The sequence below is a fragment of the Nicotiana tabacum genome, chromosome 11 (assembly GCF_000715075.1).
Source record: "Nicotiana tabacum cultivar K326 chromosome 11, ASM71507v2, whole genome shotgun sequence".
NCBI classification, from domain to species: Eukaryota; Viridiplantae; Streptophyta; class Magnoliopsida; order Solanales; family Solanaceae; genus Nicotiana; species Nicotiana tabacum.
The window spans coordinates 39,666,021-39,738,109 of NC_134090.1; the positions used below are offsets into that span (position 1 = coordinate 39,666,021).

General features: G+C 39.2%; 1 protein-coding gene and 1 long non-coding RNA gene across 2 annotated transcripts; one reads left to right on the forward strand and one right to left on the reverse strand.

The window, feature by feature from the left end:
• The first annotated feature begins 20,485 nt into the window (after positions 1–20,485).
• On the forward strand, positions 20,486–25,968 carry LOC107802118 (uncharacterized). Its single transcript, XR_001651771.2, has 2 exons — positions 20,486–21,370; positions 25,710–25,968. It is a non-coding gene; the product is annotated as an uncharacterized LOC107802118 (long non-coding RNA).
• A 5,716-nt stretch (positions 25,969–31,684) lies between these two features.
• On the reverse strand, positions 31,685–36,691 carry LOC107802119 (protein SLOW GREEN 1, chloroplastic). The gene is made up of 4 exons (XM_016625562.2): positions 35,919–36,691; positions 33,791–33,937; positions 32,853–32,933; positions 31,685–32,326 (listed from the first exon to the last, which is right to left on the reverse strand). Exons 1-4 carry the CDS (start codon positions 36,549–36,551, stop codon positions 32,141–32,143), a joined length of 1,047 nt encoding a protein of 348 aa, XP_016481048.1. The 5' UTR covers positions 36,552–36,691; the 3' UTR covers positions 31,685–32,140.
• Between the last annotated feature and the right edge of the window lie 35,398 nt (positions 36,692–72,089).

Genomic DNA, 72,089 nt, shown 5'->3' on the forward strand with positions numbered 1-72,089 from the left:
ACCTGAATATGCACACGTGGTGTAGGGAGTAATATGAGTACTCCAACCCAGTAAGTAATAAGAGTAAATAAAGGCCGAGCAGTAGGAAATGATGAATCTACATTTATGATAAACTTAATAAGCACAACAGGCTTTCAAATCGGAATACGAGTCAATCGTCTCATTTTAAACCCATCTTTCGATAAAAATCATTTGAAAATGCCTTCAACAGTTTCAGTAGGGGTTCAATACCATTTATAATAAAAGACATAAAAACCATAATCGGCCCCTTGGGCAAAACATAGTTCGCATACAGCCCCTCGAGCAAAACAGAAATTTCACAACCCTTTTCAAAACTTAGAAACTTCAGTTTAAATGAAATACTATTTAAAACGTTTGTTCAACATTTTCAATAGAGGCTCGGTTTAAAAATGAGTAAAAGCAGTAATCAAATCAACATGTTCAATAGAAACTCGTTTTAAAGAGGAATGAAAACAACAAGTTCATAAACCAGCACCTCAGGCAAAGCATCACTCATGTACATGTATATCTATGTAGCCCCTCAGGCAAGCCTCTCAGTCACTCGTGACTCAACTCTTACTAATCAGTGCTCACACTTAGCACTCACACTTAATAGGTACCATATAGTAATCGCTGCGGCTTGCAGTCCGATCCATATATATAGTCTATTGCGCTCACTAGGAGTGTGCAGACTCCGGAGGGGCTCCTACAGCCCAAGCGCTATATCGCTGCGGCGTGCATCCCGATCCCCATATATATATGTATATATATATGTATATATGTATATATATATATATATATATATATATATATATATATATTACTGCGGTGTGTAGCCCGATCCATAGATATATAATCCTCACAACCACGGCCTCGGCCTCTCTCAGTCATTAACCTCACAATCAGACTCTCGGTCTATCTCAGTCATCAACCTCAGAATCAGACCCTCGGTCTATCTCAGTCATCAACCTCACGATCACTCGGGCCATCAATAAAATAGGAACTCAGCCCAAACAGTTTTCATATTTTTAAGAAATAAAGTGATAAAACCAGATTTAAACAATAAACATGTAAAACATGACTGAGGATATGCTTTCAAAACAAACAAAGTGAGGAAAAATAGTGAAAGTGCCCCTAAGGGTATCAGCAGGTCGACCAAACATGGCATACAGCCCAAATATAATATAAATATCTAGAACATGGAATATCATAATATTTCAAATCAAATACACGACTTAACAATCGTACGGAACAGACCAAGTCACAATCCCCAATGGTGCACAACTCATCGCTCGTCATCTAGCGTGTGTGTCACCTCAAAGTAACACAACGATGTGTAATTCGGGATTTCAAACCCTGAGGACAGTATTTACAATCATTACTTACCTCGATCCGGTCCAAACTCTAGCCCACGATGCCTTTGCCCTCACGAATTGACCTTCGGATGCTCCAAATCTAGCCACAATCAGAACATAACTATTAAAATATGTTAAGGGAACAAAGCCCACTCGAAAATATCCAATTTGCATCAAAATCATGAAATTGCTCAAACCCGGCCCTCGGGCCCACGTCTTGGAACTCGATAAAATTAACATCAATGGAATCCTCATCCTCCCACGAGTTCATACATATCAAATTTACCAAAATCCGGCCTTATATGGTCACTCAAATTCTCAAAATCCACTCTCCAATTTCAAGTCCTAATTTCCCAACTCTTCCTCAAAATTTCCACTGATTTTTCATGATTAAATAATGAAATAATCACCATAAACACAAGGCAAAGCCCAAGTAGCTTACCTCTATGGAAACACTTGATTTCCTCTTGAAATCACAGCTTGGAACTCCAAAATCGCACAAAAATGGTGAACAAATGACTGAAAATCGCGAAGAGGCATTTTTATACATTCTGCCCAGCACTTCCGCACCTGTGATCCTATAAGCGCACCTGCGCTTCCGCTTCTGCGGAAAAACACCCGCTTCTGCGGATTCCACTTACTCGTTCAGATTCCGCATCTGCGACCTAGGCATCGCACCTGCGGCCTAGGCATCGCACCTGCGGCCTCGCAGATGTGGTCAAATCCGCAGGTGCGGAAACAATAGAGGCAGCAAATTTTCTGCTGCAAAACTCCAAGTCTGGCTTCCCGATAACCATCTGAAACTATCCCGAGGCCCCCGGGACCTCAACCAAAAGCACAACCATATCCCATAACCTTATTCGAACCTATACCAATCTTCAAAACACTTCCAACAACATCGGATCAACCAAAACACATCGGATTCAAGCCTAAGTTTCCAAATTCTTCCGAATCACGCTTTTGATCAAAAACCCAACTAAACCACTTCCGAATGATCTAAAATTTTGCACACACGTCATAAATGACACAACGGAGCTACTGCAACTTCTGGAATTCCATTCCGACCGCTATATAAAAATCTCACCTATCAACCCGGAAACGCCAAAATCTAAATTTCGCCAATTCAAGCCTAAACCTTCCACGGACCTCCAAAATGCATTCTGATCGCTCTCCTAAGTCCCAAATCACCTAACGGAGCTAACCAAATCATAAAAATTTGAATCCGAGATCATATACAAGCAAGTCAAAATTTGGTCAAACCTTTTAATTTTCAAGCTACAAATTGAGAACTGTTCTTCCAAATTCATTCCGATTATCTTGAAAACCAAAACCAACGATTTACATAAGTCATAATAGATCACACGGGGCAAGTCATGCCCGAGAACTGGCGAGCAAGTGTAAAAACTCAAAACGACCGGTCGGGTCGTTACATCCTCTCCCACTTAAACATACGTTCGTCCTCGAACGTGCCCAGAGTTGTTCTAAAAGCCAACCAATCGCTGAATAACCCTACCATGAACATAGACCCAGGGGTGATCCCACGTCACCCTATCTCGTATAGGTCCGATGACACAATGTAACTGAAATTTCACAGTCCAACCTAGCCCATTAACCTTGGAACCACATTTCCACTTCTGAAATCATCCACAAGATCAGAATCTCACATCTATACTCTGAATAAGTCCGAATCGGCTGTAATAAACCATACCTACAACCTCAGGTGCAATTACATGATATACCACATAACTCAAATACTTGTAGCGATAACTTCTAATCACAGCAGGTGCACGCAACAACCGAATACCGGTAGGGAACCTCTTATCAGCTAAAGTCTTATTCCAACACTTTTATATACTGCTAATGATAAATAAAACATGCAGTAAGCCATAACCATTTCTCAGATCAACCATACATGAAGCCACTTCTCCTTTGGCAAAGACCATAGCAAATTTCTGAGCCGAACCTCGATATTATCCTTCCAACATGCTGGAATCGAATTCGTTTGCAGTCATTAAAGATCCCAGCGATCTCATCTAATCCAACACAACTACTCTGGTGCCATTGACACATCAATACATACTAAAGCCATGACTTGTGCAATCTGTGCACCAATAAGCCACAATCCGAACTTACTCAAATCATGAAAATGACTCAAATGGAAGCGTTGTACCGCAAGCTCACTAGTACCACAAAACACAAGACTGAGAACCCGTCTCCCATCATAGAAACAGAACACATGAATCTAACCCGCAAGATTATACCTCCACATAGCTTCTCTCCAATGCGCGACCTCATCCAAACATTGGTCCACGTGAAAACACCTTAAGTCACTATGCTCAAAATCGACAACCATGTGCAATATGATATCTAAAACCAAAGCAATCATCATAACCACCGCGAGGTAATTAAATAACACCACACGACTTGAAAGGACATAACTGATACGCCATCCACCGAGCCATACCCCGTGCTCTTCCTGCTCGAATTCCACTGAGAGGCCCTAATAAAGCCGCACCACATGTGCCTATAACCAACAAACCTTAATGCCTCGCAACACAGAAAAATATCTCATAGATCCCCCTGATTACTAATAGCTCAATAACAACCGAATCAATACATCCTTCACCATTGGCAACTCGAAGTCAATAGAGCCGTCGCAATACAGAACACACATCCATATAGGTCTACCAATGAACCACACATCAAGTCTAGTCACACGCAACCAATAAATAATCCTCAAAGGGTTCACAATGACTGAATCATAGCACATACTATCATCTGATTAACTTACCCACATCCTTGTCGTCCACAATCACGAGCTAACCTGTATATGAGAACTTCCAGTCTCCAAGTCCATAAAGCACACGAATTACCATATCTGATCCCAATTCCGCCGCTCGCATATATAGCACACCTCTAGTACTCAATCATTCCACGAGAGATACTCTAAAATTCTTCTGTGCTGTCAAGCAAACTCGAATATCAGCAGCCGATCTGACAAGAAGTGCTGCAATACTACCGAAGTACCATCAACTTAATCACATTGCCATTTTTAAAACATATACCCTAGTCAAATCACCTTAATTACCATTACCATTTCCTTAATCATCTGAAGCTCATTTCTCTAATTATCTGAAACCACCCGTGCTGTATAAGAATTGTGACCTTCCTTTCTGAACTGATCTGTGACCTTACATATGCAAATCTAAGTCTTGCACAACACACCGCCTATACTATACCGTCCTAAGGTAAACATGAGAACTTCATATCCATTCTGAGCCACACACAACTACGTACTCAACTAGCCAATCACTTTTCTATTAGACCTTAGCTAGGAGAAAATCATTATACATCTCATGCTCTTCATGCCCATGGTAAACTACACACCTCTAACCGTGGTAGAATCATTGAGAACTTTCCGAATTCCATTCGCACAAAACAAAACCGTCAGAACTGAATCCTTCTAACTCAACCAAGCTACGCAGGCCACTAAAACCCAAGAGCATTGTCGCTAAACACCTGTATAAACTCATTACCTCATAAGCATCCAAAGAACTAATCATGTCCTTACCACACCGATCCGAGCCACTACCAAGCTATCCCATCTATCCGAGTTCCCTTCTGACTTACCTTCAACTTGATACTCATTCTTGCTAGAACATCACAATTTCTCAACCCAGACTTACCACATGAGACCCAAGCACAAAACCACACCGTCTAAGACTCATAAGCCGCTGAATACTCTCTTAAATATTCCCAAAAGCACCACCTTCAAAATACTTTACTCTGAAGAGACTTCCTACGAATCTAAATCTGTTACCTTTACCTTCCTGATGCTGATACACAAAATCCCATAATTAATATAGAAAATACCACAAGTCTTGACATCTTCCAATGAAAACTCAGTTCCTAACCACACGTACAACTTGAAAATAACCAATTGTTATATGTAAAATCTTGAACACATTAGAACCATTCTTGAGAGTCATTCACTCTACACAAACTGCAATTAGCCTGATCAAATGAACAGAACCACCCGTGCCTCAATAGCACCCCAACACTGCAGAGTGTAACCTCATCCTTGAACATCCAAGCAACTTCCTGCTCTATGCACCGAGCATCCATTACCAACAACAACTCAAGACATGTCGTGATTCTCATACACCTATGAAGCATGACATAACCTTTGTCAAAAAATTTCCTTTACTCGGGCCACCCTTGGTCTAAATCTCCGTAAGCCATAACTGATTCACCAGTACGCCTCACACTGGAACCAACATAGCACATAACCGTGCAATCAACTCATCAATAGCGGACTCCCCCACTTGGCTCGAAGCCATAGACCAAACCACACACAATAACTCGTAACGCATATACTCTATTGCTGCTATAATACCATAATGAGATTTAAACTCAATCCTTCATAAGCTCGTGAAACACAGACCATCTGGTACTTTGAATCTTCTGCAATCTCGCATTCATCCTCGCAATAGTCAAGCCCACTCGCTTAAGTATCCCAAATTTAAATTTTCAACACCTATATTTCACTTGTAAATGAGATCTTCTAACAGACAACATGAGGATCACACAACCTCAGAACACTCCACAGGATATAACCCCACCTGCTTGGCCTCAAACTAATATTTTTGTATAGCTTCCACTGTCATAAACATTATGCAGTCACTTAATCATTCCGAGTCTGAGCTCATACCATAACATGAAATTTATTTCACTCCCAACTAGAACACATGAAAAGATTCTTCACACACTCATAACTCGGGGCTATACCTCAAATCGAGATGAAAATCAAGCACCTATTAGTTCTTTTATCCTTCCGCAGACCCTTCTCGTCGCTTCCAAATCATATGAATGCATCTCGCAGTCACATCACACTCATCACGTAACTATCCAGTCATTACCGCTACCAATAGGGCACTACCGAACATATAAGTTCAAAAATACTTTCTCACACAATCAGCACCTCGGTGCTCAAGCTATAGGCAAAAATCCGGCCTCGAGTCCTCCAGACTGGCCCAACATCAACAAACAGAGATCACATCTTGCCCCTCGATTAGGGAATCACAAGCCATCGATGCACATCTAATACCGAGCGTTCATGCGCGCATACGAACGCGTGGAACGAATTCCAAGAGTTACTTTTCAAGCTGAATCAAGGACGCACGATAAGAATTCAAGAATATGAAGTTTTTCCTAAAGGTTCAGCAGCCTCTCGAGGATAAGTACAGACGTCTCTGTACCGATCCGCGAGACTCTACTAAACCTGCTCATGACTCGTGAGGCCTATATAACCTAGGCTCTGATACCAACTTGTCACGACCCCAAACCGGACCCAGTCGTGATGGCGCCTCTCGTGAAGACAAGGCCAGCCGACACAATTCCAAATAAACCATTTTCCATTAAAAGTTGTTTTTATACCATTTATAAAACAATAATCTCATAATGAACATTAAAAAGAAAAATACGGAATAATTACACAAGCCCGACATCGGGGTGTCACTAGTCATGAGCATCTACCAAGGTCTGAATATAACAAGAGTCTAAAAATATACTAAATACAGTAATAAAATGAGAGGGAGGAAGCAGTGCTACGAACGTCGTGCAGCCACCTTGCTAACTCTGATGACTCCGCGTCTGAGCAATCAACACCTGCTACCGGATTCCGAAATACCTGAATATGCACACGTGGTGTAGGGAGTAATATGAGTACTCCAACCCAGTAAGTAATAAGAGTAAATAAAGGCCGAGCAGTAGGAAATGATGAATCTACATTTATGATAAACTTAATAAGCACAATAGGCTTTCAAATCGGAATACGAGTCAATCGTCTCATTTTAAACCCATCTTTCGATAAAAATCATTTGAAAATGCCTTCAACAGTTTCAGTAGGGGTTCAATACCATTTATAATAAAAGACATAAAAACCATAATCGGCCCCTTGGGCAAAACATAGTTCGCATACAGCCCCTCGAGCAAAACAGAAATTTCACAACCCTTTTCAAAACTTAGAAACTTCAGTTTAAATGAAATACTATTTAAAACGTTTGTTCAACATTTTCAATAGAGGCTCGGTTTAAAAATGAGTAAAAGCAGTAATAAAATCAACATGTTCAATAGAAACTCGTTTTAAAGAGGAATGAAAACAACAAGTTCATAAACCAGCACCTCAGGCAAAGCATCACTCATGTACATGTATATCTATGTAGCCCCTCAGGCAAGCCTCTCAGTCACTCGTGACTCAACTCTTACTAATCAGTGCTCACACTTAGCACTCACACTTAATAGGTACCATATAGTAATCGCTGCGGCTTGCAGTCCGATCCATATATATAGTCTATTGCGCTCACTAGGAGTGTGCAGACTCCGGAGGGGCTCCTACAGCCCAAGCGCTATATCGCTGCGGCGTGCATCCCGATCCCCATATATATATGTATATATATATATATATATATATATATATATATATATATATATATATATATATATATATATATTACTGCGGTGTGTAGCCCGATCCATAGATATATAATCCTCACAACCACGGCCTCGGCCTCTCTCAGTCATTAACCTCACAATCAGACTCTCGGTCTATCTCAGTCATCAACCTCAGAATCAGACCCTCGGTCTATCTCAGTCATCAACCTCATGATCACTCGGACCATCAATAAAATAGGGAACTCAGCCCAAACAGTTTCCACATTTTTAAGAAATAAAGTGATAAAACCAGATTTAAACAATAAACATGTAAAACATGACTGAGGATATGCTTTCAAAACAAACAGAGTGAGGAAAAATAGTGAAAGTGCCCCTAAGGGTATCAGCAGGTCGACCAAACATGGCATACAACCCAAATATAATATAAATCTCTAGAACATGGAATATCATAATATTTCAAATCAAATACACGACTTAACAATCGTACGGAACAGACCAAGTCACAATCCCCAATGGTGCACAACTCATCGCTCGTCATCTAGCGTGTGTGTCACCTCAAAGTAACACAACGATGTGTAATTCGGGATTTCAAACCCTGAGGACAGTATTTACAATCATTACTTACCTCGATCCGGTCCAAACTCTAGCCTACGATGCCTTTGCCCTCACGAATTGACCTTCGGATGCTCCAAATCTAGCCACAATCAGAACATAACTATTAAAATATGTTAAGGGAACAAAGCCCACTCGAAAATATCCAATTTGCATCAAAATCATGAAATTGCTCAAACCCGGCCCTCGGGCCCACGTCTTGGAACTCGATAAAATTAACATCAATGGAATCCTCATCCTCCCACGAGTTCATACATATCAAATTTACCAAAATCCGGCCTCATATGGTCACTCAAATTCTCAAAATCCACTCTCCAATTTCAAGTCCTAATTTCCCAACTCTTCCTCAAAATTTCCACTGATTTTTCATGATTAAATAATGAAATAATCACCATAAACACAAGGCAAAGCCCAAGTAGCTTACCTCTATGGAAACACTTGATTTCCTCTTGAAATCACAGCTTGGAACTCCAAAATCGCACAAAAATGGTGAACAAATGACTGAAAATCGCGAAGAGGCATTTTTATACATTCTGCCCAGCACTTCCGCACCTGTGATCCTATAAGCGCACCTGCGCTTCCGCTTCTGCGGAAAAACACCCGCTTCTGCGGATTCCACTTACTCGTTCAGATTCCGCATCTGCGACCTAGGCATCGCACCTGCGGCCTCGCAGATGTGGTCAAATCCGCAGGTGCGGAAACAATAGAGGCAACAAATTTTCTGCTGCAAAACTCCAAGTTTGGCTTCCCGATAACCATCTGAAACTATCCCGAGGCCCCCGGGACCTCAACCAAAAGCACAACCATATCCCATAACCTTATTCGAACCTATACCAATCTTCAAAACACTTCCAACAACATCGGATCAACCAAAACACATCGGATTCAAGCCTAAGTTTCCAAATTCTTCCGAATCACGCTTTTGATCAAAAACCCAACTAAACCACTTCCGAATGATCTAAAATTTTGCACACACGTCATAAATGACACAACGGAGCTACTGCAACTTCTGGAATTCCATTCCGACCGCTATATAAAAATCTCACCTATCAACCCGGAAACGCCAAAATCTAAATTTCGCCAATTCAAGCCTAAACCTTCCACGGACCTCCAAAATGCATTCTGATCGCTCTCCTAAGTCCCAAATCACCTAACGGAGCTAACCAAATCATAAAAATTTGAATCCGAGATCATATACAAGCAAGTCAAAACTTGGTCAAACCTTTTAATTTTCAAGCTACAAATTGAGAACTGTTCTTCCAAATTCATTCCGATTATCTTGAAAACCAAAACCAACGATTTACATAAGTCATAATAGATCACACGGGGCAAGTCATGCCCGAGAACTGGCGAGCAAGTGCAAAAACTAAAAACGACCGGTCGGGTCGTTACATCCTCTCCCACTTAAACATATGTTCGTCCTCGAACGTGCCCAGAGTTGTTCTAAAAGCCAACCAATCGCTGAATAACCCTACCATGAACATAGACCCAGGGGTGATCCCACGTCACCCTATCTCGTATAGGTCCGATGACACAATGTAACTGAAATTTCACAGTCCAACCTAGCCCATTAACCTTGGAACCACATTTCCACTTCTGAAATCATCCACAAGATCAGAATCTCACATCTATACTCTGAATAAGTCCGAATCGGCTATAATAAACCAGACCTACAACCTCAGGTGCAATTACATGATATACCACATAACTCAAATACTTGTAGCGATAACTTCTAATCACAGCAGGTGCACGCAACAACCGAATACCGGTAGGGAACCTCTTATCAGCTAAAGTCTTATTCCAACACTTTTATATACTGCTAATGATAAATAAAACATGCAGTGAGCCATAACCATTTCTCAGATCAACCATACATGAAGCCACTTCTCCTTTGGCAAAGACCATAGCAAATTTCTGGGCCGAACCTCGATATTATCCTTCCAACATGCTGGAATCGAATTCGTTTGCAGTCATTAAAGATCCCAGCGATCTCATCTAATCCAACACAACTACTCTGGTGCTATTGACACATCAATACATACTAAAGCCATGACTTGTGCAATCTGTGCACCAATAAGCCACAATCCGAACTTACTCAAATCATGAAAATGACTCAAATGGAAGCGTTGTACCGCAAGCTCACTAGTACCACAAAACACAAGACTGAGAACCCGTCTCCCATCATAGAAACAGAACACATGAATCTAACCCGCAAGATTATACCTCCACATAGCTTCTCTCCAATGCGCGACCTCATCCAAACATTGGTCCACGTGAAAACACCTTAAGTCACTATGCTCAAAATCGACAACCATGTGCAATATGATATCTAAAACCAAAGCAATCATCATAACCACCGCGAGGTAATTAAATAACACCACACGACTTGAAAGGACATAACTGATACGCCATCCACCGAGCCATACCCCGTGCTCTTCCTGCTCGAATTCCACTGAGAGGCCCTAATAAAGCCGCACCACATGTGCCTATAACCAACAAACCTTAATGCCTCGCAACACAGAAAAATATCTCATAGATCCCCCTGATTACTAATAGCTCAATAACAACCGAATCAACACATCCCTCACCATTGGCAACTCGAAGTCAATAGAGCCGTCGCAATACAGAACACACATCCATATAGGTCTACCAATGAACCACACATCAAGTCTAGTCACACGCAACCAATAAATAATCCTCAAAAGGTTCACAATGACTGAATCATAGCACATACTATCATCTGATTAACTTACCCACATCCTTGTCGTCCACAATCACGAGCTAACCTGTATATGAGAACTTCCAGTCTCCAAGTCCATAAAGCACACGAATTACCATATCTGATCCCAATTCCGCCGCTCGCATATATAGCACACCTCTAGTACTCAATCATTCCACGAGAGATACTCTAAAATTCTTCTGTGCTGTCAAGTAAACTCGAATATCAGCAGCCGATCTGACAAGAAGTGCTGCAATACTACCGAAGTACCATCAACTTAATCACATTGCCATTTTTAAAACATATACCCTAGTCAAATCACCTTAATTACCATTACCATTTCCTTAATCATCTGAAGCTCATTTCTCTAATTATCTGAAACCACCCGTGCTGTATAAGAATTGTGACCTTCCTTTCTGAACTGATCTGTGACCTTACATATGCAAATCTAAGTCTTGCACAACACACCGCCTATACTATACCGTCCTAAGGTAAACATGAGAACTTCATATCCATTCTGAGCCACACACAACTACGTACTCAACTAGCCAATCACTTTTCTATTAGACCTTAGCTAGGAGAAAATCATTATACATCTCATGCTCTTCATGCCCATGGTAAACTACACACCTCTAACCGTGGTAGAATCATTGAGAACTTTCCGAATTCCATTCGCACAAAACAAAACCGTCAGAACTGAATCCTTCTAACTCAACCAAGCTACGCAGGCTACTAAAACCCAAGAGCATTGTCGCTAAACACCTGTATAAACTCATTACCTCATAAGCATCCAAAGAACTAATCATGTCCTTACCACACCGATCCGAGCCACTACCAAGCTATCCCATCTATCCGAGTTCCCTTCTGACTTACCTTCAACTTGATACTCATTCTTGCTATAACATCACAATTTCTCAACCCAGACTTACCACATGAGACCCAAGCACAAAACCACACCGTCTAAGACTCATAAGCCGCTGAATACTCTCTTAAATATTCCCAAAAGCACCACCTTCAAAATACTTTACTCTGAAGAGACTTCCTACGAATCTAAATCTGTTACCTTTACCTTCCTGATGCTGATACACAGAATCCCATAATTAATATAGAAAATACCACAAGTCTTGACATCTTCCAATGAAAACTCAGTTCCTAACCACACGTACAACTTTAAAATAACCAATTTTTATATGTAAAATCTTGAACACATTAGAACCATTCTTGAGAGTCATTCACTCTACACAAACTGCAATTAGCCTGATCAAATGAACAGAACCACCCGTGCCTCAATAGCACCCCAACACTGCAGAGTGTAACCTCATCCTTGAACATCCAAGCAACTTCCTGCTCTATGCACCGAGCATCCATTACCAACAACAACTCAAGACATGTCGTGATTCTCATACACCTATGAAGCATGACATAACCTTTGTCAAAAAATTTCCTTTACTCGGGCCACCCTTGGTCTAAATCTCCGTAAGCCATAACTGATTCACCAGTACGCCTCACACTGGAACCAACATAGCACATAACCGTGCAATCAACTCATCAATAGCGGACTCCCCCACTTGGCTCGAAGCCATAGACCAAACCACACACAATAACTCGTAACGCATATACTCTATTGCTGCTATAATACCATAATGAGATTTAAACTCAATCCTTCATAAGCTCGTGAAACACAGACCATCTGGTACTTTGAATCTTCTGCAATCTCGCATTCATCCTCGCAATAGTCAAGCCCACTCGCTTAAGTATCCCAAATTTAAATTTTCAACACCTATATTTCACTTGTAAATGAGATCTTCTAACAGACAACATGAGGATCACACAACCTCAGAACACTCCACAGGATATAACCCCACCTGCTTGGCCTCAAACTAATATTTTTGTATAGCTTCCACTGTCATAAACATTATGCAGTCACTTAATCATTCCGAGTCTGAGCTCATACCATAACATGAAATTTATTTCACTCCCAACTAGAACACATGAAAAGATTCTTCACACACTCATAACTCGGGGCTATACCTCAAATCGAGATGAAAATCAAGCACCTATTAGTTCTTTTATCCTTCCGCAGACCCTTCTCGTCGCTTCCAAATCATATGAATGCATCTCGCAGTCACATCACACTCATCACGTAACTATCCAGTCATTACCGCTACCAATAGGGCACTACCGAACATATAAGTTCAAAAATACTTTCTCACACAATCAGCACCTCGGTGCTCAAGCTATAGGCAAAAATCCGGCCTCGAGTCCTCCAGACTGGCCCAACATCAACAAACAGAGATCACATCTTGCCCCTCGATTAGGGAATCACAAGCCATCGATGCACATCTAATACCGAGCGTTCATGCGCGCATACGAACGCGTGGAACGAATTCCAAGAGTTACTTTTCAAGCTGAATCAAGGACGCACGATAAGAATTCAAGAATATGAAGTTTTTCCTAAAGGTTCAGCAGCCTCTCGAGGATAAGTACAGACGTCTCTGTACCGATCCGCGAGACTCTACTAAACCTGCTCATGACTCGTGAGGCCTATATAACCTAGGCTCTGATACCAACTTGTCACGACCCCAAACCGGACCCAGTCGTGATGGCGCCTCTCGTGAAGACAAGGCCAGCCGACACAATTCCAAATAAACCATTTTCCATTAAAAGTTGTTTTTATACCATTTATAAAACAATAATCTCATAATGAACATTAAAAAGAAAAATACGGAATAATTACACAAGCCCGACATCGGGGTGTCACTAGTCATGAGCATCTACCAAGGTCTGAATATAACAAGAGTCTAAAAATATACTAAATACAGTAATAAAATGAGAGGGAGGAAGCAGTGCTACGAACGTCGTGCAGCCACCTTGCTAACTCTGATGACTCCGCGTCTGAGCAATCAACACCTGCTACCGGATTCCGAAATACCTGAATATGCACACGTGGTGTAGGGAGTAATATGAGTACTCCAACCCAGTAAGTAATAAGAGTAAATAAAGGCCGAGCAGTAGGAAATGATGAATCTACATTTATGATAAACTTAATAAGCACAACAGGCTTTCAAATCGGAATACGAGTCAATCGTCTCATTTTAAACCCATCTTTCGATAAAAATCATTTGAAAATGCCTTCAACAGTTTCAGTAGGGGTTCAATACCATTTATAATAAAAGACATAAAAACCATAATCGGCCCCTTGGGCAAAACATAGTTCGCATACAGCCCCTCGAGCAAAACAGAAATTTCACAACCCTTTTCAAAACTTAGAAACTTCAGTTTAAATGAAATACTATTTAAAACGTTTGTTCAACATTTTCAATAGAGGCTCGGTTTAAAAATGAGTAAAAGCAGTAATCAAATCAACATGTTCAATAGAAACTCGTTTTAAAGAGGAATGAAAACAACAAGTTCATAAACCAGCACCTCAGGCAAAGCATCACTCATGTACATGTATATCTATGTAGCCCCTCAGGCAAGCCTCTCAGTCACTCGTGACTCAACTCTTACTAATCAGTGCTCACACTTAGCACTCACACTTAATAGGTACCATATAGTAATCGCTGCGGCTTGCAGTCCGATCCATATATATAGTCTATTGCGCTCACTAGGAGTGTGCAGACTCCGGAGGGGCTCCTACAGCCCAAGCGCTATATCGCTGCGGCGTGCATCCCGATCCCCATATATATATGTATATATATATATATATATATATATATATATATATATATATTACTGCGGTGTGTAGCCCGATCCATAGATATATAATCCTCACAACCACGGCCTCGGCCTCTCTCAGTCATTAACCTCACAATCAGACTCTCGGTCTATCTCAGTCATCAACCTCACAATCAGACCCTCGGTCTATCTCAGTCATCAACCTCACGATCACTCGGGCCATCAATAAAATAGGAACTCAGCCCAAACAGTTTTCATATTTTTAAGAAATAAAGTGATAAAACCAGATTTAAACAATAAACAGGTAAAACATGACTGAGAATATGCTTTCAAAACAAATAGAGTGAGGAAAAATAGTGAAAGTGCCCCTAAGGGTCTCAGCAGGTCGGCACAAGACCCCAAACATGGCATACAGCCCAAAATATAATATAAATCTCTAGAACATGGAATATCATAAGATTTCAAATCAAATACGCGACTTAACAGTCGTACGGGATGGACTAAGTCACAATCCCCAATGGTGCACAACTTCACACTCGTTATCTAGCGTGTGCGCCACCTCAAAGTAACACAAAGATGAGTATTCCGGGGTTTCAAACCCTCAGGACAATATTTATAATCATTACTTACCTCGATCTGGTCCAAACTCTAGCCCGCGATGCCTTTGCCCTCACGAATCGACCTTCGGATGCTCCAAATCTAGCCACAATCAGAACATAACTATTAAAATATGCTAAGGGAACAAAGCCCACTTGAAAATATCCAATTTGCATTAAAATCATGAAATTGCTCAAACCCGGCCCTCGGGACCACGTCTTGGAACTCGATAAAATTAACATCAATGGAATCCCCATCCTCTCACGAGTTCATACATATCAAATTTACCAAAATCCGACCTCATATGGTCACTCAAATTCTCAAAATCCACTCTCCAATTTCAAGCCCTAATTTCCCAACTCTTCCTCAAATTTTCCACTGATTTTTCATGATTAAATAATGAAATAATCACCATAAATACAAGGTATAAAGCCCAAGTAGCTTACCTCTATGGAAACACTTGATCCCCTCTTGAAATCACAGCTTGGAGCTCCAAAATCGCACAAAAATGGTGAACAAAATGACTGAGAATCCCGAAAGGGCATTTTTATACATTCTGCCCAGCACTTCCGCACCTGCGATCCCATAAGCGCACTTGCACTTCCTCTTCGGCGGAAAAACACCCGCTTCTGCGGATTCCATTACTCCTTCAGATTCCGCATCTGCGACCCAGGTATCGCACCTGCGGCCTCGCAGATGCGGTCAAAGTCTCCGCTTCTGCGGCCAGCACCGCTTTTGCGGTCTCCATTACGCACCAACGACATCGCACCTGCGGTCACCAAATCTGCAGGTGCGGAAACAACAGAGGCAGCAAATTTTCTGCTGCAATACTCCAAGTCCGACTTCCCGATAACCATCCGAAACCATTCCGAGGCCCCCGGGACCTCAACCAAAAGCACAACGATATCCCATAACCTTATTCGAACCTATACCAATTTTCAAAACACTTCCAACAATATCGGATCAACCAAAACACATCGGATTCAAGCCTAAGTTTCCAAATTCTTCTGAATCACGCTTTTGATCAAAAACCCAATCAAACCACGTCTGAAAGATCTGAAATTTTGCACACACGTCACAAATGACATAACGGAGCTAGTACAACTTCCGTAATTCCATTCCAACCCTTATATAAAAATCTCACCTATCAATCGGAAAACGCCAAAATCTTAATTTCGCCAATTCAAGCCCAAACTTTCCACGGACCTCCAAAATGCATTCCAATTGCGCTCCTAAGTCCCAAATCACCTAACGAAGCTAACCAAATCATAAAAATTCGAATCCGAGATCATATACAAGCAAGTCAAAACTTGGTCAAACCTTTCAATTTTCAAGCTACAAATTGAGAACTGTTCTTCCAAATTCATTCTGATTACCTTAAAAACCAAAACCAACGATTTACATAAGTCATAATACATCACACGGGGCAAGTCATGCCCGAGAACTGGCGAGCAAAGTGCAAAAACTCAAAACGACCGGTCGGGTCATTACAAAAAGTTAGGTCAATTTGTTTTGAAAAAAAAAGGAGAAAGAAAAGAAAAAAAAGAGAAAAAGATATAGAAAGTAAGATGAAAAAAAATTAGTTAGGACAGATATTTGAACTACATTTGACAAGGCAGCCTTACACGGTTCGGTCCAACAAAATAAAAGTCAAAAAAAGAAGAAAAAATCCAAAAAAATCCCAAGTATCTGAAACTAGTATTTGAGCCATCATGCCGTCTTTTCTTTTCAACCCTATCCAAATAAATACCTCCTGATCAGCCTTCAAGAATGCTAAGAGACACATGCAATGACCAACAGTTGTCACACGATATAGAACACTGTCAAGTTGCTCACAAAGGAAAGAAAAAACAAAAAAAGAAAAAGAAAAAATGAGAGAATTTTACTAGCGAAAACCTTTACGGGCACTGTAAAGCAACGGTAAGTAGAGATAATAAATGAGAGAGGCTTGTTGGTGAAAACCCTTCGGGCCACCACTAGTCAAAAGTGAATCGTGAAGCTGATGCAAAGGATTGACACGAACAAGCCCGACTTCAAAGGTCATAGGAATGGTAAAGGAAAGATTAGATCAGTTTGATAGATTAGGCCGTTGAGTCCAAAATGCATGTCATGGTCATTAAGGCTAGTTATTGAAAAAAAAAACTCTTCCTTTTGTCCTTCTCGACAGGGGCATATCTTGTTAATATTGTTTCTTTGCATCATTGTGTCGTTCGCTCTGAGTCAGTCCTTGCCAAAAAAAAGCAAGAAAAGATTTCAAAATTTGCTACCAGCTTTTCAGCTGCACAAAGTAAATTTGGCCAGCACACTCGGTTGTTACAGGCAACATGCCTTGAGATTCATGCAAAGGCTCCCCCCCCAAAAGACTCTTATCAGCCTACTTAGCTAAAGCAAGCAAAGATAACCTCAAGGTTAATCAAGGATTCTCTGTAGTACCGAACAAGGACTATAGTGTGTGCACATCGTGCAAAAGACACTTCCAGTTGTGATTCTCTCTGACAGACAAATTGCTCCAAAAGCAAAAGCCATTCAAGATATCAGAAAAGGTTATCCAAGAAAAAAATCTCTTTTCCGAGATACATCTGATTGAGCCGCAAATTCAAATGGTACTGAGTGTGAAACAATCAGGATTGATGTAGAGCAAAAGTCTCTTGAGACCGACTCAAGCTGGTTGAGCAAAAGCCAAGCTGCCCAAGACTCAAGGCCACAAACCAACCACCACTTTCAAAACTGACAAAATTTTCTTTGTTTGAAACAGGAACAAAGCAGTACAAATGGTTCAAAAAGGGGGGGGGGGGAAGAAAGGAAAAAAAATAAAGAAAAGAGAAAAAAAGAAGAGAAGAGGAGAGCCGACACAGGGAAGTTTCTCAAATCTTTGCCTTTATTTGTCTTGCTAATGTGCATAAAATATTTTCATTGCACTCACATTTTTCCTCCTAGGATAAAAAGCCCTAGTCTGATGGATTTTCTCCAAATAAAAATCTTAGTCTGATGAATTTTCTCCTAGGATAGAAATCTTAGTCTGATCAAACTTTCTCCTAAGATAACAAAAAAAAAGGACCTAGTCTGATGAATTTTCTCCTAGAATCGAAATCTTAGTCTGATGAATCTTTCTCCTAAGATAGAAAACCTAGTCTGATAAATTTTCTCCTAGGATAGAAATCTTAGTCTGATGAATTTTTCTCCTAAGATAAGAGCCCTAGTCTGATGAATTTTCTCCTAGGACAAGAAATCTTAGTCTGAAAATCTTTCTCCTAAGATAATAAGAAAACCTAGTCTGGTGAGCTTTTTTCCTAGGATTAAAATCTTAGTCTGATGAATCTTTCTCCTAAGATAACAAATTAGAAAACCTAGTTTGATGAACTTTCTCCTAGGATAGATGTCTTAGTCTAATGAATTTTTCTCCTAAGAAATAAAAACTTAGTCTGATGAATTTTCTCATAGGAAATTAAAAAAAAGGATGTCTCAATTAAAAAAAGTTATTTATTCATGCCTTTGAAAAAAAGCATTGGGGCAATTTGTTTAAAAGAATGATTTTCTATAAAAAATTGATTTTTTTTAAAAAAAAGGAAAAAAACAAAAAAATCATTCTTTGTTCATTTTAGCATGGGTACACAATTCAGTAGTCTCATTTTCCAATATAGGGTCTTCACTCCCTAGTTGATGTCAGCATAACCTGATGTCAACCAATCCCTAGTTGATGCCAGCATAACCTGACGCCAACATAGGGTCTCCACCCCCTAGTTAATGCCAACATAACCTGATGCCAACATAGGGTCACCACTCCCTAGTTGATGATTTTTCAATATAGGGTTTCCAATCCCTAACGAATTTTATTTTTTTTAGATATAGGGCCTCCACTCCCTAATCTCTTTTTCCCAAGGATACACAATCCTGACTTTTATTGCTTTAAATAATGAAGTAGTATAGAGTTTTGGTTACAAATAACTCACGAAGTTTTCCTAGTGAAAACTGGGGCAGAAAATTTTCGTTCGTTTATTTGTTTTGGTGTCTGAGCAGATTTTACCTCGAGACACAATGTTAGAGATGACCAAAAAAGAGGTCTCAATCCAGAATAAAAAAAGAGAAAAAAGAAAAAAAAAAGTGAATCCAAAATGCAGAAGCAGATGAAAGATGTGAAGTGCTCAAGACATGACTGAAGTCCTAAGCACAACATTCCCTGTTCTTATCAGAAAAAGTCGTAGAAGAATGAACAAGCACCTCCAGCTAACAAGCAGCAAGGCTCAAATCAAAAGTCTGCATGAAGAACCATTCAAGACTCAAGATCAAATTTCAGAACAAATATAGATAGGAATCTTGTAACTCATAGCTAATAGGCTTGTTTAGTTCCTTTAGATTTTGGTTTTTTATTTAATAACAGGACCACGGACCGGAGCCTCGACGGAACCACACTCGACTCTCAACTCATCACTCCGTCATTCTCTCTGAACTACACGCGACCTGATTCCCTTATAACCCGTGATATGTAGGCTGTCCAAAACCAGGACTCGGTTGCACTCTCTTCTCTATTCTTTGTTTCTTCCCTTTTGAAAATAGTGTGGTAAAAATTAGTCACGTGGCTCACCTTGTCTTTGCCTGAAAACCCTTCATGTTTCCAAGCAAAGAGGGGCATGTGCTGAGCACTTAATTGTTGACTACATTTGAATTTTTCATTACTTTTTAGTATGTAAATATTTGCTAAGTTTAATCTTGATATTTTAGCCGTTATTTCATGTTTTAGTAGGTTTATTTGATAAAATTAAAAACCAACAAAAAGATTTACATTTTTAAAGTGTTAAATATTGTTATTCTTGCAAAGAAAAGAAAATGAACAAAAATATATCTTTTCTCCTAATCTTGATAAATTAGTATTTTCATTTAATTAGTATTTTGCCTCGCCACTTTTACTTGATAGGAGTAGTAGTTTATTTTGTAGTTGCATATCTTTTAAAAGAAAATCACAAAAATAGTCTTGTTCTCATTAGGATCTTAAAATAGGATTAATTTTTATCTCTCGACTTTTCCTTATTTTGCAGTAAGATTAATTAACACTCTCCTGTTTAGTTTTTCTTGTAAGTTGAGATCTTTTTTGTTAGCTTGTTAGTCTTCTCTTTCGTTATGAATTTTTCTTGCATTTTGTCAAAAGTTAAAAAGAAAACAAACCATATGTGCACATGCATATCATAAAATATGGGCAGACTTGCGTAACAAAATTCACATGGTCAAAAAGTTTCTTATCCTTTTCGTACATATATGCAGTTACCAAAATAGGAATATTCCTTGCCTATATTTATTTTTTTTTGTCCCATATTTTTGGTATTTGATCCGCATATACCCTTTTCATGATATATCTTCTCATTCACTCTATACATGCATAGGATTCCCTCACCCGTCCAATTTTTTTCATCATCCTTATCCTTAATTGGGTCTCACGCGTACATGACCCGACCCAAAAACTTTTTCTTTGTAGCCAAGCACACATATTATATGGAGTGTATAAATATATCTTGGGGATATCTAAAAGTGAGGAGGAACCCTAGAGCCCTAAAGAAAGAAAAAGTTGTGCAGCAGCTGATAAAAAAATGCAGTAGCAAGAGCTAAAAAAAACCCAGCTTCATCTCCCTCAAGAACACCTGCTAATCACCATTAAAGCATTCTAAAATCAGCACCTAAAACTCGACAAAATACATCCATTTTTACCTCAAGTCCACCCCAAAATACAATAGAAATCCAAGCCGAAAAGGAGCAGCAAAACCAGTTTTAAAACCTCCAAAATCCAGCCAAGAACTCCAGCAAAGCTTCAGCTCGAAATCGGGCTTCCGACGAATGGTTCCGGTAAGTTTTGAGGTTCCGGTGCGGTCTTCGGGTGGCGGGTCTGTTTGTTTTTAGGTTGTCGGCATGCCTTTCCTTGTATGCTGACCAGAGGCTCTTGCAAATACAGAAGCTAATTAAAAAAAAGGTTTATTTCCTTTATTATTTTCTGCATTTTTATTTTTTTAAAGTTGTTACTTTATTCAGCCATCAAATATGTGTGACCTTAATTTGCCTGATTGGCTTTCTTCCTATTGCCTCTATTTTGCCATCTTTTAGTATGTTTCAGCATTGTTAATATTTAGTGTTGATCTGAAGATTAATTAGTTTTGTTTTGAGTGATGAATTCGTTAGTGTAGAATTAAATTTATTTGGGCTTGATTATTTTATTGGTTGTATTCATGTGGGCCATATGGTATGTCTTGACATAATGGGTTGTATAGTCTAGCTAGAAGTAGACGTAGCTTTGAACATGAGACAAATTAAATTTGAAATAAATCAAAGTACGCGTTTGCGCGACTTTGGCCAAACAATCTTAATAATAATAAAATGTTATTAATTGTGTATCGTTCGCGTGACACGAGTACGATTTAAAAATAAATACTTGTAGAAATGCTTTTAGGCGTGGTTTTTAAACTACTATCGTGATTGTGTACATGTTCGCGTGTCGCGATTTTGATTTTTTCAAATAAATTGAAGGTATGCGTTCGCGCGACTTTGACCAAACTTTTTCTTAAATAAACTAAGTGTTAGGAATTGTGTACACATACGTGTGACATGATTCTTGATGCACCAAATTAGATAAGTATACCAACACGTAACTCGATAATTCTTTCAAGTACTTAAGAGTTGTAAAAGGCAAAATACACATATGTTCTAAAATAAGTAATTAAATAGTTAATTAAGCCAGGTAAGATTAAAAGTGATCGTGCTAAAACCACAAAACTCGGGAGTGCCTAACACCTTCTCCCGGGTTAACAGAATTCCTTACCTAGTTTTTTCTAGTTTTGCAGACTTTAAACGAAATCAAATTTTCCTCGATTTGAGATTTAAAATAAACCGGTGACTTGGAACATCATAAAATTATTCCAAGTGGTGACTCTGAATTTATTAAATAATCTCATTTCAATTAATATCATTTTAATTGGAAAAACTCCATATCCCTTCAGGAAAAAGGAGGTGTGACAGAGAGTATTATAAGTGCATGGCGAGACAACTTAGAGTGTCTCGCCTCATGATCGGTCACTGACATCTGACCCTACTGGAGCTGCTCAAACTGAAACCGCAACTCTTCTCTCTGAGAGGGTGGATTATACATATCCAAGAAAAAATGTGTAACTGATCCCAAGTCAATGGAGGAGAACTTGCTGGTCTGCCAAGAAGATAAGACTGCCACCATCTACGGGCCCTGCCCTCCAGCTTGAAAGTAGTAAAATCCACCTTGTGGGTCTCTAATATCCTTATATTGTGCACTATGTCCCTACACCAATCAATAAAGTCCTGGGATCCTCATGTCGCTCACCTCCAAAGACAGGAGGGTGTAGCCTAGTCCATCTGTCTAATAGCTTCTACGGCTCGCCGGCCGCAGTTGGTCGGGGCTCAGGTACTGTAATGACCCGGCCGGCCGTTTTGAATAATACAATCTTGTTTCCCCTATTTACTGCTAAATTTATGCTTTACAATTGTTATGTGACTTGTCAGGGTAATTGGTTAGGGTCCGGTGAGATTTTTGAAATGAATTGAGACACTTAGTCTCCAAGAAGAAAGCTTAAGTTGAATAATTTGACCGGAAGATGAAAATGTGTAAACGACCCCAAAATGAATTTTTGATGATTCCAATAGCTCCGTATGGTAATTTCGGGATTAGGAGTGTGTCCAGATATTTATTTCGAGGTTCGTAACTAAATTATGCTTGAAATGGAGAAAATGAGAAATTTAAGTTTGGAAGTTTGACTGGGGAGTTGACTTTTTGATATCTTTGGGTCGGAATCCAGTCCTAAAAATTTTTCTAGCTCCGTTTTGTCATTTATGACTTGTGTGCAAAATTTGATGTCAATCGGACTTGATTTGATAGGTTTCGGCATCGAATATAGAAGTTGGAAGTTCTTAGTTTCATTAAGCTTGAATTGGGGTGTGATTCGTGGTTTTAGCGTTGTTTGATATGATTTGAAGTTTCGACCAAGTCCGTATCATGTTTTAGGACTTGTTGGTATATTTGGTTGGGGTCTCGGTGGACTCGAGTATGTTTCGAATCATTTTGGGCTACTTTGGGTGCTGATTTTCTGATATCTGGTGTTGTTCTTCGCGTTCGCGAAGAAGAATTTGGCCTCTGGAAGTTTGTTCTTCGCGTTCGCGAAGAAGGAAATCTCGATTGCATAGGTCTGACTTCGGAGGCTCATATCTCACAATCTATAAGGAATTTGGAGATAATCCAAACATGAAAGTTATAGATCTTTGTGTTTAGTTTTCAGAAATGTAAATTAATTGGCATTTAGATTTGTGTACAAAAAGTTATGGTAGTTACACTACAGTCTGTCCGGGGAGAGTTTGAAAATCTCTGCTGCACAGGGCTGACTTTGGAAGCTTATATCTCGCAATATATAATGATGACTCAGGAAATTAGCAACCTATGAAATTATAGCCCTTGGTGTCTAGTATTCAGAACATCAAACCATTTGTCATTTGGAGTTGTGTAAAAAAAATTATGGCAATTATACTAAAAGCTGTCTGGAATGAGTTTGGAAATCGCTGACGAGGAATTTGTTCATCGCGAACGCGAGAGGAGGGTCGCGAACGCGAAGAACAAACCCTGGGTAGCAGAATAAAGTCCAAATTCGTCCCATTCTTCCATTTTTGGACCAAGGAAGCTCGAGTGGGGCAATTGTTCGAGGGATTTTCAGAGAAAACAACGGGATAAGTGTTCTTAACATAATTTTTGATAGATTACTCGAATCCATTGTTGTTTTTAACATTTAATTGGTGATTTTAAGTTGGAAAAGTTTGAAAACTCTCTTGGATAGATTTGAGGATTTGAGGGTCGAAATGTTATCGGAATTTAGTAATTTTGGTATGGTTAGACTCGTGGTTGAATGGGTTGTCGGATTTTATGAGTTTCGTCGGATTTCGAGACGTGGGCCCCACGTGCGATTTTGAGTTAAATTTCGGATTTTGTTGGAAAATTAGTATTTTCATATGGAATTAATTCCTATAATTAGTATTGACTGAATTGAATTAAATGTGGCTAGATTCGGGTCGATTGGAGGCCGATTCAAGGGGCAAAAGCATTTTGGAGTAGGATTTTGCTCGGATTGAGGTAAGTAATGATTGTAAATGTTTGTCCTGAGGGTATGAAACTCCGAATTTCACATCGTTGTGTTATTTTGAGGTGACGTACACGTTAGATGACGAGCGTGGGGTCATGCACCATTGGGGATCGTGATTTAGTCCATCCAGTATGACTGTTTAACTGCGTATTTAATTGAAAATTATTTTCTATCATCATGTTTTGGGATGAATGCCATATTTGGGCCTCGTGCCAACTATTTTGGACCCTTAGGGGATTTTTACTACTATTCCTCATTGTTTTGACTTTATATTTGTATTCAGTCATGCTATATTCTACTGTTTTCATAACTCAACCATGTTTACTCTATTTTGACATCTTAAATGATAGTTTGGGTTGAGCATCATATTTTACTGTGTCCGAGTGGCTTTTAGAGATTTCTGACTAAGTAGGGCTGAGGGCCTGTGTTGTGAGGTTATTATGGGATCGGGTTGCACACTGCAGCAGTGTTATACTGATTTATGATCTTGAGGTTGAGGGCCTGAGTTGTTATGCCACGAGGTGGCTTGATATTGCACTTGGGCCGTAAAGGGCCCCTCCCGGAGTCTATACACCCCAATGAGCGCGGGTACGCTGAGTGAGTGATATATTGATTTTGCCACGAGATGGCTTGTTATTGCGTTTGGCCATAAGGGGCCCCTCCCGGAGTCTGTACACCCCCAGTGAGCACGGGTACCCAGTGTGAGTAATATAATGTAGCCCGAGAGGCTGTTGTTGTTTCATATTGTTGCCCGAAGGGTTGTTCTTGATCCACGTTTGGCCCGAGGGGCGGTTCTTGATTCTTGTTATGCCTGAGGGGTTGATTACGAGTGATTGTGAGGTAGCCCGAGGGATGGTTCTGTTGATATTATGCCCGAGGGGCGGTTTATGGTACATGTTTTGCCCGAGGGGCAGTCTACATTTTATATCATTTTTACTCACTGTTTTATCACTCGTTTGAAACTATTGAAAGTTATTTTCAAAGGCTTTTACTGAACTGAGCTTGATTTATGAAGTAAATAATTTATGTACTGTGTTGGAAATGTCTTGCATTTGTTATAGCGTGTTGACGTGGCTTACGTGTTTTCTTACTGCGCAGCTTTCATTTACTTTTATTACTTACTGAGTTGGCGTACTCACATTACTCCCTGCACCTTGTGTGCAGATTCAGGTAGTTTTGAATCCCGTAACGGGTGTTGATTGCTTAGTGGCAGAGTCATTGGAGTTAGCAAGGTAGTTGCCCGACGTTTGCAGCACTGTTATTTCTCCCTCTTTTCTTCCTTAGACTGTATTTAGTACATTTCTAGACTCTTTGTTGTATTCAGATCTTTGTAGATGCTCGTGACTTGTGATACCCCGATGTCGGGCTTGTATATTTATTCTGCACTAGTTGTTTAGACTTATATTATAAGATTTCTTCTTAATTAATGACTTAAAAATGACTGTTATAGAAAAATAGTTAGATTTGGGAATTATGTCGGCCGGCCTAGTTCCACGATAGGTGCCATCACGACCGAGTCGATTTTAGGGTCGTGATAGGTACGACTGCTGCCACTGGCTAGGCTCCGCCCACGGTACCTCGTGCCTGGGGTCTGATATACAACAGTTGTATGCCTAGGAGCCTGAGCAGTAGGGGTCTGTGCTCCCCCTCCAATCTGAGATGTGGCTGGGTCTGCTGGAAATAAATCAGCCCGGGTCATAGTGTCTATGAACTGTAGCATACGGCCTATGACCTCCTGGAAGCCCGGTGCTGACATAAAATCTACCGGGGCTGGCTCTTCCGCAGGCATCTAGCCCTGCTCCTCAATAATAGAATCCTCTACTAGATTCGTTGGTGGAATAGCTGGAGAAACTCTGGGATGTCCTCGTCTCCTACCTCGGGCTGGTGCCCTCCCTCGGCCTCTAGCAACATGGGAAGTAGCTCCTCCCGGGTCTGGAATATACGTTGTACGCGTTCTCACCATCTGTGAGAGAATAAAAGAAAGATACTTAGTATAACATTAATTGTACGATAGGAGATGAAGAAAGAGTAGTTTCCTAACAGCCTATAGCCTCTCGAAGACTCTATTAGGCCTGCTCATAACTTGTGAGACCTACATGACCTAGTACTCTGATACCATGTTGTCACGATCCAAATTCTCCTTTAGGCCGTGATGGTGCCCAACGTTACCGCTAGGCAAGCCAACAGTGAACTAACCACATGATTATTTCTTTTAACATTTTAGAAATAACTGATTTTTAATTTGTGCATAAATAAAAAGTAAGAATGTTATAAAATGAGAGAAAAATATCCAAAATCATCATGTGTCTACTAGTATAATTTTCAAGACCTGGTGCCACAAGTGTATGAGCTACTAGAAGAATATATAAAAGAATACTAAACTACTATCTGAAATGAAGTAGACAGAAAATAAATGCAACAGGAAGACTTCAGGTGCTGCAGAACGGGCTTAGAAGGCAGCTCACCACGAAGTCTCGAAGAAATCAGGAGTGCGCGCCGAGTTGATAACCAGATGCACGTATCTCAGATCCTGCACGGGTGGTGCAGAAGTGTAGCGTGAGTACATAAATAACATGTACACAGTAAGTATCTAGTCTAACCTCGAAGAAGTAGTGAGAGAGGTCGACTTCGACACTTACTATAGGCTAAAATAAAAATACTAAAATTCTGAATAAGCATGGGGTATATAAATGATAATAAAACTCAATAACAAGAAAGAATAGACAATTGTTTCACCTATACTAAGTCCCAAATTAATTTTCATCATTTAATCTCTCAAGACAATGAAATAATATCGAATATAATTGGGCTCCAAGTATTAGTACGCACGAATTATGTTGAGGACGTAACGGCCCGATCCAAAAATACATATACATATACTATGTGCACCGCCAAGGGTCAAACGCCACAACCCATAGATGCATCTATTAACCGCCGAAGCGAACAACCCACTCCCATGAGAATAGTGGAATTTACCTCGCTCACGGAAAATACTTGCGACGCGAGTGAATATAGATTTCTCAAAATTATCATAATATTGTTCAATTCTTTCCAAAAATAAGGAATCTAAACTTGTAACTTTAAATCATAAAATCCTCAATCTCAGCTTTTATTCAATAAAATTAATAAACATAATCAAATAACGGTGTCAACAAGGCATGGTGTAAACCTAAGACTACCCGGACATGAGCCTAATTAGTGGCTACGTACGAACTCGTCACCTCGTGCGTACGTAGCCCCTACAAATAGAAGCGTATGTTAATTCAATTCACATATGGGGTTACTTCCCTCTTACAAGGTTAGAAAAAGAGACTTACCTCGTCTCAAAGCTTAGTTTCCGGTCCACAATTGTGCTTTAAACCCTCAACTCGGTGCCAAACGACTCGAAACTAGTCAAATATTATATAAAATAATCAATACATGTCCAAAAGTTCATATCCTAACTATTAAAGTGATTTTTCAACCCTAATTGAAGAATTCCTACAATTCACCCCGGGCCCACATGCCCGGATTTCAGAAATTTTTGAAGAAAGTTGTTACCCATAATCTAATGAACTCAAACATATAATTTTCACTCAATTCCATAACCATTTTCTTGGTCAAATCCCATTTTTATCAAAAATCTAGGTTTTCCATCTAAACTCATGATTTCACAAATTTTACATATTAAATCTAGCCATAATCTATGTATTTAACTCACATTGTGTAGAAATTACTTACCTCAAAGTGTTAGGTGAAAACCCATCTCTAAGAGCTCCAAAATCGCCCAAGGAATGAAATAAATGAGCTCAAAAATGTCTAAGTCCGGTATTAAATGAGGTTCTACCTCCAACGGTTTTCGCTTCTACGGACCTGGGGCCGTATCTGCGGCACCGCACCTGCGGAAAAGATATCGCAGGTGTGGTCCTAGCCTAGACTGGCTGGCTCCACTTCTGTGGACCACTGGGCAAATGTCCAAAGCCGCTTTTGCAGCCAAGAGTTCGCACCTGCGGCTGGCCAAGCACTGGTTCGATTGCACCTGGAGCTGGGAGCTTCAGCTGTTTCTCCCAAGTTCCAACTTGGTCCGAGCCTCGTCCGATTAGCATCCGGGCTCCTAAAGCCCCGCTCGAACATACTAACAAGTTTGAAATCATAAAACGGACTCGCTCGCACCCTCGGAATGCATAAAACATCAGCAAAACTAAGAATCGCACCAGAACCAAATTGAATCAACTTAAAAACTTCAAGTTCTTCAAACTTACTCCGACCGCGCCGAAACATACTTAAACTGCTCGGAATGATACTAAATTTTGCGTGCAAGTCTTAAATCACCTTATGAAATTATTCCTGATCTCAAAATCATAATTGGACCTCGATAACACCAAAACCTACTCCAAACCAAATTTAAAGAATTTTAAATCCTTCAAAGAGCCAACTTTCACTTTTAGGTGCCAAAACGCTCCTGGGTTATCCAAAACCCGATCCGAATATACACCCAAGTCCAAAATTATTATACGAACCTATTGGAACCGTCAAATCCCGATTCCGAGGTCGTTTACTCAAAACATTGGCGAAAGTCAAACTTAGCCCTTTTTTGCCAACCTAAAGGAACCAAGTGTTCCGATTTCAACCCAAACCCTTCCAAATCCCGAACTAATCATCCGCACAAGTCATAAAATAGTAAAAGTACATACGGAAAGTCTTATTTAGGGGAACGGGGTTCTAGAAAGTAAAACGACCGATCGGATCGTTACACTAATTCTTATATTTTGTTAGCTCCTTGACTTTTTAGTTAGGAGTTCTTAATGATGTATACATGAACTTATTTCTTTCTCTCTCTCTCTTTTTGTACTCAATTGCATCCTCGTTGTTGAAATGAAATCTTATTTTAATTGTTAAAAATTAAAAAAAAAATTAAAAAAAAAAAAAGTAAACAACAAAGTAGTAATGTTCTATCCATGAATTACATGAAAATGGGAAGCAAAATCTGAAGAAAAAGATACATAGACAAAAGTTGCAAGAAAATATGAGAGTCAATTGAGATTTGCGAGATTAAAGAGGGTAAATTTGCTATTAATGAAGAGTGATATTATCAAATCACGAAAACTACATATTAATTCTCTAGTACAGCACTATATATATACATATACTAGTTTCTGGCACGTGTATCCCATATCTATACATACAAACTTTTTAAAATGAAATAATTATTATCAAAACCTATATGTGATGATTAATATGGAAATTAAAGTAGAAAATTACAAGCTCAAAATGATGAATAATAAATGGCAAGAATTAAAATTCCTCAATGTTTTTTCAAAAACGTTAGTTCAAGAGGTTTTTGCTTCTAACTATGCAAAATTATCAAATCTCAGTATGATTTAAGATTAATGTTAAAAAATGATTCAAGAAATAAAAGAATAGGGGTATAAATATCAAAGAGCACATCCAATCCTTATGGCATAAACATAATGCAAAAGAAAACATGAGACAATAGTAGTACAAATTTTAAAAATAGTAAGAAAATTTAGAATATGTTGTTCCTTTTAAATTTGTTTGCCATGCATGGTGAAAAAAAGGAGTCGATCAATTGCTCGCCATGTTAAAATTTTGAAGAGACTTACTCGAATCTCCTATTCGATTGAATCATTATATTCCCTAATCTTCATCATACCACATTATAACTCGTTAACTAAAATTAACCATGCTACATATTCATGATAATCAATAAATATACCAAATTCATCCAGCATACATATATCTCCGGAAATTTAGATATTAGATTGTTAAAAATTCAAAATAAAATTTATTCTTAAATAAATCAACAACATTCCTAGGTAGTATATGATATTATTCAAGGGTTACTTTATGCAAAAAGTAGATGCTATGGATCAAAGTAGATGCTATGGATATTTAAAATATTTCGATTAAAAAAAAAAGATCTTTGACGATTTCAAGATATTCAAATAAAATTTCCTCTCACACCTAATATATCAAATAAATGTACATATTATTAACACACACACACACAAAAAAAAAAAAAAAAAAAAAAAGAGGACACTACTTCATAGTACTAAATAGCAATAGGAAGTGCTTTCTAGCCCAAATGTGCATAACCATAATATGTACATTTCATGAATACTCATAGAAAGTAACAAAAAAGGAAATTAACTTACTTGAGTTGATACTTGTAGAGGATTTGGGTGTTGCAGGAAGTGAACATGCAAGCCTATTAAAACTTACAAATTTTGGTACGGGAAGTAAAATATTTCATGTGATTCCAAAGTCCATTTATATAAGTTGATGGTTGCTTTGAATTTAATTGAGTATTTAATGACCTATGATTTTCTTCAACGGATGGGATATATATATACATACACACACATCATTATCAATTTTATTGGATGTCTGTTGGTTTTCTGCAACCGATGAGATTATGCATTAACTTGACTGACATTGTTTAGTAATTGCTCTACTCATTAAAGTGTTTGAAATGTTATTGCAATTTTGAACGTAGAAGAAATAAACTGCTCAAGCTGAGAAAACCAAAGGCCTTACTAAAGGCTAACATTTCAATATGGGCCCACATTTGTCCCATTTTAGTTTATTAATTTATTTTTTGTTTTATTAGAATTACATTAAGTGCTTGAATGTAGACACATAAATTTCACACTAATCTTCGCAACTAATTAATTAATTAATCATTTAGGGGTAGAGGGAAAATTCACTATTTGGTACAAAAATATTACAGGAGTAATGATTAGATTAGGGATAAGATGTCTATTTTGGTCTTTTAAGTTTCACTTTAGGCCTTCCCACTTATAATATAGTATGATAAGTTTCACTTTAGGCCTTCCCACTTATAATATAGTATGACGATTCATGTTGTGAAGTGACCCTTGAGAAACCCTTGTTATAAATTGTGGCCTGTCAAGGTTTTCTGATTTGTCCCATTGTTCTTTCCGTCCTTAAAAAAAATACATGCAGTTTGAAGTCTGTAGGGAACTGTATTTAAAATGAGCAATTTATATAATTTCTTTTAAAAACTATGCATTATGAGTAACACCATGTCTGGTTATTTACAGAACAATTTTTGTATCTATGTAGTATTTACGAATCTGTTGATCAGTTTTTCTAAAGAAAAAAAAAAGCCAAAAAGCTATACAAGAATGGATAAGCATATTTGAGAATGTAGATAACTCCAGCTTTCCTACTACAGACAAATTAAGAATTAGCACAGTAAAACCTCAACCTCCATCTATTTTCTTAATATCACTAGAACGGAGAGGCCCCAGAGTTTTGACCTAGCAGTAAGAGCGCAGCGTATGATATGCGGTTTAGACGCACATCACAAGTTCAAACATTGTCAGACGAAATCCTGATATTTAAGTGAAAAGGGTAAAGGAGTGGATCCTTTATCCACCGAGTTTAGACCTACTAGCTGGCCCTCAGGGATTTCTGGGTTATCAAAAACACAAGACTAGACACAAAAATGTACTGCCCTATAATGTCTGTCTACATTAGCAATGGAATTTTTTCTATCACACCCTCTGATCACCCCTTAACCATCCAGTCATAATAGCCTAGTTGAAAATGTGAAAATTGGGCATGAGTTTTCATGTCTTGTAAGAAAATTGAGTCTTGAACTCCTTTTCAAGTTGTTCCCTAGTTTCTGTCTTTGCAGCCAACACAACATCATCAAGGAAACCTCTCTGAGGAAATTCTTCGGGTACAAGACTTCGATATATCTCAAACTGCTCGTTAGCTTCTTTCTTCTTGTCCAACAAACTGTAGACTATTCCCTGCCACCAAGTCCCGAAAAGGGTCAGATTCGAGAACAAGTATAGCTGAGTTGCCTGCACTATAAGCTCTAATATTTCCGAGTATTTTCAGAACACATGCATTAACACGTTAATCAGAGTTAATTACAATCAAGAGCAAAACTTGCTGCATATGCATGACACGTGCTTATTGCCTAACCAATGCATCTATCTTTCCTCTCTGTGCACTACACTTGCTTCGCCATATATTGCGATCCATTTAATTAGTGCTATTTTTTTGTTGCCGATCTCATAACATATGACCGTTGCTATCAGTCTCTAACCTTGATGAAATTACAAGATCAATTATGAAAAGCTCTAAAGCTTTTCAATGGTCCCATTTGAGTCAAGAAGGATGGCAAGTAACAATTTAGCAAAAAGTTTACGCTGATTAAGAGAGCTACAATTTGCTTATTCTTTAGATATCCTTTTAGAAAGCTCACAATTCAAGAAGAACGCTAAGGCTTATAAAGTAATATATGCAGAGGAAAAATAGAACATAAATTACCTGGCACAGATAAGGCCTGAAGTCTCTTGGGTTCTCTTTAACAAGATGTTGAAACTTCTGTAAAGCCTCTTCTAATTCACCCTGCACGACACGAGTGAATGTAAGAGAGGAGTACTAGGCTGAACAATTTTGTATCCTCCTTTTAATTTTTATGGCTATATAGGCAAGAACTAGCAATTGGTTCCTCTGAGGCTCTGACTATCAAAATATTGAGCATGAGACTTGCAGGAAAACTCTCCCTCTCCAGTTTTCAACTAACGTTACCAAATAAGAGTAGTTGGTGCTATCACGATCTTCACTAGCAAAAGTAACCTCATAACTTAGCAAAGATAACATAATTGTACAACCTATTACCTGCAAAGCAAAACGAGACGAGCATGCAACCTGCCACAGTTTCACTATTTACCCAACTCCGCCCTCTCTCTCTCTATCTCTCTCTTCTAATCTAGTCATTAGTGTTAAACTCTAGGGATATCCAACGTTATTACTCCATTTGTCCCACTTCATGTGACACACTTTCTTTTTTAGTTTGTTCCAAAAAGAATAACACCTTATTATATTTAGAAGCAATTTAACTTAAACTTCCCAATTTATCTTCAATGACAAGATTTTGTAGTCATAGAAATTTTTAATAGCATGTTCTAGAGCACAAGTTTCAAAATCCTTTTAATGGCATGTTCTAGACCACAAGTTTCAAAATCCTTTCTTTCTTTCTTAAACTTCATGCACAGGCAAACACTGTCACATAAATTGAGACGGAGGTAGCATTATAAATCAAACAAAGGAGGCATCTCTGTTATACTTAATTGTATCAACTTAGGCACAAGATGTTACTGTAGACAAACTACAAAAGATACAGGGTTGAGTATTCTTGTGATGTAATAGATAAAAGTCACTCTAAAGAAACCAAATTTGGCAGGTATACCACAAGCCATTACCTTAACGACATGCATTTGTGCGACTAATATTTTTATGTTTCTCTCTTCGTTGACTCTTTTTTCCCGACGAGCAACTTCTAGAGCGTCACTCAGCATCTCAAAAACAGCAGGACCTTCAAAGTTCTTGTGCATCACCATTGCTAAACCCTGGAACAATTCAATGCATAGATAAGGTCAATAAGCAAAACTTATAATCATTGACAAGGTTAAAAGAGTATGAATTCCGAGAGTTACACATAATGCGTACAACTTCTAAGAGAGGTCATGTGCCATCACGAATGGCAGGATGCTAAGTAATTCAAACATGGAGAACATTACATTAATTATGATTGACAAATATTTAACTGTGGCTCAAATACTTAAAACCCGACATCATGCGCATTCCATATATCTAGTTAAGATAAATCTCATGACTTGATCAATACATTACATCCTCAGTGACAGTGGAACCTTCTAGTTCTCAACAAAATACTTTTAGTGGTGTAGGGGCCAGCTTCTGCGCACCTCGACTAATTCCACTAGATACATGCTACCTCCACCAACAACAAGTATTTGGTAATTTTATCCACCAAGGCTTGGACAAATCGGAAGAAATCACCTAGTGTTTTTGCCTCCACTGTGAATTGAGCCTGAGACCTCATGGTTCCCAACCCACTTCATTGACCACGAGGCCACACCCTTGGGCGTAATTATCAACAAAATACTACTTCCATCAAATTTCTTAGTGCCCTCACTTAACACAGATACATGCTTGATTCTGATTACTTACAATGTTCACGCCATATATGTTTATGTCTACAGTGTTCTCCTCCTCCACGCTGCAAATTTGTAGCTATCCTTTAAAGAATTGTTTCTTCATTCTAATGGCAGTGCTATTTTGAAAATGACATATGATTGAAGTTCAAAATATTCGTGTCTCAGGCTAGCATTCACTGCAAGTATAACTGGATATCCTACTTGAACGCATAGTAAACATTAAGTATCCAAGCTTAGACAACACCATAGATTGAATGACAAATGTCGAGCTGCGCTCCTCAAAGAAACTTGATTTGTATTTTTAAACCATTGTGTCAAAGCTTTCCTTATATGAAGCATCATAATAGTCCTCATGCAAGTTCACAATTCTAAAAAAAACACGAGTTTCTTAAGTAACGATTATTCGTTACATCAGGTAATGCCACTAGTGTTCAGAACATGGTTAGCACCACCAGTAAGCGAACAGGCTTCTGAAGCAATCATTCTTGCTCATGCACATCTTTATCATTCTTCAGTTTAGCAATAACAAAGTCGAAAACAAAATCACATCAGTGGGATCCAAATATTGCTGTTTCTACAGAAATAACCAGTCTAAGAAGGTGACCTGAAGAATTCAAGAGAAAAAGAGGATTTTTCTGCTACTGCATGATTTATCCATTCGAAAGCAGTTTCTTATACAATCTTCCCGAATTTATTAGGCTTCAAATGCAGTTGCATATGACTTTCCCAAATATTAATGAGTCAAGTAAAACTGTTTGTGCCATGGCAATTGGCATCCAAGCCAACTACAGGATCCTTCTGTTTAGTCGTCACAGAATATCAATTAACAATGAGGCATTGCTCAATTACCGTCTGGATAACTGATAAAGAAAATGGATACCGTATCCCATATCTATCGTGAGAGAGTAAAATTTCCACATAATTTAGATTCTAGAGTCCATGTTCGACCTTCAAACCATAACAAAATATCCAATTACTAACTTATTGACATTCTCCACTGTAATGCAGAATTCAACAGTTGATCAAAACTATATGAAATGATTGACTCGACGGAGCTGTATCCATCAAACCACCCCAAGTAACAACAAACAATAAGGGAAAAAGAACATATAGTGATTGTTAGGTCTGCCATATATATGTAATGCTAAATAACATGGCTCACTGCACAAAACTCATCACAAGACAAGATATCATATATCAACTCTAGATTTTGACACTCAACAATGTTCTATAAGCAACCAATAACATCATCTTGAATTACTCGAAAATTAAAACAGGTATTTCCTAATCCTCTTCAGTTCAAACATGGTATCTAAGAGTTTTCTGACTACATCAAAATAGCAGTAAAACACATAAGATTTAGGGAACATACATGCAAAGCTCTGAGCAAGAGAGGCCTCTGCTTCAAAATCTCCTTGAACAAACTTTTAGCCTTACTCAGCTGCCCCGTCATCTCATAGCAAAGAGCCTGCAAAAGCCTCCACTCCATTTCTCTAGGCTGGACTTCAATAAGCTTCTCCACATACTTCAAAGCCTCTTTAGTCTTCCCTTTCCTCATTTTCACATTAACAATAGTCTTCAAAGCCTCAACATCTCTCTCATTCTTCTCCAATAACTTCACATACATCTCCTCTTCTTCCTCACTATTATCTTCTTGGGTCTCAAAAACACTACTTTCTTGAACTGGTCGTGACACTGACACTGCATTCTTGGCCCTTAAACCCATAAACAAGAATGACCCAACAAGTAAAATGACAATTTTTTCACTGAAAAACTTGGGAATTTCTTTCTGGGGTTTCCAAGAACAAGTTAAAACTGGTGAATCTTGGGGTTTGGAGGTTGCTTGGAGTTTGGGGTAAAGAGTGCTCAGGGTTTTAGGACTGTAAAGTAAAAGGGTTTTGAGGGGGTTGTATGAAATGGGGTGGTGAACAAGTTTTGGGTTGTGATTATTGAGGGTTGTCGAGTGTAGGCAGAGTGGGATTTTGGTGGCAGATGAAGTCACCATTTTTTAGCAAGCAAGAAAGATTGTAGTGGCACGCACTGTAGAAGAAGAAGAAGAAGAAGCTGCTTAGAAGAACAACATCAAGAAAAGGGGAGGAGTACCATGTAAAAGTTCTGTCTAGCTCGTACTTGAATTATTATCAAAAACCTCCAAAGGGTTTAAGAGGATAGAATAATTAGATGCTTGATACGCTTCTCCAATAATTATAAATTTGACAGGCCATTGGCCCTTTCTATTTCCCAAGTATAGTTTTAGACTTTAGAGGGAGAAGAGTTCCACTTTTGTCATTTGTTTATAAAATTCCCATTAAAGTGTAATGATATTCGAATCATATTAAATTGGATTACACAATCATAGGCAACGAGAAATCTTAATCTATATTATGAAATAAAATTGTCTTATTTCAAATTGTATTCATCCACGGAGTATTGACAAAATATGAGACCTCTCATCCAAAGGCTAATTTATGAGTTAAACTCTTGTTGCTCCCAAAAGCACATGCAATTATACGTAGCCATACAAATAATATAGAATTGTAAGTCCAAATATCGTATTCACATGGACTTGTGATTAGCTATTTACTAAATTAAACTAAGACAGATTAATCTATTCAAGCGATTTTCTAAAGTGTGATTATTTAACTAAAGTTAATCTAGAGTAACAAACTAGGCGATTACAGAAAATAAGTCGGTAAGCTTACAGACGAATTCAATGGGAAAATATTCTAGAGCTATGGGTTAGCTAACAATCATGTTGAGTCTTCTACCTAAATTGTCTAATTAATTTATCTAGTTTATTGGTTGACACAGTTAATATTCCTCGTAGTATTCTCCCGAAGTACTACTCGCCTATTCAAGCTAACCTAACTGGTATATTCCTATGGAATTAGGATTAACAAGAACACATTAAAAATTCATGTATAGTAACCAAGCAAGGCGATTAGGTATATCCCTATCCTAACCGCAAATTTATTCCCGATACTCAGGTTCAAGATCTTGCTCTACTCAATCTTATATGCAATATAGAATTCCCTCTCCCGAGTTCAGTCCTAGATTCGTAGATAGTATTCAATTGGTAGTCAAGCAATCAAATAATCAAGTGCAAGATTGAATAAATAAAATAATATGATAAAATAATAAGAACAATTCAAGCTTCAAACTATAACGTTTATGTAGCACCCACAACTCTAGAACTAAAAAACTATAAAGTTAAAGGAAGAGAAGAGAAGAAAAACTAGTTAGAAGTCTCCTCTCAAGCGTGGTTTGTGTTCCCTCACGTGATTCTCCTTCAAAGTATGTTCGATTCCCTCAGAAATATGCTAGCTCCCCTCAAAAATAGTTTTAGAACCCTTTTTATACATGTTGGGGACGTGTAGGGTTGAAATCCCCATGTCCCAGCCAACTTAGGAAAAAATTTGCCCTCCAGCATCTCGCTTGGCGCTTGGCGCCAACTTGGACACTGAACTTCTTAGCATGCTTTCAACGGCGTTTTGGTTGGTGCCTGGAGCGAACCTAGGCACAAAACTAATACTTCCTCCAAATTCTTCCGTTTTTACTTTAATTTAGATGCAAACCTTCAATATCACTTCCAGTTTACTCCTACATATCAAAATACCAATAAAATAGCTCAACTCATTACAAATATACATTAGAACAACAATGAATAGAGCAAAATGTGAGGCGATTCATATACAAAATACATGCTTGTGGCCGAACATCAACACCCAACACTTAAACTCTTGCTTGTCCTCGAGCAACCTTAACTTTACTACCTAAACCACACAACTTGAAATACTACATCACGGGGGAGCATGTGACCATTAAGCACACTATACCTATGACTATGGTTGATAGCAACAATTAAGCTAGAGCATATGCAATCACATACACTTCCTCTTTACTTATGTCATTCTTCAAAGGAATTATTCACAACTAAGGTAGCATGCTCTTAATAATCCTAACCTAAAAAACCGACTCAATATCACAATGCACTCATGTCTTGAACACCCAACATCATAGAGAAGTCTAATAACGTTACATATCCCTCGTGAAACCATGTGCCTTCACAACAAGAATAAGAGAGTAAGTGGAATCCACACATTCGAATCTTATGATCAAATATAATTTAAGCGCTCACATATATCAAAAACAATCTCTCACTCTCACAAAGAAGTCACATTGATAAGCTGGGATTTTGACTACTTATTAGTGTCTTTTTACTTTTGTTTTAGTCCAAAAGTGTTTAATTGTATTCCCGAAATCTGATGAAACATTAATTGCAGGAGTATTGGAAAATGAGCCACAAAGATGAAATTTAACTCAAGAAGGAGTGATCTGATGATAGCATCCTAGGAAACTTAAATCTATTCAAGGACAAGGATGAAGCTTTGGAATCTCAAAAGGGCCTTTAACAAGATCTCAAGCTAAAAAGCTGCAAAACAAGGTCATTGGACTTCAGGAGCGATCAAAGAAGTTGTTAGTTGAGAGGAAGAGCTTAAGGATAAAGTATATGAGTTATCTAGGTGTTATAATTATTTTATGGCCCAAATTCATGTCAAAGAAGAGGTGGATTAGATTCCAAGAAACATCCTCTGAAGAAAGTCCAAATCAGGCCACTGTAGGACAATTTTGGCATATAAAATGTGTCCAAACTTGCAGCCATAAAGTCCTACATAAAACCACATTTTTAATAGCATAAAAAGGACTTGCTTGATGTCCAATGAGGGTAAAATAGGTGTGCTAGATGTTGAGTGCAAGTTGGTGCCAAGTTGCTTGCAGATTTCCTTCAAGATTTCCAAGATTCTATCCAAGATTGGTTTGAGACTTATTCCCATATATTTTAGGACTATATTTATTGTTTTCCTAGTTAGTTAAGGTTATGTTTCCTTTTCCTAAGATCTTTGGAATTATTTTCCAAGAATGACTTGGGTTTTGCTTCCTAGTATTTTCCTTTTTCTAAGGTAGTTGGTCTTGTTGTCCAAAGTAGTTTAGGACTTTATTTTCTTTTTTTTTATTACAATTTTGTGAACCCCTTTCTATGTAAAGGAGTGTCTTCTTTGTTTTTAGACTAAGATTATTCAGATTATTATCAATAAAAATTATGAGATTTTTCTTGCATTCTTGTGTGTGCCTACTCTTAGATTTATTCTTCAACCTTCAAGACTCAACTTAAGGTGGTAAGATGAATTCTTCAAAATCTTATATCACTTCTAGGTATTCAAGAAAGGTGATAAGTTTAGGCTTATTTTTATTCTTGTTATTCTAAAGGGTCGGGTTTCACAATCTATCTCTTGTTTTTAATTCTCTACCAAAGGCGATTAGTTGTTTGTTAGCTAATTGTTGTTGTTAGGATTCAATTGCAAGAACAGACTTCTTGAATTCAAGAAACTCTTTCTTGAATTTAATCTATCTTTAATTTTTGTCTTCTTTTTTGTTTCTTTATTTTCTTCTAGCTTATGCATATTTCTTGATTTTTCTTTACTAATTCTTGAATCCCCTATCGTGTTGTTATCATCTGAACTCAAGGACAAAAATCAGGCAAAAAGGCTCAAGTGCGAACCGCAGAATTTCATCTGCAGTCATAGAATGTGAAGGAAGTCTGTCAGAGTCCAAGAGCAATGTGCGGCCGCAGAAGCTACATCAGAGCTAAAGTTCAGAGAGTCACCACTTCAAGCCTAAAAGAAATGTGGACCGCACAATTATTGTGCGGCCGCAGAAGTCAGCCACGCGGCCGCACTCAGAATTGTGCGGTCCGCAGAAGGGCCCTTGCGGCCGCACTCAGATTTGTGCGGACCGCAGAACTTGAGACATGCGGCCGCATTCCCGAATTGTGCGGCCACAGATCCAGCTCCTATCAAGAATGAAGAATTGTGCGGCCCCAGAAGCTCAGAAAGGGCATTTTTGTCCAAAATTTTCAGCTTTGTATAAATAGACTAGTTTCACAAAATTAGATCAAGTTTTGAAGATTGGAACTCCTATAACTGTTTTTCTTTACTGCTTTAGGCATCTTTATCTTACTTTGGTGATTTAACATTGGATTTTTATCTTTTAATCTTTGAGTATGAGTTTTATCATCTTTTCTTCCTTATTTTTCTTCCATACCCGTTATGAGTAGCAAGATTTTTAAATAGGGTTGTGACTCAACCCTAGTGTGTAAACCTAACAGGTGTTTAAATTATGGCTTGTTTATGGTTGGTGTTTATTATTTAGCCTTGTTCTTGTTTTTACTGTAGAATTAATGGTTGCAAACATTAGTTCATGCCTATTTGACTTGGTCTCTACTTGAGAAAGAGAGACGTAGTCTAGAAAAACTTGGCTAACAAGAATTTGGGATGAAATTAAGAGATTGATAGTCTCAATTAAAGGGTTGAACCTAGAGATAGTAAAATCTCACTTGAGCATTTTATCAACTGTTAGGTTCAATACCCATTTGGACTTGAGAAAGCCAAATTAGGCAAAACCACTCTCTTACCGAGAGGTATTGAGTGGGTAATTGAGTGTTGATAGCTATAATATACTCCGACCAACAAAACAAACTTTAAAGTTTACAACTTGTTGGGCAAACACCTAGGTGAGGCCATAGCCCTAGGCCTTTTATCATATTTGAAAACAACAACAAAAACAAAATTTCTTAGTCTCAATCATTTGTATTGCAATCTTAGTTTACATTTAGACCTGGAAACAACCATTTTTATGGGCAATCCAGATACTTCACGTGCTTAGCCCAAATATATACTACTTTATCCCATTCATATAGCTCCATGTGAAATTCGACCTCGACTCCTAGCTGGGTATTACTATTGCATCGACCTTTTCATAACCTCGAATAGAGGCGTGATTTGGACGAGATTAACTTTTGGCGCCGTTGCCGGGGAGTTAAAAATGGATTTAGCTATATATTTGGTTTGGTGTGTGAATTGTCTTCTTTTCCTTCCGGGTTACTAATCGTGTTTGTGAAACAATTGTTGGTGAAACAATGAATCTCAACAATAATGATCCTCTTGGAAACATGCCTATGGGGGATGTGGACGTGGAAGATGACCAAGTTGAAGAGGTTCCTCTTGAACCTCAAGCAAATAGACGAGGTCGACCGCCTCAAGACAATGTTTCCGTTCCACCCCCACCTATACCAAGAGTGGCTCCACACCGGGTGATGCCGAATGAAGGGTATGCAAATGCTATTGTCCCGCCCCGTATTAGGGCGAGCAACTTTCAAATCATGAATGTAATGCTCACATTGCTAGAGCAATGGGGATTCTTCACCGGGGCTCCGAGTCAAAATGCATACAAGCACTTGAAAGGGTTTCTAGACACTTGTTGGGGGAGTAAACAGACAAACGTCTCCGAGGATGCTTTAAGGTTGAGGCTATTTCCCTTCTCTCTACGGGGGGGAAAGCCTTGTATTGGCTAGAAAGATTGCCAAACCATTCCATCCATACATGGGATGAATTGGCGGAGAAATTTATTTCTAAGTTCTTTTCTCCCGGGCATATGGCTACTCTTAGAGACGAGATTCTAGCATTCAAACAAGAACCCAACGAGCCTTTGCATGTAATATGGGAGAGGTACCGAACAATGGTCAAAGAGTGCCCCAATAATGACATGACAGAGGATATGATTTAACAAACTTTCTATAGGGGGGTCAACACTACCAATCAATACGTGGTCAACCAACTTGCCGGTGGAAATTTCATGACAACGCCATAGGCGGAAGCCTGTGAGATCTTAGATGAAATGGTGGATACTTCATCAACATGGAAAAGTAGAGCAAATATTCCTTAAGGTGACCCAAATGTGATTCACCTACATAAAGAATTGCACGATCATGGGCAAGCAATTGCCGAGTTAACCACCGCAATGAATCAATTAGCCAAGGCTCAACTTCAACAAGTGCAAGGTCCTAAGCAAATCAATGCCAATAAGAGAAGGCAAAAGGGTCCACAAGTGCAAAATCGTATGGAGAATTATGTACAAGATTATAGTGGGTTTGATCAAGATGAATATTACAATGAACAAGAGGAGAAAGTACAATATGCCAACAACTTCCAAGGGCAAAGAAACAACTCTCAAGGTCCGAATCAACAACAATGACGACCTCAAGAAAATTAAGAAAATTGAAATTCTAACAACCAAGGTAATTGGAATGGTGGTAACAACCTAGGGAATTGGAACAATTAAAACAATCAAGGAAATTGGAATGGTCAAAATAACCAAGGCAATTGGAGTGTAAATAGTCAAGGACATTGGGGAGGCAATAACCAAGGGGGATGGAACAATAATTAAGGAAATCAGGGGTCGGGCTTTCAAAGGCCCCCGATGTATCCACAACCAAGCAACCCGCCTCCTTATCCTTCCCATGGTCCAAGCTATTCCGACAATAAGATGGGACAAATTGAGAACATGTTCACACAAATGATAGAGAAGAATGCCGACTTTAATGCTCAACTAGCCTCTCACAACACTTCAATTCGCAATTTGGAAGTTCAATTGGGGCAAATCTCGCAAGCTTTAAACACTTGTCCTAAGTGTGCACTATCAAGTGACACGGTGGTGAAACCAAAGGGTGGGAACAACACGGGACATATCATGGCCGTTACTACAAGGAGTGGAAAAGGTGGGGGTGCAACCACCTTAAATCAAAGGAAAATTACGGATGATGAACAAGTGGTACAAGAAGATGAGATCCCGGACAATGAAGTGCAAGCAAATGATGAGGTGAGAATTGATATTGATGACAATGTAGAGGAAACTCATGAGGAAATGAACCCGTCTAGGGAGCACATTGTTGACATACCGGAACTGGTAGTGCCAAAGGCTAAAGAACCAATGTTGAGGCCTCCTCTTCCATATCCTTAAAGGCTAGCCAAGCAAAATGGAGAGAACCAATTCAAAGAGTTCATTGACATGATAAAGAGTCTATCTATCAATGTGTCATTGGTTGTAAAACGCTTTGGAGCAAATGGCCGGTTATGCAAAGTTCATGAAGGACTTGGTGAAAAAGAAGAGGTCGATGAATTGTAAAACTATAAAGATGACTCAACAAGTGAGTGCAATTGTTCACTCAATGTCTCCTAAATTGGAAAATCTCGGCGCTTTCACTATCCCTTGTACCATTGGAAGTGCCGACTTTGCTAAAGCTCTTTGAAATCTTGGGGCAAATATCAACTTGATGCCCTATTCGGTTTTTAAGACTTTCGGAATTGGGCAACCAAGACCCACATCTATGAGATCACAAATGGCGGATTTTACCATGAAGAGACCGTTGGGTATCATTGATGATGTGTTGGTTCATGTTGATAAATTCATTCTCCCGGAGATTTTGTTATTCTTGAATGTGAGGTTGGCTATGAGGTGCCGATTATTCTTGGGAGACCTTTCCTTGCTATGGGGAAGGCTCTAGTTGATGTTGAAGCCGGAGAGCTTTCTTTCCAGGTTGGTGAAGAAAAGGTGGTTTTCCATGTGAGAAAATCTATGAGGCAACCCACTAGCAATGTGGTGTGTTCTTTTGTGGACTTGGTGACCAATGTAATTATTGATGAAATAAGTGTCGTGATGAATGTTGACGATACTTTGGAGGTCGTCATGCTCAATTGTGATGATGAAGAAATGGAGGGTTGCGTGGAATGTGTGAATGCTTTGCAAGGAATGGGTCGTACTCTTATGAGCCCCGCAAATTGTCCTTGGATCTTGAGAATAGAGCCACTCCTCCAACAAAGCCTTCAATTGAGGAGCCACCCATATTGGAGTTAAAGTCATTGCCTCCACATCTTCGGTATGAATTTCTTGGCCCTTCTTCTACTTTACCGGTTATTCTTTCCTCTTGTTTGACTAACATGTAGGTAGATTCTACATTAGCGATGCTACAAAAGAGGAAGAAGGCTATTAGATGGACATTGGCGGATATTCGGGGGATAATCCCCGCATTTTGCATCCACAAGATTAACTTGGAGGAAGGTGCCAAACCATCTATTGAATATCAAAGGAGACTCAATGAAGCCATGCAAGAGGTTGTCAAAAAGGAGGTCATCAAGTGGTTGGATGTTGGGGTTGTTTACCTCATTTCTGATAGTTCGTGAACTTCTCTGGTGCAATGTATCCCAAAGAAAGGGAGCATGAAGGTGGTCACCAATGGCAGAATGAGTTGATTTCTATAAGAATGGTGACCGGGTGGAGAGTGTGTATGGACTATCACAAGCTCAACAAAGTCACAAGGAAGGATCATTTCCCGCTCCCTTCCTTGATCAAATGCTTGATAGGTTGGTCGGTCGTGCTTTTGATTGTTTCCTAGATGGGTATTCTGACTACAATCAAATTCTTATTGATCTGGAGGATCAAGAGAAAACTACTTTCACGTGTCCTTATGGTACTTTCGCTTTCTCACAGATGCCATTTGGGTTGTGCAATGCACCAACGACTTTTCAAAGGTGTATGATGGCTATCTTCATGGATATGGTGGAGGATTATCTTGAAGTCTTCATGCATGACTTTTCGGTGGTCGGGGATTCTTTTGATGATTGTCTAGCAAACTTGGACAAAGTGTTGGCAAGATGTGAAGAAACAAATTTGGTGCTCAATTGGGAGAAGTGTCATTTCATGGTTGAGGAAGGCATTGTTTGTTACAACCCATATTCACCTACGTTAGTTCATGCCGTAAGGTAGTTGACATAAATCCATGAAGAGATTATCTTTAAGATGATAAGAAATTAATCCTATTGGTCTTAAATGATACAAGGGTGTATAAGGGTGGTTAACAAGTATTAGAAGTTAAATGAATCAAAAGGTCGTGTTTTAAGGTATTTGAATCATATAATATACGTATCATAAGTCTTGAAGTCAAACGAGTTATGAAACAAAAATCTACAAATGTTGTCGCAACTTAGGTTCATAGTTTTACTTAAACTTTAGGTCAAATGTTACTAAGTTACTTGGAATTACGGGGTTATCTACCACAAAATTGATGATCTATGAGTCTAGTTTTCAACGCATTAAATCGTTTGTCGATACGATCTTGGAGTAGAGAGATATTCACATTTTCATGAGACTGCGCTAAGCAGCTCTCTATGGGGCCCACATAGGCAGTTTAAGACATATGGGTATATATAAGATGCCTCAAATCCGTTTTAAGTCATTATTTTTCAGTGTATTCAGACCTTAGAACCCTAAAAACATTCTTTCAAGTTTCTCTCATGATCCAAGACCCAAATAAGGGGCAAACAGCACAAATCAAGTATCGAGAATCCCGTGGCGCTAGTAAGTTTCTTGTTGTTCTTGTTGTTGCTCATTTTTGTGTTGTTCCACTACTAGAAATTCGATAAAAACTGACCAACTTTGGTCGGTCAAGAAACCGGCCAAAGTTGGTCGGTTTTCCAAAATATTTTATTTTTAAATTTTTTTTACGAAACCGCCCAACTTTGATCGGTTTTCTTTGGCGCAAAAATGTGAGAAACTATTTTTGAGTCCCGTTAAATTTATTTTTCAAGAAACCGACCATCTTTATAAAGGTAATGGTTTTAAAAATCAAAATTCAATTGTCAATTGCTAGAAATCATGCCTATAGGACTGTCACTCGCTTAATATTATCCCCTTGTCAAGACCAGATTTCTAGAATTATCTTCATTTGTTTAACTATGCTACTATTAGATATCATGCCTATAGAACAATGTCACTTTTCTAAAACAGGTATCTAAACCCACCGTTAACAGCAAATGGTCTACTGCCTCCTCGTATAAACCACTAAAAGCAGTAACATTATATATGCGCGTTTGAATCCAAGGTCACCTAGAAATCATGTCTATAGGAAAGTAAACGCCTTGATTTTGAATTGCCTAACCTGAAAATTTGTTTTTCGAGTGCATTTGCTGTTTAATTATGGAGGTCAATTTGAGCCTTTGATTGCATGATATGTGAAGTCCAATGTGTTTCTGTATGTCGCCTAATTTTTGACATTTTTGAGCAGCCTAAGTAAAATCTAGAACCGCCCAAAATAGAGGTCCAACGCCTCCTAGACCATAGGCATGGGATGGGTAGTGCACGCATAAGGTACGACTTATAATTGAACTAGTGCGCTTTAGGTAACAACTTAAAGATAGTAATCGGGTAGCAGGAGATGATAGTCTGTGCCCGCTGAATAATATGAGTAACACCCCATTTAGAGGGAGTTACGAAGTATTATTTATATTGCACGGGGTGATCCTTTAGGCTAAAAAACTTAGGACCCCCCCCCCCTTCTTATTTCCCTTTTACCTTATCAAGTGTGTGTATTTATTTGCTCAAAAATCTTTTATAATAATAAAATTCCCAAACCTTGTGCTCTCTCTCTTTATTTATTTGACTAATTCATATAATTCAAGTTCGGTCGGGACCCACAGTTGTGGAACTCGAAGAGTGCCTAACACCTTCTCTTCAAGGTAATTTCGAGCCCTTACCCGATATTTGTATGACACAAACTAATTGAACTTGAGTCATTGCAAATAGGTGCCTTAACGCGCCTTAAAAATCGTTAGGTGGCAACTCTTCTCTTTTAACCCTTCCTTTAAAAGAGTTGTCACGTGTCGAAACCCAATTTTGTGAGAAAAAGGGGCGTGATAGCATGGCGACTCTGCTGGGGATTTACACTTAGGCTCTTACCATAGTGAATTTGGCTTGTATGGATTAGTTTTCTTTGAAAAAATGTGTTTCCTTCTTCCATTTATTTGCTGCAACATGCACATCCCTCTTCCATTTTCCTTTATTTGTCTAATTCATTGTTATATGCCTATCCCTCTTCTGCTTTCTTTACTTGTTTAAATATGCAAATCCCTTCCCTCTTACCCTTTCCTTGCTTAAATTGGTTGTAACATGCATATATCTATCCTATTCACCCTTATTTGCTATAACTTCTCTTCATTTGTTTAAAGATTGTTATCTCATGCCTCTCCCGTCCCTACTTCCTTGCTTGCTTTATTACCTTCTCATATATCACACGAATTAACTTCTTTCCTTTGTCTTTCTTTTATATTCTTTATGTTTTACCTTAATATTGTATTTACAGCTTTCTACATATTTATCATGCAAAAACTTGGCAATGTGTTATTATCTCTGCATAAAGCATGCTCCACATAATATTCCACTCATGCCCAATTAATAATATAGCGGCGCTTGATGAGTGACCACGCTCTTCAGAAATTACCCTTTAAATTTGGAAAGGCTTATTTGCGGTAAAACTAGTCGATCAGCATTGCAGTCGATGGTTCCATGCCTTTCCCTCTCAAGTTGTCCACTTGAGAGTACCGGTCTAGGCCATTCTAGAAACCTTACTTCAATATCAAATGTACATGCATCATGTTAAACCTAGTACGGATTGTAACGTTTTCAACGTGATATCCCGCTAAGATAAGCCTTGTCCAAAATTCGACGGGATTTCCACAATCCCAATGGACACTATCACGTTATGTGCATTACTTGGAGAAAATATGCCAATATGTTGATCATTAGTGTGTAAGTAGTCGAATCTAGAGGGGGAAAGGCCAACTCTATATGTTTGCAGAAAATGAAGCACGAAGTCCCCAGGTTCGGCATGGTCCAAAACATCCCACCTTTACTGCTGGATTGGTGGAAAAATCTCGCACCTTGCGACAAGAATCATGTAAGAATGGTCTTGGGTAATTTTCCATCTCTGTTAGACATCCGACCAAACAGAGCATTGATTGAGGCTGCTACTACGTTTTGGGATGAGAAGAGTTGTCTTCCGCTTCAGTGACATAGAGGTGACTCCTCTTTTGGAGGAAATAGGAGGTTTCACTTATCTGCCATGGGATAGTCCCATATTACTGGTACCAGAGAATTGCACCCCTCGCGATTTTCTGAAAATGCTAGGTTTCAAGAAAAATGATGAACTGCTTTGTTTGAAGAAGTCGTACATCCCATTCGAGTTCCTTTATGAACGTTATAGGCACAACAAGTCATACTGCTTTTATCATGATGAATTCGCCATTACTTCTTTGGGTTGGACGCACTGTCGAGTCTACGTGTTCATTGTCTGTTTCTTGGGGTTGCTAATATTTCCGATGAAAGGGGGAAGGATCTACACTTGTCTAGCCATGGTCGCCAGGACCTTAATGGAAGGCATTGAGGGACAAACCTACACTATCGTCCCCATGATCTTGGCTAAAATGTACCGCGCTCTAGATCGGTGCAAGCAAGGGTTCGAGCACTTTGAGGGTTGTAATCTACTACTGCAAGTTTGGTTACTAGAACATTTTCAAAGAGGAGAGTATTGCCAGGAGCTCCTGCGTCGACTATTGAATGACCACATAGCTTACCATCACCCAAAGAGAATGACATTTACCCCCGACAGGTTTGCACAGCCTGGAAATGTTGTGAGCTGGGTAAACTTCTTTAGCAATCTGACAGACGAGCAGGAACATTGGATGTTCGAATGGTTTCCTAGTAGTGAGTTCATCATCAGGTCGAGAGAGACTACTCATCTAGTACTGATCAGGTTGAGGGGAAATTATCCTTATGCTACCATAAGGGTAATGAGACAAGCGGGAAGAAAACAGGTTATACCTCGAGTTTCCAACATGGCCCAGTACAAAGTAGATTTTAAAGAAGATATTATACCATTCAAGTTCGAGGCACATCATATGTGGATTCAGAAAGTCGTCATGGAAAAGGATACTATTGAGCCAGACAGATGTCACACTGGTCATGTGTACTTCTACCCATCATGGCTAGTGGACGATATAGCAGGAGACGTCAAGCCGGGAATTAATCTAAAAACAGGATCATAGATGACGTTGCTAAAGCACAAGTCAAGTACAGGAGGTTACGCAAGAGAGTCTTTGAATCTGAAGCTATGCATCTTGAGCAACACAAATTAAATATAGAAGCAACCAACGAATGGAAGGAAATTGCCACCAAGTCAACTAGAAGACAAGAATATCTGAAGCAAGGGTTGATGGAACTTGAAGGGAAAATGAGGAAAAAGATTGTAGGCTGTCAAAACATGGATGTCAATGAAGGAGGGCTCCTAGCAAAGGCTTATCAATTGCTAGATATGCGCGACTTGGGGAATCCAATCGATGGAGTCAAAAGAGCCAAGCACTAGTGAATGTTGTTTTACTGCTTTCTAGTTTAGTTCAGATTTCGATTATAAAAAGGCACATGCCGTTAGTAACTCTCTTATTATTATCGTTTTAGCAAAGATTTGATTTATTTTCACATTAATGGAATGACGCCATTATTCGCATCAATTTTCTCCAAGTTTATGTGTCGCTAGGCCTAGCTCGGGCACAACGAGATCCCCAAATTAGGACACGGATTTATTTTACAAAGCATGTTTAATATTTCAAGCATTCTTTCAATACCCCTTACTAACTTGGTTACCTTTTGTTTTTCTTTTCCTTTGTTTATTCCCATTCCCAAGGTTGGTTCGTGCAAACTAGCATCATCCGCATATCACACTAGATACAGAGGTCCTCCAACCCCTCCTCTACCAAGTGATCCTAAAGGCAAAAGTAAAGGGAAAGGAAAGATAGACGATTTAAGTGGTAACAGGTGAGACAATGCAGAAAACGTTGAAACTTCGGATGGCCGAAGTACTCCAGCACAGAATGAATTGGTCTTGTGCCTGGAATAGAGAATACTAGAGTTGCAAGGAGAGCTTGAGCAGGTCCGGAACTTGGAAAACCTTTCCCTCACCCTAAATGTCCCCGATATCAACCAACAGAACACAAACGCCCAAAATTCGGCACCTCCTCAAAACACACAACACCAAAATCGGCAAAATCTTCCCGCACCTCATCAATACACCACACCTCCTCAAAATCCTAATCCTCCACGAGTACCTACCCCTCCACAGAATCATCATCATCCAACTCAGTATCCACAAACCACCACCTATCATACTCCTCAAAACGCACCGCAACCTACCCCTGATCCCCAAAACTCAACCAACGACCACCGTTATGCCTAAATTCCTGGAGTCCATCAAAGCAATCCCATATATGTAAAAACCTTACCCCACACTCCACAACAAACCTTATACATACCTGAATTCAGCGAGAAGGACCTGCTCATCAAGAACATGGCGGAAGAACTCAATAAGCTTACTAGCAGAATTCAAAGCGTCGAAGATGGAAAGGCATTGAGGGTCTGAGTTATGAAGATTTGTGTATTCAGCCAGATGTAGAATTGTAGGAGGGCTACAAACCTCCTAAGTTTGAAATGTTTGACGGGACAGATGATCCAAAGGTACATTTGAGAATGTATTGTGACAAGCTTGTAGGGGTTGGCAAGAATAAAAGAATCCGCATGAAGCTGTTCATGAGGAGTCTCACTGGAGACGCCCTGTCTTGGTACATCAGTCAGAACCCATAGAAATGGGTTAATTGGGTGAGCATGGTGTCAGATTTTATGGACCGGTTTTGGTTTTAAATCGGAAAACGCACCAGATTTTTCTACATTCAAAATCTTAAGAAGAAGTCAACTGAAACTTTCTGCGAGTATGCTACTCGGTGGAGGTATGAAACCGCAAAGGTAAGGTCAGCACTGGAAGAAGAACAAATGAATAAGTTTTTTGTTAGAGCTTAGGATCTGCAATACTATGAAAGGTTGATGGTTATTGAAAACCATAAGTTCTATGATATCATCAAACTAGGAGAAAGAATAGAAGAAGGAATTAAGAGCAGAAAGATGACGAATTTCAAAGCACTCCAAGCTACAAACAAAGCCTTATAGTCGAGAGGTATCTCCAAGAAGAAAGAAGTATGGGCAGTTATGGTAACTCAAGGTCCAAAGTCTCCCCTTACATACCAAACACCTCCACCCACATATTAGCCTTCACCTCCCAAACACCAACAACCTCCAGCCACTTACCATACTTATAACACTCAGCCAACATACTATCACTCACCACCAGCCTGCCAAAATTACCAAAAACCAAGACCAAATTTTAACCGCAGACCACCCAAACAATACACTTCGATCGTTGAACCCATAGACCAACTTTACAAGAGACTGAAGGCTGCCGGCTACGTCACTCCCATCCCCGCTATTGCTATAGAAATCTCTTCCTAGTGGATTAACCAAAAAAGACATGTGCCTATCACTCGGGCATGAAAGGTCACACCATTGATGAATGTCGCACTCTGAAGGACAAGATCCAGACATTAATTGACACTAAAGTCATACATGCAAAGGAGACAGCACCCAATGTTCGTAACAATCCTCTCCCAAATCACATAGGTGAGGGAGTGAATAGGATAGAGACTGACAAATAATGGGATCCGGAAGGGTCAATTGGACTCATTCGGGAGAGGGATAATCCTAAAACATCTCCAGTCACCCTCACACCCATTATAGTGCAAAATCTGGCGCCGATTGAAGTTGAGGTAGCCGCACCAACTCCATTTGAGGTGGAAGTAACAACACCCTTCACTGTGATGGTAGCACCTACGCTGTCTTATAAGTCTAATGCTATACCATGGGATTATGTTGCGGAGGCAAGAAGGAAAGGAAAGGATAAAATGGAAGAAACAGGTGCAGCGCAGGGTATGACCAGAACCGGTAGGGTTTATACACTCAAGCATTTGGGAGGAACAAGCAAAGTATCTGCCTCTAAAGCGCCTATCATTGAGACTGGCCCGATGACCTTTGGAGAAAGGTGCAAGCAAGAGAATATTCTGTGGTTGATCATCAGAACAAAACCCCTTCTCAAATATCCATTTTATCACTACTGCAAAACTCTGAGGAACACAAGAATGCCTTGATAAAAGTGTTTAATGAAGCCTATGTACCCAACAACATTACCAGTGGACAGGTGTTGGAAAGCCACAAAATCACTTTTCATGAAGATGAGCTGCCACCGGAAGGACTAATCCATATAGGGCACTATATATCACAATGTAATTTGAGGACAAATTCATTGCTAGGGTCTTGATAGATGGGGACTCAAGTATCAACATATGTTCGTTGACTACTCTTAAGAGGCTGGGTAAAGGTCTGTATGAGATACGAGCAGGAAGTATGAATGTGAAAGCATTTGATGGATCTTAAAGGGCCATAATTGGAGAGATCAACCTCAACCTATAGATGGGCCTGAACTGGTTTGATGTCGAGTTTCAAGTGTTGGATATATCAGCAACCTACAACCTGTTGTTGGGATGACCCTGGATACATGTCGCTGGGGCCGTAGCTTCTACTCTGCATCAGGATGTAAAGTTTGAACGGAATCATCAAGAAGTGATCATCCATGGAGATGGGAGTAATCCCATTTATACCAATCAAACTGTTCGATAGTCCAGAAAAGAAGGAAGTTAGGTGGAGAAACATACCATCGTATCAAGCGCGTCAACACAGTTGAGAAAGATAAATGGTAGAGCAGTAAGATAGAAAGCATACTAGCATGGACAAGGTATGAACCCGGCAAGGGTCTCGGCAAGAAGCTCCAAGGGATCACCAAACCAGTACAGTTAAAGCGTCATGGTACAATTTTTGGGCTTGGGTATGAATACACTTAGCAAGAGTATCAGGATTGGTCGACACCATGACGTGGTCCTTATTATCCGTTGGAACAACCAATACCGCATTTGCACCAGACATTTCAACAAACTAACGTGATATGGGGATCTGAAGAAGATGAAGCTTTAGTTGGCCTAAGGAATCTATTTCTGGATGATGAAGACATGGACTGCAGTTTGATAGTTGAGGAGGAGGGGGAGGAGAAAGGCCTTACCATTTAGACAATGGAGAAAGGAACTATTCTCAAGAATTGGACTAATGCACCATCCCGAGCCCGTCGAGTTCCTGGGTAGCCTGGCAATTAGCACAATTTATTTTAAAGCAATTTGAGCATTTAAGACATTTTCAGTATTTTTTTTTGAACGTATTTTGTTTTGAAATAATTGCTCGAATCATCGAGTCGTACTTGTTTTGATGTTTTCAAGATTTATTTAATGCATTGCTATTTTTATTTATTATTATCCTTTATGTTTTCTCTACAGTGTTATTATTATTTATCCTTATGAACCTACGACTGTGACATGTATTGAGATAACGCAACATAAGGATAGTGATTCAGAGGAGCTGGAAGACGATGTAAACCTGAGGAAATTGTCAAAGAAGTGGAAAATTTTTGAAAACAAACCTAAGTCTAACTTAGACGAGACCGATACAGTTAACTTAGGAGATTCCGAAACAGTCAAGGAAACCCGTATAAGTATTGACCTATCACCATCAGAGAAGGAAGAGTACATTCAGTTCCTGAAAGAGTATGAAGACATCTTTACATGGTCTTATGATGATACAACGGGTCTGAGCACATCCATAGTGGCTCACAAGTTACCCACCGATCCCATGTGCCCACCAGTGAAACAGAAACTCAGAAAATTCAAGCCAGATATGAGTTTGAAGATAAAGGAGGAAGTTACTAAGCAAATCAAAGCCAAGGTTCTCAGAGTGGTTGAATATCCAACTTGGTTAGCCAACATTGTGCTGGTTCCAAAAAAGGACGGAAAGGTCAGAGTATGTGTCGATTATCGGGATTTAAACAGAGCAAGCTCCAAAGACGATTTCTCGTTGCCCAATATACACATACTGATTGACAACTGTGCCAAGAATGAGCTCTAGTCTTTCGTGGATTGCTTCACAGGATATTATCAAATCTGGATGGATGAAGAGAATGCGGAAAAGACAGCCTATATCAATCTGTGGGGGATGTATTGCTATAAAATGATGTTGTTTGGCCTGAAGAATGCTAGAGCCACTTACATGAGAGCCATGACGACATTTTCCATGACATGATTCACAAAGAAATAGAGGAGTACGTGGATGACATCATCATCAAATCCAGAAGAAGCATAGATCATATAGCAGACTTGAGGAAATTCTTTAACGGCTTCGAAGGTACAATCTAAAACTGAATCCTGCAAAGTGTGCCTTCAGAGTCCCTACTAGAAAATTGCTAGGCTTCATCGTCTAAGGTCAAAGCTATCCAAGACTTTCCACCTCCAAAGAACAAGAAAGATGTGATGAGTTTCTTAGGGAATCTCAACTATATCAACCATTTCATAGCACAATCAATTGTGATCTGTGAACCAATTTTCAGAATGTTGAAGAAAGATGTTGCAACAAGCTGGACTGAAGAATGCCAGAAAACCTTTGACAAAATCAAAGAATATTTGTCCAAACCACCACTCCTGGTCCCACCAGAACTTAGGAGACCTCTATTACTCTACCTATCTGTACTAGATGGGGCTTTCGGTTGTGTCTTGGGACAACACGACGAGATGAGAAGAAAGGAGCAGGCCGTATACTATCTGAGTAAGAAGTTCACGTCATACGAAGCATGGTATTCTTTGCTGGAATGCACCTGCTGCGCTTTAACATGGATAGCTCAAAAGTTGAGGCATTACTTTTGTGCCTACACCACATATCTCATATCAAGAATGGATCCTCTAAAATACATCTTCCAGAAACTCATGCCTACATGGAAGTTAGCAAAATGGCAGATACTACTGAGTGAGTTCGACATCATCTACGTAACTCAGAAGGCGGTCAAAGGGCAAGCATTGGCGAATCATCTTGTAGAAAATCCTGTAGGTGGAGAATACGAACCACTGAAAAAGTATTTTCCCGATGAAGAAGTATCTTTCATAGGAGAAGATATCACCGAAACATATGATGGTTGGATAATGTTTTTCAATGGAGTTGCAAACCTCAAAGGAGTGGGTATTGTAGTTGTCTTAGTATTAGAAATAGGTCAGCACTATCTAGTATCCGCAAAGCTCAGATTCTCGCGTACCAACAACATGGCAGAATACGAGGCATGCATCTTAGGACACAGATTAGCCATTGACATGAACGTTTAGGAACTATTGGTGATTGGTGATTCAGACCTTTTGGTACATCAGGTTCTAGGAGAATGGGCTACAAAAAATACCAAGATATTGCCATATTTTCACTATGTACAAGAGTTGATGAAGAGATCCACAAAGATAGAATTCAAACATGTTCCAAGGATTTAGAATGAGTTTTCCAAAGCATTGGCTACTTTATCTTCCATGATACATCACCCAGACAAGAATTTCATTGACCCTATCCCGGTAGGAATCCAAAGTCAGTCGGCTTATTGTGCTCATATTGAAGAAGAAACTGATGGAAATCCATGGTTCCACAACATCAAAGAATATCTAGCAAAAGGAGAATACCCGGAGCATGCAAATCATACTCAGAAACGCACATTCGGAAGGTTATCCAACCACTTCTTACAAAGTGGAGGAATTATGTACAGGAGGACTCTGGATCTAGGGTTATTACGGTGTGTCGACGCCAAGGAAGCATCCAAATTGCTCGAAGAGATACATGCCGGAACCTGCGGACCGCACATGAATGGCTTCGTCTTAGCTAAGAAGATATTAAGAACAGGATATTTTTGGATGACTATGGAAACAAACTGCATCAGGTATGTCCAAAAGTGTCACCAATGACAAGTACATGCTGATATGATACGAGTGCCACCCACTGAACTCAACGCAACAAGCATACCTTGGCCTTTTTTCGTTTGGGGCATGGTTTTTATCGGTCCAATCGAACCCGCTGTTTTGAACGGGCATAGATTTATTTTGGTGGCCATAGACTATTTCACAAAATAGGTTAAAGATGCATCTTACAAAGTTGTAACTAAGAAAGTCATCGTAGATTTTGTCAGAGATCGTATTGTTTGCCGATTCGAGGTGCCAGAATCCATCATCATCGACGACGCTGCCAACCTCAATAGTGACTTAATAAAATCTATGGGTAAAACCTTGAAGATCAAGCATAAAAATTTCACAGCATATAGGCCTCAAATGAATGGAGTTGTGGAGGCTACCAACAAGAACATCAAGAAAATACTGAGAAAGATGGTAAACAATCACAAGCAATGGCACGAGAAATTACCATTTGCCTTATTGGGATATCGTACCACAGTTCGCACATCAATCGGGGCAACCCCCTACTTGCTGGTCTACGGTAATGAAGCTATCATTCCAGCAGAAGTCGAAATTCCTTCTTTAAGAATTATACAAGAAGCTGAACTCAGTAATGCAGAATGGATACGGAGTCACTATAAACAATTGGCTCTCATTGACGGGAAAAGAATGAATGTGGTATGTCATGGTCAACTTTATCAGAACAGAATGTCCAGAGCTTTCAACAAAAGGGTCAGACCTAGACAGTTCACAGCGGGGCTGCTGGTGCTGAAGCGAATCTTCCCGCATCAAGACGAAGCTAAAGGAAAATTTTCACCCAATTGGCAAGGTCCCTACATGGTTCATCGAGTACTAATAGAAGGAGCACTCATACTTACATAAATGGATGAAGAAATTTGACCAAAACCTATCAACTCAGACGCAGTCAAGAGATATTACGTTTAGATTGTTTACATTTTTTCATTTGATGTAACTGAACTACGCTTGACCTGATTTCCATTTAAGAGGGGATACATAGGCAGCCCTGTGGGTTCGGTCACATCTTAATAAAATCTTCATTTTGCCATGTTAAGAAACTGGGCCAGAATTTTGAGAAGGACCCTCAAAATTCTAAAGCAAGTCCAGCTGATTTCGAAGAACAGTCAAAGAACCGCTTTTCAAACTGAGCAGAATTTTGAGGATTGAGGAGGACCCTCAAAATTCTAAAGCAAGGAGGTCGCAATGTCTCTAAAATATATCACAGTCATTGGTTTATCTAACTTACTTGATATCGCATACTACTATATTTTTCAAACAATTATATTTATCAAATGCATGCATATTTTTTCAAAAACTTTATTTTTATGACAACCAGATGTTACCCAGGGTAACTCAAACAGAACCTCAAGATAGGAGCATAGGCAAGGCAGAAGACAAAAGCACGAACCAACCTTCCCCCATAGAACTCACAATTTTTCTTTGAATGCAGGAATAATAAGACAACGATATTCGCCGATATATCAAGACACCGCCTTCAAGACGAAAGTTTATCCAGCACAAACATCTTCAGCTAAGAAATACTTTACTTCTCCATTTGTCTTTATCCCTTGCACGAGGCTAAGCATTGCATCCCTAGTTGCATAAGGCTAAGCACTACCTTTCCTTGCATCGAGATAAAGCTTTGTCTCCACCTTCCATGAGGCTAAACATTGCCTCTCCAATTGCATAAGGCTAAGCACTGCCTTTTCTTGCATCGAGAATAAGCACTATCTCCTCCTTGCATGAGGCTAAGCATTGCCTCCATGATTGCATAAGGCTAAACATTGCTTTTCCCTGCATGAGACTAAGTATTGCCTCCCTGATTGCATAAGGCTAAGCACTGCCTTTCTTTGCATGAGACTAGGAATTGTCTCCTATTTGCATGAGGCTAAACCCTGCCTCCCTAATTGCATAAGGTTAAGCATTGCCTCCCTGATTACATAAGGCTAGGCATTGCCTTTCTTTGCATGAAACTAAGTACTGTCTCCTTTTCCTGCATGAGGCTAAGCATTGCCTCCCAAATTGCATAAGGCTAAGCACTACCTTTCCCCACGTGAGACTAAGCATTGTCTCCTCTTTTGCATGAGGCTAAGCATTACCTCCCTAATAGCATAAGGCTAATCACTACCTTCATTTCCATGAGACTAAGCATTGTCTCCTCTTTTCATGAGGCTAAGCATTTCCTCCCTAATTGCATAAGGTTAAGCACTGCCTCTTCCCACATCAGACCAAATGCTATCTCCATTACGATATTTAAGACTTAGCACCATCCTCTATTCACCCAGGGCTAAGCGTTGCCCTCATCTTATGCAAGCCTAAGCCTTGTCTTGTTTTATTTCGCAAATGACCAAATATCATATCTTTGTATTTCATGAGCTGAAACATCGCTATTTTGTCCAAAGGCATTATAGTCTGAAGGCATCATCTTCATAGCCGAAAGACATCATTCCATGGTCTGAGGATTTCTCAAAAGTGCACATCATTATTCAAAGGCGTCATAGTCCAAAGGCACCATCCTCATGGCCCGAGGACATCATTTCATGGCCTGCAAATCCCTTATCTCACGATTCATGGCCCAGGACGTCATGGTCTAAGGACATCATCCTCACTGTCCAAAGACAATCTTCATGGTCCAAAGGGAATTTGCATTATGTTTAAATTCTTGCGATAATCCATATATATTTGCATGCATCAAATTTTAAGTTTTGCAGGTAATCTAGGAGGGAACCGTCCTTCAAACGCGAGCAACCTTCACTCTGATTTCCGCTCTCATCATTCACACCCTGCCATTATTTCAAACATAACCGACTCCCATCAATTACTCACTTTTACTCTATGACCGTTCAGATATCTGCCCTGTGATACATCCATAACATCTCAAATTCACATTCGTAACTTCGCATAAATCTATCCGATACTATCCTCCCAAAAGAACATTTTCCGAAACATACGACCACTCGTACAACAACTCCATCAGTTTCGTTCACCGTTGGATCCAGAACTAGACACGGCCTGATTCCCGTAACACAGGGATATGTAGGAAACTCAGGAACCAAGTCTCGGCCCCCATTTTTAAAATCGCATCATCCCTCATTCTATTCGGCCAAAATTGGTCATCATTTTCTTTACCGGACAACTCTTCCATCATTTCCTGGTAAAGAGGGGCAGTTGTTGATACCCAATTTTTCCCTCATATTTTTTCAAATAGTATATATACTTTCAAAACATCAATTTTGCATCATTATTTAATTTACCAAATTTATGCAAGCATTTTCCATAATTTTTAGAGCTTTAAAATTAATTTTCTTATATTTAAATATCTAGTAATTATCCTTTAATTAATTTTGTGATGACTTAGTTGCCTAAAATAATTATTTTTCACCTATAATATATGTTTCAAATATTTTTTATTCTATTTCTATAATTACATTAGCATTTTAAAGTTATTTATCTAATTTTACAACAATGGCCTATATTCATACATAAAGGCTCTTTCTTCTATATTATTAGCAAATTTGTATTTTTATAATACAAAGTTATTATTTTAAGTATTTCAGTGCATAAATAATATTTTTATTTATTTATTAAGCATTTTTTCTAAATTATTTTGATAAATTTTGGGGTATTTAAATAATAGCCTAATTTCTTACCTATTTTCGGACCTAAAACTACCCAGACCTCAGCCCAATTACCCCAAGTCCAACACCAGCCACTACCCATACTCATTTAATTAACCTGCCCTACCTATCTCTCGCTATCCTGGCCGTTGATCTCGAGTGATCAACGGCCCACAATAATCCAACCCCTTTTAATTATCCTCCTTTACCCAAAACCCTAACTCATTTGCCACTTTACCCGCCACCTTCGTTACCCTCTCACCTCTCTTCATCTCTGTCAAATACTAGTCGTCGTAACCTCTAACCTTCTCCTATTCCGGCTCAAACATGGAATCAATCCATGATCTAGCTACTTACCTATTTCGCGGTACTCTATCATTATACATATGTTTATGGCATCACTTAATGCTTTTCCTATTTTTGGCAAGAGCTACTTCTTAAGAACAGACCGATTTACTTTGATTCTATGAAGATCTGGGCGATCTTTCATCTCTATACATGTTATATTCAACAGTCATTGCATTTGTGGTCCGATTCAACTAGGATTTGAGATTTTCCCTTATTTCTTACTGATACTTTTCCTTTTCCGTGTTTGACTATTCTTTTCTGTATTTTTGTTTAATCTGCCATGTTTCCCTATTTTCTACTTTATTTTGCCCTAAATCTGACTCTAAATAATTTTTGGTATGATATTTTCTTTATCCTCTCTTTAATCTTCTGTATTCCTTTATTTTTTTAGTATTATTTGCGTAATAATTGTTATTCCCTGTTGATTTACTGAACTCATTTGTTTATGCCTTAAAAATCGATTCTAATTGATTCTAATATATCTTCCTTATTTGTGTTTGAATAACTTATTTTCCATGTTTACTTGTTCGATTTCTATACTATATAAACCCCTCCCCCATTCTCTTTTGGGATAGACTTTAATCGTTAAGTTTCACTAAAAAAACTAAAGGTTTTCACTCTGTTATTCTCTTATTCTCTTGTTCTACACTTTGGCTCTTGGCCGGCTGAAAGTCAAGGCCACCAAAATTCTATTTTCGACCTTCCTTGGTGCGAGCACTGCCCTGGGTTCCTCTAAAGCCCTTGGGAACTTTGACGCACTAAGGTCCTGGGTTATACTACTCTTCGTTGACATCCAGAGTGTTGTGGATTCTGTTCTTTCTTATTTATCTATTTGTCAATCAGTAAATGGTGAGTTCTTTAGCCTTTGCAATATTTATTCTCCTATGTTAATGATTTGCATATTCACACCTCTAAAATTTCATAACCTAATGTGTGTCTAGACTATCTCTATATGCAACCTTGTTGGCACTTGCTTATGCCTAAATAGCCAGTTCTAAGATGTGTTTATGCTTAATTCGAACAGCTTCGACTATTTGAAGTTCGTTTAGCCCAATATGATTGGTACTTTGAATGTTTACATTGGTTATATGGCATCAGTTTGTTTCCTGCTTTGTCCTGGGTCTCTATAGTGATTGACTTGTATCTATAATGTGTCCTATTAACAGACCTTCCCTCTAGATATTATTTGCTCCTATGATTATTTTTATCTCTCAGTATGTCTTTAGTTTGTCTAATTTTGTACTCCCTAGCAATTAGTTGGGACCTTTTAGAACAGCTTCTTAACTTGTGTTTCCCTATAATGTTTGACACTATTTTGCCTTATTGATGCGAGTTGTTCTGTTTAACTTCTGGTGTTCAGCATAATTTGACCCTTAGGCTTTGAACCTATTATGTTAGTACTCTTTTTATCTCATTTGGCATAGTGCACCTTTGTATATAGTCTTGTAACCCTAGAAGTCGTAATCTCCCTGCTTCCTACAAAATGTTCTCTACCCCAATATGCTAAGTGTGAATTTGTGATAACAACCTATCTTTTGAGTTTTGTTTATCCTCTTTGTTATGTTCATTGTGTAATCACCTCTGCAATATTTGTTTCTGAAATGCAAAGGCGCCTCTTCAAACCCTACTATTTGACCACTATTCTCTCACTATCTTTGGTTACCTATACTACCATGAACCTATAACTCTTGGACGGCTGAAAGCCAAGGCCACTAAGGCTTTCTCTATTAACCTCCCTAGTGTGAGCACTGCTCCGGGTCCATTTGAGACCCTTGTGAACTATGACACACTAGGGCTTGAGGTTCTTTGGCTATTTTCTTTACTATTAAGATCTCAGTTATCTCTAACATTCAGTTCTGTCCTTCTTTCTGTCTACTGAATGTGCAAATTGACTTGTTTAAGTGATTCAATATTTGGATCATATGATCAATCCATGATTGTTTGGTTTGGTTTGAGTTCTTCTATGGTTTTTGGTCTATGTTGATGGATATAATCCCTATTGAGATCCGGGTGTGCTAATTAGTGGAGAAAAGAGTTTAGTTGAAGGCCTGGCTATCTCTTTGGGCCTGTCTTGGGCCTACTTTTATTGCTTGTACCACTTTTGTAATTACATTCATTATTGGGCCTGTAATAATTCTGTAATAAACAATTGGGGTATTAGTGAAATTGAGAAATGGGTATATCCTAATACTTGCATGAAAAGAGGTAGAAAACATGTCTATAGGATTTATGTGATCTATTTGCTATCCGACCTAATGTATGTATCATTTAAGGCTCTTTGTGCACTATTACAGATCATGTCATTAGAGGAATCACACACACTCACGTAACTAGTATCCTATCAAAGCATAAGTGATTTATCTATTCTTGTGTCTACTGTTATGTGTCGCTAGATAGCATGCCTATAGGGAATAAATGCTAATAACAGCCCTTTAATCTGCATCGTGCTCAATAGATATCATGCCTATAGGAATTTAACTACTTAACTGCATCATATCCAATAAATACCATGCCTATAGGATCTCCCTAGTTTATGTCCCATTAATTTTCACCTAGAAATCATGTCTATAGGACCTTAATTAACCAATCATTTACTGCTCCGTCTAGATAACATGTTTATAGAGGTAATGGTTCTAAAAATCAAAATTCAATTGTCAATTGCTAGAAATCCTGCCTATAGGACTGTCACTCACTTAATATTATCCCCTTGTCAAGGCTGGATTTCTAGAATTATCTTCATTTGTTTAACTATGCTACTATTAGATATCATGCCTATTGGACAATGTCACTTTTCTAAAACAGGTATCTAAAACCACCGTTAACAGCAAATGATCTACGGCCTCCTCGTCTAAACCACTAAAGGCAGTAACGTTATATATGCGTGTTTGAATCCAAGGTCACCTAGAAATTATGTCTAAAGGAAATTAAACTCCTTAATTTTGAATTGCCTAACCTGAAAATCTATTTTTCGAGTGCATTTGTTGTTTAATTATGGAGGTTAATTTAAGCCTTTGATTGCATGATATGTGAAGTCCAATGTGTTTCTGTATGTCGCCTAATTTTTGACATTTTTGAGCAGCCTAAGTAAAGTCTAGAACCGCCCAAAATGAGGTCCAACGCCTCCTGGACAATAGGCATGGGACGGGTAGTGCACGCATAAGGTACGACTTATAATTGAACTAGTGCGCTTTAGGTAACAACATAAAGATAGTAATCGGGCAGCAGGAGATGATAGTCTGTGCCCGATGAATAATATGAGTAACACCTCATTTAGAGGGAGTTACAAAGTATTATTTATGTTGCACGGGTGATCCTTTAATCTGAAAAACATAAGACCCCCCCCCCCCCCCCCGCAGCTTATTTCCCTTTTACCTTATCAAGTGTGTGTATTCTTTTATTTTTGGTTAAAATCAAGTGTGTGTGTATTCATTTGCTCAAAAATCTTTTATAATAATAAAATTCCCAAACTTTGTGCTCTCTCTCTTTATTTATTTGACTAATCTATAAAATTCAAGTTCGGTCGGGACCCACAGTTGTGGAACTTGAAGATTGCCTAACACCTTCTCTTCGAGGTAACTTCGAGCCCTTACCCGATCTTTGATGACACAAACTAATTGAACTTGAGTCATTTGCAACTAGGTGCCCTAACGCACCTTAAAAATCGTTAGGTAGCAACTCTTCTCTTTTAACCCTTCCTTTAAAAGAGTTGTCACGTGTCGAAACCCGATTTTGGGAGAAAAAGGGGCGCGACAGCATGATACATTTCAAGTGCTGATGGTAATCTACATCGTGTCGTGACGTTAAATCAGGCACTTCTTGGGAGGCAACCCATGTGTCTTTTTTTTTAGATAGGTCTTGTTTTGTGCTAACTAGTTTTGAAGTGTGTGCAGGAATGAGTGTTCTTTGCAGGGACTATATTCAAGAAAAAATTGGCTGAGTATGAAAATTATGCGGACCGCACAAATTTGAGTGCCACGGCAGAAAGAGATCCGCGGTCGCACAACTGAAAAGCCAAAAGTGCACACTCTTTGAAGTTTGCTTGTCAGAGAAATGGCCAAAATGCGGCCGCACAAGGAAATGTGCAGTCCGCACCAAATTCTGCGGCAGCACCCACTAATGTGCGGACCACAGATCGACAATGGGTAAAAGTGGTAACAGGTAAGGAGTGCGAACCGCACACAAAATTGTGCGGCTGCACTCAGCTCGTGAATCCTTGCCCTAACCGGCCACCTATAAATAGTTCATTCTCACCACTGTTCAAACTTTACGCTCTCTGAACATTTGACACTTAGCAAGCATAGTGCACTCAATTGTTTCAAACATCTTACACTTATTTCATCCTCTTTGATTCTTTCTTGCATCACTATATTACTGGTATGTTCAATCCATCTTTGGAGTTTTCAATTTTCTTAATTTTTGTTCATAGTTAGTTTGGTTATTTTGAGGCCTAATGTCAAATTTATTATCATGTGTGCTTAAAATTGTATGTGTAACTTCCTATTTGCTAATTGGGGATGGGTAAACTAGGTATCATGACTAAATTGCCAATACCATGTAAAATTTGTGCTAGAATGAAAAAGCTCTAAGTTAACTGCTGTGTGTTTTTGAATTGTACGGCCGCTCAAGAAATTGTGCAGTCCGCAGATCATTAGGCTATGCCAATTGTTGTGCATTGATTGTACAGACCGCACTAAAAATTGTGCGGTCCGCAAAAATTGAACCGCGGCCGCATAAAAGTGTGTGTGGCCGCAGATCGACCCATTCTCTATTATCAGAGAGTTGCATTTTTAAGACCACTGTGGCCGTACTTCAAAATTGTGCGGTCTGCACATTCCCATCTGCACCGCACTAAAAATGTGCGGACCGCACTTCTGTACTCTGCATCTGGTTTTCATCTGCAACTGTCTGTAACTATCTGATACTTTGAACTTGAACTCTAACTGATTCCTATTGCTATGTATTGCAGATAATTGTTAAATCTCGTGGAAGAGGTGATACATCCAAAGGGAGGGGTGAACCCTCCCGAGGCCGAGACAGGGTTACCCTACCATTCTCTGCACAAAAAATTATAAACAAAAAGCCAATAGCTAGGAGAGCTCCAGTACCTACTGAGTCCAGCTCATATGTCTCGTATAGGGATGCATTAGAAGGCAATTCAATACAAGAACAGCCTGATGTACAGTCTCAGCCAAGGCAGCTTCCGGGGAGGTTCCAACTTAGAGATGAGCCTTCCTCCTCAGCTAGCTCTTCTGAGGGTTCAGAGCCATCATCTACTCATGACCCCGCCGCACCAGTTATAGTAGATGATGATGATGTTCTAGATGACGGTCGAGGGGGAGATACCCGAGTTGCCGGCTTGAGAGGTCAAAGAAGAAGGAGGTTTGGGAAGATAGATTTGTGAGCCTGACTACTTTCAATAGGTTCCGAGAGTGGTGGCCTCAGAGATCGTTCACACTTGAGCGTCAGTTTGTTTTAAAGGATTTGGATAGATACAACTCTAATGTGGCAAGATGGTTTTGGGAGAGAAAAGGGTGGACATGCTTCACTCAAGCTGTGATAGACGCCAGGGAGCACTTAGTCCGGGGATTCTACGCCAATGTGGCGCATATCAAGAAGGGGACTAAGGTGACTAAAGTGAGGAACCTAAAAGTTTTATTTGATTAGAACTCACTGAACCCAAATTTGGGGCTCGAGGATGTGGAGTCGACACAATACTTGGGGAAGATTCAAATGGGTGATGCAGCTCGCCCTTGGCTAGTGGAGATTTTGGCAGCCCCAGGACCTCCACCACCATGGATCACAGTAGGGGTCCTCATTCTGCGGAACACCCTCAACTTTGAAGCTAAGGGTTGTCAAACATTTATGTGCAGCCGAATAGATCCAAGCCGGAATGAAAACAATCTCCCAGTCCCACGGGCAGTCCTAGTTGCCTCCATCATGGCCAGGTACCCAATCAATATGGGTGCCATTATGTCGGCCAATATATCTCTGGCATATAGGCGGGGTGAGAGCTCCTACCCGTATCCAAACACTATCATGGAGTATCTTACAGATGCGGGAGTGGAGTCAAAGGGTTTGGATATAAAGGTTGGGGTGAAGCAGCCTTTCTCATGGTATTCTTTGAAGGACCCGAGGAACCTAAAGAACAAGGGTCAGCCAACTACTACCGTGGGCCAGACTGATTAGCCTTCGGTTGTAGTTACAACTTCAGCTGACATGCCTACCACTACAGCTGGGCCTTCTAGCAGTACAACTGTCATACCTCCACCTCCATCTTCAGGGCCATCAGCATCAGTTCCTTCATCTTCTACTTATCCACTTATGGCGCTGCGAGTCTCCCAAACACTGGCGAGTCTCAACAACTGGATGCAGATATCTACTGCAAAGATGTCTGACTTATCCAATGTTGTTACAGCCTAGACATCTACCCCAGCTCCCCAGATACCTTAGTGGCACATGGGACGGCAATTGAGGAGCTTGGGAAGCAGGTGAAGAAGATGAGGAAATCCCAGGCTTCAAAGAAATTAGTTGACAAGTTGAGACGGGAGGTGACCAAGATAGCAGCCGCTGGGGATCTTCCACTTGACTTGCTGATGGAGACAACTCCACTAGTACTAGTATACCCAGCAGCACCATCAGCATCAGCGGCACCAGCTGGCCAGTCTGAGGAGCCAGACCTCGCTGCCCATACTGCTGAGTCGGTACGAGAGATGTTTGCCAACCCGAATATTCCCCGAGCAGAGGATGATAAGATCCAGTTGGAGGAGCCCGAGGGCGTGACGTTGCTATGGACATAGAGGTGTCTAAGACCACATAGAGAGTCCTCTCTACTCTTTCCCTTCCTTGTTTTTATTTTGTTAAGCATCGGGGACAATGCTTATTCGTATTTGGGGGGTGGAGTTTATTTGATCTGATGACATTTGACATTTGGCCAGTAATAACTTGATAACATTTTCTTTTCCTTTTTATTTATGTACATATTCTTCTCTATTCTTCTCTCTCTCTATTGATGTATATATTTTATTCTTCCTCTCTCATCTTGTATATGCATTTATGATTTCAGTAGTTTATTCTATAGCTTCTTTATTTTGTGTTCTTAGTAGTCAATGTTTAGTTTATTAGCTTTTTATTTACTTTAATAGCATCTTTTCAATTTAGTATCTTCTTTTCATGTTTAAGTGATCAATAAGTCTTTGATTTTCTTAATGCCCTGGTTCTTTCTAAAGGTGGTTTTTGTGTGAACCGGGTTGCTATTCCCAACGATGGATGGCGTGACAACTTTCTTAAGGGATTGAGTCAATTTTTTATGTTTAGGTAAGAATAGTAGTAATAATGAATAAGAGGGCCTAATTGAGTAAAACTAGAAGAGTCAAGCATGCTTCACTTGGTACCAACACACTTAACTATGTGCTTATGATTAAAAACAAGTTCTTGGAAAGAAATAGCTCTAGTTAGTGACCTTTTGACTCTTGTGTTGACTTAAGCAATCATCGAGTGGTTTAGTCGAACCATTAGTGATTTTTAATCTTGAATATGGTTGTTGTGGCCCCTCGACTCTATCCTCTTTAACAATCCAGCTGTGTGAGAGGTGAGATGTTTTGTTGCAAGTCCAAGTACTTGTGCGAATGATCTAAAACTTGTCCTGAATATGTTTCTAGGAGAAATTCTAAGTTTTACTTGGCTTGAGAAGTGATTGTAGGCTCTCCTTGATCCGCTTGAAATTTTTCATGTCCCACCAATGTTGCTATCCTTAGTCAACCCATTTGAGCCTAAGACCTTTCTCATTTGATAACCACGTTACAAGTTGTCACACCTCCTTTTTTACCTGCGCCCGCAAGGGCGTAAGGGAGTTTTTCCAATTAAAGGACAATCGAAACGGGATTTATTATTTAATTCAGAGTCGCCACTTGGGATATTTATGGTGTCCAAGTCACCAGTTGAATCCCGAATCGAGGAATAGATTGACTCTGTATTACAGTCCGCGAATAAGAAATCCGGATAAGGAATTCTGTTAACCCGGGAGAAGGTGTGGTTCTAGCACGGTCGCTCAAATGTCATATTCGGCTTATTTATCTGATTTTAATACATGTTGAACCTATGTGCAAATTTTAACTTTTTACCGCTTTTATTATTATTATTTTTAACGAGAATTGCAACGTCGTGAAAACACATCTCGAACCACGTCACATCAATGCACCCGTGGTTATTGACACATTTCGACTCCGTTGAGATTTGGATTTGGGTCACATAAATGTGCACCCGAGTTTAAGAAAGTAAATTATTTAAAGCGCGTCTAAAATGACTAGCGCGTTGTTATCTTTGGGGAGGGCCATGAAATTCACTAAACGGCCCACCCCGAATTCTAAATGTTTCATTTTTAACCATTTATTAAGGGCCCCGCAATTTATGTATTTTTGTTTGGCGAGGCTCGTCTCATTTATTATTTAAAAGGCAAAACCTAAAAGCGACTATGATTTGCTATTTTTATTTTGTCTCTAAAAAATAAAGAAAAGGCCCTAATTAATTAACACGTCGACAACCTTACTATGAGGAAGGTTGCCTCCGATATTGGGCCTACAGGACGTTTGCAGCCCAACGAACCCGGTGTTTGAGCCTGGACGGGAACATCGCAACACGAATCTGGGCAGCCCAATCAGCTACAAACGAATCATCTGATGGCCCAGACCCAAACAGTACTTTATTTACATTATTAGTACTGAACTAGTACTCAATTAACTTGGCATTTTAAACTATTGGGATACGGAAGTGAACTATATGAAATCCGGAGCTATTTGAACTTGTTTTTACAATTATTGAAATGAATCAATGCTTGAGAACTGTCATAAAAAAAACTAACACTAACCACTTTAATGATTCACGATTTCCTAATAGAGCTGTTGAAGGACACATTGAGACTAAAAACCATTCAAGCCTATTTTATAACTACTGAAATTAAACATTCAAGGTAGGCCTTTTAACTAAGGTTCTAAAAGAACTACTGAAATCAAGTCACACAATACAGCCGTAGTAAACCATCCAGGGAAATTTTGGCAGTCTACTACAATCCCTATACAGCCTGGTCATATTTAAATTACCTGTCGAGAATGAAACAAAACATCCACTCTAGGTTTTATCTTATACTACGCTAAACGGATTCACAAAGGTCTTTAACATGAAATTAACTATGACTATTCATGAACTACTCTCTACCATGAATTTGGCTCAACCAGTACAACCCAGGGGCAAGAATCAGCTAACAAGGAATTAACAACAATTGGTGATTTACTGGGAAAAACCAATTCAAGAAAACTAAGCTATAATAGTCTATAATCCAGTTATTGCATAGCCCAGTTCAGTTCAGCCAACACGACTATAAACATGAGTCTAAACATCCTTAACGAACAAAACGTTCAAATATGCAAATCAGAAACTGAATTAAATTAAAATCTTTTGGCTTCAATTACAAGTTCATCTTTTACATTTCAGCTTCACAATTATTGAAGTCAAGCTGTGTACCTGGAATTGGAATAGAAATAAAGCAGAAGAAATATCAGCAACAGCAGTAATACGAGCAGCAATACAACAGCAGTTCACATCAGCAATTTGACATTCCAGACAACCACAAACAAACTCAACCGAGCTTGAGTCAAGCCCAGATTCTACTACAAAAACTGATCTTTTAAACTCTCAGAGACTGACTTTAAGCTTTCGAAATTAGTTCCAAAACTGACTGCCTTTCAAAAGAACTCTCAAAACTTTTTCAGATTTCCTTCCTTTTTTTTCTAAGGCCTCCCCAAAAGAAAAACCAAGACCAGACTAAAAAAGGATCCCCAACTCTGTCGAAAATCCCCCCACTTATACCCAAACACTGACCTTGCCAGCTCTCAAGAGCACTCAGGCAGAATTCTTAAACTAATTCTGCCCATGATACCTTTAGCACTCCACTAGAGTATGTTTTGCCCCCATTAACCCTTTTCTTTATTTAAAGTTCAAGCAGGTATGGGCAACATATTTTAATAAATCCCTTTTAAGCCTTCCATACCATTATGTTTTGTTCCCCATTAACACTAAACAAATGCATTAGTTTAATGTTAATTAAGTGCTTTACTAACAGAACATTCAACTTACCCATTTCTTTAAGTTTTCAATTTCCAAATTACCCCTGAAACTACTGTGATTTACTGTCCTAGTCCAATCCCTTGTACCTCATCAGCTATAACCAATTCCCTTACTCAAAATCAAACAACAACTCAAACTACACAGATTAGATCAAATAGCAAACTGATATTAAATTGCTAAGATGCACATGTATATGGGAATAACTGACTGCATTCACAATTCTAAACCAAACCTAGACAAAAATGAATGAAATATTGTAATATCACAAATTCATATGCAACCAACTGATTGGCAACGGAGAGGAAAGAATCAAACATAACATAATAAGACAATTTGAACCAACAGTAATATCAAACGATCCCAGTTTTATACAATCACTCACTGAACTTGCCTAAACCGAGATACTCAACAATGTAAAGAAGAAACTAATCCAGAGGGAAAACAAACAGACAGGGGTTCGAGCGATTTCAACCAAATCCAATTAATACAGTGATGAAAATTTGGACCGGAAAAAGGTCCGAAAGAGGGGGAAGAAGTAATTGACAATCACAGCACTGAAACCTAATTAGGCAAACACAAACAACAATCAAAAAGGAAAAAGGAAAAGAGGAGAAATACCTCAAAATCAGAAACCAAATGAACTCCATTCTCATTGACACTTCGTCTTGAAATGTTGAAGCCAAAACGAACCTTAATCGAGTGTTCTCGACTGAGAACACACGACTAAGATCGGCCACGACCTCAATTTTCTTTTGGATCGATTCCTAGGTTTTGTTCTTCTAGGGCTCGTTAAGTTGATTTAGGATTTGTCCAATTCCGGCTTAATTTGAGCAAGACTAACATGGGATTTGGGACGAGGGGGGTCTAGTGTCCAATGGGTGTAGGTTTGGGGACGGCTTAGGTTTGGCGCCGCCACTAGGGGATCTTGTGGCGGCGCTAGGGTTCTTCGCTCAAAATCGATATTCGAGTGACTGGGACTAGATTCGAAGGAAGGGAAGGGTGGATTTGGAGAGAAGAGGTCAGGGCGGAGCTGTGGTGTGAAGCTGGAGGCATTTGGGTGAACTAGGGTTAGGGGTTAGTTCTTCGATCTAAGATTCGAAGAACTCGGGGATGATTCAAAGGCGATGGAGTGGGGATTCGGAAAGAGGAGGGTGAGGAGGCTCTATGGTGTGAAGCTGGGGTCGTTTGGCCACCGTCCGCCACCGTGGGCGATTTCCGGCGGGCGGAGGGCGGCGAAGTTAGGTGGTGAGAGACGAGCTCGTCTCTGAGCTGTTAGAGACGAGGGAGGGTGGGGTTTGGTTTGGGGGGGTATGGTTTGAAGTATATATATATATATGAAAGGGCGGGATGAATCCAGGCCGTTCGATCTGATGAGATCAATGGCTTGGATCCATTCATAAACGGAAACGACGTCGCTTTGTTTACCCTTGAGACCGGATCAGTTCTCGATGGGAATGGGTCGGGTGATAGAGGAGTTGATCTGGACCGTTGATCAGCTGAGATCAACGGCCCAGATTGAGTATTACCAAACGACGTTGTTTGGTTTGTCTCTGAGACGGACTGGATTGGGGCAGGTATTGGGCTGATTTTCTTGGGTAAGAACTGGGTTTTGGTCTTGGGCTTGGCCAAATTGGCCCAACCAGATTTTCTCTTCTTATTCTCTTTTCCTTTTCAATTTTCTTTTCCTTTCCTTTTCAACAATTAAAACTAAAATCCTAATTAAATCATAAAACCCGAATTAACTTAAAAATATTAATTTACTCCAACTAATAATTATTACAAATAATAAAAATGCCAAATCACAACAATTTGACAAAATTACCAAACATCTTATTATTTTTTGAATTTTTATTTTGTGAAACACCTAATTATTAATTAATTCAAAAATATAAAAATCAAATCTTAAATGCAAATGCTATATTTTTGTATTTTCAATGCATTAATAAAATTAAACATGCACACAAATATATGCAAACAATCAGGAAAATCACA

Bases quoted from the DNA above. Each gene is read 5' to 3' on its own strand.
- LOC107802119 (XM_016625562.2), bottom strand. From the start codon at position 36,551: ATGGTGACTTCATCTGCCACCAAAATCCCACTCTGCCTACACTCGACA. The intron at 32,934-33,790 runs GTAATGGCTTGT...CGTGTCGTGCAG, and splicing joins CACAAATGCATGTCGTTAAG to GGTGAATTAGAAGAGGCTTT. The intron at 32,327-32,852 runs GTAATTTATGTT...ACTTGGTGGCAG, and splicing joins TCAGGCCTTATCTGTGCCAG to GGAATAGTCTACAGTTTGTT.